Source organism: Monodelphis domestica, chromosome 3 (genome assembly GCF_027887165.1).
Source record: "Monodelphis domestica isolate mMonDom1 chromosome 3, mMonDom1.pri, whole genome shotgun sequence".
Classification (NCBI taxonomy): domain Eukaryota; kingdom Metazoa; phylum Chordata; class Mammalia; order Didelphimorphia; family Didelphidae; genus Monodelphis; species Monodelphis domestica.
Window position 1 is genome coordinate 78,554,615 of NC_077229.1, and position 72,089 is coordinate 78,626,703.

General features: G+C 40.6%; 2 protein-coding genes across 8 annotated transcripts in view; both read right to left on the reverse strand.

Moving 5' to 3' along the window:
• Window positions 1-3,773, reverse strand: part of RPS15 (ribosomal protein S15) — a 4,811-nt gene extending 1,038 nt beyond the window's left edge. Inside the window, exons 1-4 of the mRNA XM_001373138.4 lie at window positions 3,756-3,773; window positions 2,082-2,246; window positions 1,613-1,698; window positions 1-164 (exon numbers count right to left, since the gene is read on the reverse strand). The exon at window positions 1-164 is cut by the window's left edge and continues 71 nt beyond it. Coding sequence (XP_001373175.3) covers window positions 1-164; window positions 1,613-1,698; window positions 2,082-2,246; window positions 3,756-3,758 — 418 coding nt within the window. The 5' untranslated portion in view covers window positions 3,759-3,773. The remainder of the gene's footprint in view (window positions 165-1,612; window positions 1,699-2,081; window positions 2,247-3,755) is intronic.
• Window positions 3,774-10,330: 6,557 nt separating this feature from the next.
• On the reverse strand, window positions 10,331-52,771 carry DAZAP1 (DAZ associated protein 1). 7 transcript variants are annotated; one of them, XM_016432239.2, is made up of 13 exons: window positions 52,529-52,771; window positions 38,404-38,444; window positions 37,222-37,388; window positions 36,890-36,955; window positions 33,674-33,784; window positions 31,261-31,309; window positions 26,306-26,388; window positions 22,811-22,964; window positions 20,654-20,683; window positions 19,521-19,661; window positions 16,358-16,534; window positions 13,915-14,004; window positions 11,236-11,373 (listed from the first exon to the last, which is right to left on the reverse strand). In XM_016432239.2, the coding sequence occupies exons 1-12, from the start codon at window positions 52,555-52,557 to the stop codon at window positions 13,925-13,927; spliced, it is 1,128 nt and encodes a 375-aa protein (XP_016287725.1). In that variant the 5' UTR covers window positions 52,558-52,771; the 3' UTR covers window positions 11,236-11,373; window positions 13,915-13,924. The 7 variants fall into 7 exon arrangements, with proteins under 7 accessions (XP_007489412.1, XP_007489411.1, XP_007489409.1 ...); XM_016432238.2 differs by having other exon boundaries at window positions 11,239-11,376; XM_007489350.3 differs by lacking the exon at window positions 13,915-14,004 and having other exon boundaries at window positions 10,331-11,373; window positions 33,674-33,781; window positions 52,529-52,764.
• Window positions 52,772-72,089: the final 19,318 nt, after the last annotated feature.

Genomic DNA, 72,089 nt, shown 5'->3' on the forward strand with positions numbered 1-72,089 from the left:
TGATCATGTCTCGAAGGTGTGTCTTCACCACTTCAGGCTTTTCCATGGGGGGTGCCTCCTTCTTAGCCTTCCTTAGGCGCTTCAGGAGGGAGTGCTGTTTGCGCCTCAGGCCTCGGTTGAGTCGCCTTCTCTGTCTAGCACTATACAACTGCATGAGCTGTTCACTGTAGGAGATTGGGAAAAAGAAGGCAAGTTAGCAGAACTACCCAATCAGTGGAGAGAAGATCAATGCTCAAAGGTTGGGAATGTTACCAGAACCTACTGTATTTGTATTTGGAGGTGTGGGAAAAACAAGAGAGTATTTAGGAGCAGAAGCAATCAGATGGTACTATGTATACTGTTGGACTTGAAGCTAGAATTCTGCTCAGATACTTGATAAATTTACACTGGGAAAGCCCACTTTATCTCATATTTTTCTTATCTGTAACATGGGGATAGAAGTGGATAGAATGTTTGGCCAAAGAGCCAGGAGTTCGTAAATAGATGGCTCAAGTGGATTGACAGCCAAATCTTGAGAAGTGAAGTTCTGGGTTTAAATCTGGCCTAACTGTGTGACCCTGGGGGCAAATCGCCTGACCTCCAGTACCTAGGCCTTGACACTCTTGCCTTGGAACCAATACTTAGTATGATTCCAAGGTAGATGTTAAGGGTTTAAAAAAAAAAAAAGGACCCAAAGTTCATATCCAGCATCAGAAATTTTCTAGCTTCGAGGTGGGCATTTAAGCTTATTTGCCTATGGATTGGTGAAAGAAATAGCAAACCACTTGTGCTTTGAAGAAAACCTTAAAAGCCCAAAGCACCTCAGGAACCTCTTCCTTAAACATACCCTTAATTGCCAAATACCATTTCAAGATTTTTCAGAAGTGACAACTGCTCAAGGAAGGAGCACCTTTCTGATGTGCCAAAAATTTGACTGAGCAGAAACTTCCAGGAACAATGAGACTGGAGAGCTCAAGAGACACTGGTGGCATCTTTCTCTACATCTCCATAACCACTTGTCTGGGTAAATATAGTAAGAAAAGCCAGGGGGGCACTTCCAGAGGTTTGCACTAAAGAGACCAGAAATTATTTGGTTCAACTCTCATATTTCACTGAGGAAAGTGGGCACATGAGAAGGAAAGGGGACGTTCCTAGGACTCCAGAGCCAGGCAGGTGATAGAACTCTGCCTTAAGTGACTCCAGGGCAGGCAGGTCTCTTTGTGTACTCAACCAAAGGTTCAAAACTGAGGGAATGATTGGAGGCCGTGCAATTCCAAAATGCTGCGGGGAAAGGTTTTCAAACTTGTTATAAACCCAAAGCAGATCTCACTTTCCTACTGGTTTAGGCCAAGTCACTCTTTCCTCCTGAAGGACAAATCTGAGCTCTGGACAAAACACGCCAAGTGAAGTCTAGGGGGTGTTCCTTGGCCACCAAACCACCAAAATTCTCTTGGATTCCACTCAGCTAATTGGATTATTCAGAGTGAAAGAACCCGGCCGGCCCGTCCGCATCTCCCTCTTCCCTTTGCCCTGGGATTCCTCACTCCACCACAAGGCCCTGGGAAACAATGACTAGGGATAGAGGCGAGTAGGTAGGGGCCTGGGGAAGGAGGTTCTGGTCCCTGCTCCTTACTAGGACATGTCCAGCAGCTGATCCAGGTCCACACCGCGGTAGGTGAACTTCCGGAAGGTTCGCTTCTTCTTCTGCTCCACTTCCGCCTGTTAAGAGCCGGGGGTTCGAGTTTGACTCCTCATCCGCGACCCCGAGGGAGTGGTTGTGGTCATGCCCCAGTGCTGAGGATCCCTTGGCTTGGAGTCGACCCCCCACCCCAACCCCCCGCGACCCCATTCTCCCCTAAGCCCAAGGCCGCAGCGCGCGGAATCTCGAGAAGCCACTGGGGCCTCGCGCCGCGACCCCTCCATCCCACCTCCCAACTCCAAGGACTCCCAAATGCCCCTCATTATGTGGAGCCTAAGAAGCCCTCGGGAAGATCCTAGGAAAACCAGGGTCTCCTGGCCCGACCGGGGCGCCCCAAACGAGGATGGGGATGGATAGAAAATACCCGCCCGCTTCCCCTAAACCTTTCGGCGCCAGCACCTACCATCTTGCCTGCTCTGAGGAAAAGACTGCTTCCGTTGGCGCAGGCGCAGATATCTCCCGACGGCACCCCACGCCGGCGCGCTCCGGCCCTGCCCCGCCCCGGCGTTGCACGCTGGATCCGCCCTTCCGCTTCTCTTTGGAAAGTTGGGAGCACGCCCTCTCCTGGCTGGGAGGCACAAAGTGCAATATGTAGAGCAACGGCTTATTCCAGTGTGGAGCAGGCTTGGGCTAGGGAAACTGTCACAAAAGGGAATGAAGCTCTGCGGGGTTGCGGTGAGAGTCAGAATGAGTTTGGATCCTTCCCCAGACACTCAGGGCTGCATGGATCGAACCTTTAAGGTCTCTTCCAGCTCTAGCCGGTCATCAGGTAGCCCCACTGGGAAGATCAAGCCTAACTCGACCCTGTCTGTGTGGAGTAAGAAATTAGTGTGTTCATCTCAACTATATTAGCACAATTAATATCTCCAAAATGAATAAGCCTAGGACCCCAGTGGGAGTTAGTAAAGCCGGTCCCGCCAAGAGAGCATCCCTTGCTGGATAAGATTGCCCCACCCTGCTCAGAATACAGTGAATGGCCTTTTGATTACATTTGGCCAGAGGGAGACAGAAACAACAATGTCTTTCCTGTCTTTTAAGTAGGTACTTTTAAAATGTTTAAAACTATAGTCTAGTCCCTAGTTTTAGGAAGCAGGAACTACGCTAATAGCCTCTTCCCTGTCCTCTAACTCCCTTCCCCATTTCCTTTCCCTAGCAACCGGCTAACCTGGCCTGTGCAATTTGCATTCAAAGGGGTGCCTGCCAGAGAGAATAGGCGGGCTAGAAGCTCTGGAAAACCCAGTGGCTAGTCAGAGGTAGCAAACTCCAATCAACCCAGCACCTAGAATGTCTCCTAAACGGTTCTGGGTTTGTATGCAGAGTAAAATCTGACTTCAACCCTTGACCATGCGCTAAAAAGGTTAACTTGGAGGATACCTCCTTCTGGAAGGCTAGAAGGTGATGGGGTGAATGTCAGAATGATATTGTTTAATCTGAGGGGTGTATTTTCCTATAAGTAAGTGGTTTTTCTGTAAGCTGGAGCTTTCTTTTTGACTCTCTGTCTCTCTCCCTCTCCTTCCCCCTGCTTTCTTCTTTCTCTCAATAAAGTGTTGCATTTGAAATGGCTTCCCAGTTCCTTGAATAGTGGCGGGTAAACCTTGATATTTTCAAAATCCCCTTAAACTTCCACTTCACACGTGTCCAAAGTTCTTCCCAACCCCAACCGCCTAAGTTCGGGTTTCTAAGGTCCTCCCCATCACTCTCCTCCCTCTGAGTGGAAAAATCCATATTCAATGCCCCTCCCAGCTCTGACATCCCATATTCTAAAAGTGAACCCCACAGTAACTAGGCATCTCAGTGGATAAACAGCCAGGCTTAGAGAATAAAGGTCCTGGGTTCAAATGTGGCCTCATACACTTCCTGACTGTGTGACCCTGGACAAGGGCCTCAACTCTCATTGTTTAGTCTTTACTAGCTTTTTGCCTTGGAACCAAAAAAACACAACATTGATTTAAGATGGAAGGGTTTAAAAAAAACAATCAGTTCACCCCCCCAGCCATGGATAGGTGCCCTGATTGTGCTGCCCAGAGGTGGCACACGGCTCAAGCCACCTGGGTTAGGTTCTCTGTGCCTCTCTCACCATCTCCTGCTGCTGCCAGGTTACAAAGGCAGGTGGTGAAGGAAGGGAGCATGTGTGTCAGTCTCTCCGGGGAGCTCAGCAGCCCCAGAAAAGAGGGGATGCAGAAACTGCCATTAGGATCTCCAAGGTGCCTGCCTTCCTTCCTCAGAGGCCACAGCCCACAAACAAGCTGGCCCTCGGGAGGGATCCAGGTGGCTCTGATTAGAACTTCAGCTTCCAGGTGGTCCCTATCCTGGGCACCAAGAGACATAACTAGCTTCTGGCAACCTCATCTCCCAGAATTAGATTGTTAGAGGTGAAAAGGTCCTTGCTGGGCAGTCCAAGAGTTCTTAATCTAGGGCCAATGAACTTTTTTTTAACCGTTTGGTTGTTGTTTCTATAAAATTGGCAGGTAACCCTGCTTATTTTAGGTACTAAAAAACATGATTTTGAGAAGGGGTTTGCCCATAGACACAAATAGGGTGAAGAACCCTTGATATAATCCAACTTTTTATAGGTAAGAAACTGTGGTTCAGCAATGGAAACTGGCTTGGCCAATAAATGTCAATGAATGTCTGGAAACAGAATCCAGGTTTCCAAATTCCTAGTCCATGGCTGGGAAGATGGGAAGGAAATCGTGTTGGTGATTGGCAGGGGCTGTTATTTCCTGTCCTCCTGAATAGGTAGCCTCAGTCCTCAAAACTTGCCTTTGGGACCTGCACACTGGTTGATGCCCCTCCTCCTAATTCTCTCTGCTCCCTCCAGAATGGAGGGAGGAAAGGGGATGGGAGCCTAGGTTTTCCTCTTCTTGGACTTTTGCAGCGTTGCCCTGTGTTCTGTGGTAGAGTAAAAATTCTGGACGAAAAGGACACAGGGGTCATTCTGTGACCAAGGGATCCTTACGTTGTCCTTTGAGGTGCCCATTTCCCTTTTCTATAAGCAGGTTGACCCCTCCCAGAATATTTATTCCATTTTCTAACCATTACTATCCAGGCTCATAGATTTCAGAGCTGGAAAGAACCTTGAAGGTTGGTTATCCAATCCAACTGCCTCGTTTCACAATGAGGAAGTGATGATCTGGGGTCCCTCCTTCCAGGTGTGATGCTCCATGTTCTGAAGTTACTTCCCACTCCAACTTTCTCTGAAATTCTGATACCAAAGAAGGCACCAGGCCTCAGTCTAGCCTCATCCAACCACACAAAACACCCTCAAAGTAGCGAAGGTCTACTGGCATTACCAATTACGTTTTATGAGTCTCTATAAAAAGCTTTCCTCTGTTGTGGCCTAGGCAACTGCCTAATAATAATTCCCATTTATTTTCAAGTTTACCTTGCTCTGCATACCAGTCATTTGGAAACTTTAGGGCAAAGCTGTTCTTGGTTAGCTCCCTTCTTAGGTACAGAACAAGATTAGAGCCAGACTGCCCCTTTCCTCAGCATCGACCTAGCACTGCACCATTTGTGCACAGGTTTGGCACTGGGTAAACATGTGTTGAGGTCATTGGGGCACCAGAGGCCTTTGGTGTTATTGTCCAGTCATCGGAGAGTGCTGGGGAGGAATGGACAAGGGTTTTAAGTAGATGACTTATACCAAGAAGCAGCTGATCTCTAAGGAGAAACATTTAAAGTCACTATCAAGAAGGGAAAATGTAAAAAAACCCAGCATGAGGCAGCCTGCCAGTCAGAACTCACAGCTTCCCAGAGCATGAAAGGAGAGGTCACAGCCCAGAAAGCCACCCTGGAGGCTCCTTGAGAAAGCCGCGTTCTCTGAAGTGTCAGTCTATGTCTGGGCAGAGAAGTCCTGCTGGTTTGGTTTTTTCTTTACAACAATTTCAAGCTCCTCTGTTGACTCATACAAAGTTTGTGGTCCAAAAGGTAGGCTGCCACTTAAGATAATTTACTTTCTTGCTATTCAACTGTACTACAGACAGAAAAAAAAAGGATTTTTTTTCATGTTGATTGGTTCGTGGAAACAAGTTTAAACATGTCAAAAAGTGTAGTTGCAGTGATTAATTTTTCAAAGCCTTTTCATATGTCACTTCACTAATGAGAGGCCAGCCTCTCGGAGGTGAATTAGCAAGTGGAAATGGCTTGAATCCAAAAGGGAGGGGACATGCCATGAGGACAAACCGGTTCTATTCCTTCTGCTCTCCCTAACTCCCCTGAACTCTTTTTGGGGGGGACAGAAGAGAAGTGACGTCAAAATATGCAAGGGGGGAGGTTGTGATGCTTGTGGTGAGATGCTGGGGAAGAGTGGATGAAGCCCAATTCCTACTAGATAACAGGAATACTTGGAATAGATGATCTCTGGGATCCTTTCCATGATCTACACGCTGTAAGAAAAGATGGGCAGGCTCTTCCCACCTGCAAATGCACACAAGTATTATATCAAGAATCATTAAGATTTTAGAGTTATAGTGTATTGAGAGCCAGGTCTGGAGATGGAGGTCATAGGTTCAACTATGGCCTTAGACCATACGTTTTTTATTTCCCAATTCCTATTTAACTTTATTTAAATTGAAGACATTTTCCCAATAGAATTACAAATGGAGTTTGTTGGTATAAAAAGAACTAATAAAAAAGAACTAAAATAGAATATCAAAACAAGGAATGGGCTAGGATAATAGTATTAAGATTCAACTCTGGACTTTTTAAAACAAATTTTAAGTTGGAAACAAATACCATTAAAGCTATCTACATACTTGGGTACCTAGAGGTACAAATCTTGAGACTAAAAAGACAACATTTAAACATGTTAGAATATCTCAAAAGCAGTTCTTTTTTCCAGGGCTTTTTTCCCCTCTTTATCTTCTTAAAAATGAAATAGCTGAGACCCTGAGCAAGTCACTTCACCCCTATTATCTAGTCCTTACTGTTCTTCTGCCTTAGAAATGATACTTAGTATTGATTCTAAGACAACCGGTAAGGGTTTAAAAAGTCCTGGAATGAGGAACAAGAGATATAGGCCAAGTTAGGTGTTAGATGGTGATGTGGATAAGTAGCTCAGGAAAAAGGAGGATGTGACCTTGGGCAAGTCACTTCACCCCCATGGCCCAGCCCTTCCTCTTCTGCCTTAGAACCAATACACAGTATTGATTCCAAGATGAAAGGGAAGGGGATAAACATTATAGGGCCTCAGCAATCATCTAGTGCAGAGACTCTTACCATTTTACACATCATGGATCTCTCCGGCAACCTGGAAAGGTCACTGGATTCCTTTTCAGAATAAATGTTCAACTGAAGGAATTGTGAGATTTCAGTTAGAGGTTAGTGAATGTAATGTTTTTCCATCCCAATTCCCAGATCTAGGGTTAGACACTGTGTCCCGGGGCAGAAGCCCGAGCAGTTTTCGGAGCAGGACTAGAGCCGAGGTTTCTAACTCCTGCTCAAGCACTCTTGGCCATTGCAGATAATTGTTTCTTGGGCAGGTAGGCAGGAAGATTTAGTTTCTCCTCCTACCTTAAGGCTAGCTATCTCCTAGCCCCTCTCTCTATGAATAGCATTGTCTCTAGGAACTGAACTTCCCAATGATTAACAACTTTCTTGGAATTTAAGTAGCTCTTCCATATCTTTCTAATGCAGCTGTGCTCAAGATCCTTACCGTACACAGGACTTATATTTCCATTGCCTCTGCAAAGATGTATGGTGGGTTTAAGGCCCCAAACATTATTTACAACTTAAAATGGTATAAAAGATGACAAAATGATATATAAAACCTTAAAAGTTCACAGAATGGGGCAGCTAGGTGGCTCAGTGGTTAGTTAGGCCTGGAGTCAGGAGGACTTGGGTTCAAAAATGACCTGATACTTTCTGTGTGGCCCTGGGCAAGTCACTTAACCCCAATTGCCTAGCCCTTACTGCCTTTCTGTATCGGAACTGATAGTATTGATTCTAAAACAAAGGGTTTAAAAAAAAGTCATGCAATGGGGGAGAAGAACTGTAGGCCAGCCTTTTTGTGTGTTGGGTGGAGATGTGGATAAGTAGGCCAGGATAAGGCAGGATGGAGAGGTTACACCACCAGTCCACGGAGGCATAATTGTCTCATCCCATTAGCTCAGTGACAAAAGGAATCCTGTCTGCTCCAAAGATAATCTCTTTCAGGGAGTGCTTAGTAATGTTGAGCAACAGTAACCCAAGGTGAGCTTAGGTTGTCCATCTCCATTTCACTGATGGAAATTCATCCCAATTCTTCTGGTGCTTTAGGCTCTAAAACAAGGGAAAATGTTAAGAGTATTTTTTTTTCCAACCAGGGTGGGGTGGGGGGAGTTTTGACCTGAGATTTCATTGGTGAAGGACTCTTGATGTGAGGAGACTCCTGCCAATGCAGAATGGCACCTGTTTGAACATATCAGGATACTTCAGCCACAAACCCAGGTTTCCCCGACTCAGGATGTTATTTGTACCACATCTCCTCATTTTTTAAAAGGTACAAAACGCAGCCTCAAACTCATGACCAATGTCCAGGGCCAAAAAACTCAAACTGACAAACTCATGAGATGCACAATTTTCAGCATCAAAGTTTTCATTGCCAAAATGAAGTCCAGCGAGATGTAGTTTAGACTGGCCTTCCCTAAGGAAGTGCTATTTAAAATGCTTTCTTGCTGCACTCTTGACACATCCCCATCAGGAGCTGCTTTTTACTTTCAGTACCCACACAGCAATATATAAGCCCCACTCTGAGATCCCAGCATCCTCTTTTACCTGGAGGGGCTGCCATTCAATCAAGATGCTCAGGATGCCAAGTTCTCCTAAGGGGCAGGTCCCACCACGACAGGCTGCTCACCACTGGCACTAGCTGCCGTGTGTTCAATTGTGATGGCGTGTCCCCTTCGCTCAGAACTTCAATCCCTGCCAGCTGCCTCATCCATTTTGAAGATGACTCTAGGCCTGCTGGAGGGCAGATGCTGCTCTAATAAACTTGAGATGGGGGTTAGGGACAGGTGGTACAGGGATCAGTGCTGGCAAATGTCTAGGGCCACTCTGTGAAAATCATTATCTTAAGAGCTCCAGGTCAATCTAATTCAACCCCTTCATTTTACACAAGAAGATGAAGTGAATTGCCCAGGTGTACTCAGTGACTTGCTGCAAGGCAGGATTAGAACCCAAGTCTTGAAAACTTGTTCTACTACTTCATCACTGGGATGACTGCAATTTCAGATGACTGTTTCAGGGACGTTGAGATGAGCACAGAATCACAAGGGGAACCCGACATCATCTTAAGGTCCCAATCTAGACCTAACCCCCAGAGCCAAGTAATTCAGAACCTTCCCTTTTGATGAGTTGGGATCGGTCAACTGCACACAAGTCTATATACCCCTCTGCCTGTTGTTAGGCATCTTAAGTCCTAGGTACTTGGTGAAATGTGTTTGATAGAACTGTGGGAAGTGTTCAGCAAATTGCTGCCAGGCTATGAAATATTCAGAGAAATCTGAATGCTGTATGCTGGACTCGCAAGAAATAACCATTTCCTCCCCTCCCAGCCCTCCTAAGCAGCCAAGACCCAGATTAGCCCCAGCATCCCTGAATTACATGCTGCACCAAAACTTTGCCTATTTCCAGTTAGTTGGTGCTCCTACCCCACCACCACTAAGGGATCTTGACAGGCACAGAGTTGGAAGGAATCTTCGTGATAATCTAGTTTAACTCCGCTCATTTTATGGATGAGGAAACTGGTGCCCAGGGAAGGGAAATAGATCTACCCCAAATTCAGACACTTTTTAGGTAGCATAAGGTGAAAAGCCTCTTAATGGATGAGCATTCCCAGCACCAAAAGCCTTGAGAGTTACACAACTAAGTTAAAAGTTAAAGTCAACTTTCAAGTGTTATTCAAGACATCTGGCAGAATCTCAAGACAGCTTCTTGCACAAATTATGCTGTACAGGGAATGTTTATGAGCAGCAGGATGGGATAGAGCATTTGATTTGGCATCAAAGCCCACAAATAATCCTCTGAATTCCAGAGTGACCTTGGAAAAGTCACTGAACTTCTTTGGGCCTCAGTTTCCTCACATGTAAAATGAAGGGGCTGGACAGACAGGCAGGACAGTTTTTAAAGTAACATGTTGAATTTATTATTATCCTTAAAAAACAACAACTGTGAGCTGTAGGTAATGGAGATTCACAGCTTCACACTATTCTCCTTTTTTCCCTTTATATGTGGATTTACTTATTTTTTTAGTTTTTGGTATTTCTTAGATTGAGAATTTTTTTAAAAATATGTAAAATTTGAAATGAGAGGGTTGGACTAGATGACTTCTTAAGGTCCCTTCCATCTCTAATCTATGATCAGGATACCAGCTGACAACAATTAGCCATATGACCCTGGATAAGTCATTTAACCAGTCTCAGTTTCCTTATCTGCAAAATGGGCGAGTAACTTTTATCACCTACCTCATAGGACCAATTTTGAGGAAAGCACCGTATAAATCTTAAAGCACTATAGAAATGTAAATAATTATTATCATTACTTGTGCATTTAACCTCCAATAGGCACCAAATAGCAGAACCAAATCAAGATTAGACAATCCACCCACAGGTGGGTGTGTTGAGACCAACAACAATAGGGGGAGAGGGCAGGGGGAAAAAATGGAATACAAACTTGTGTTTCTAATCCAAATGTACTTTTCTTTATTCAAACCAGGGGTAATCACTGGTTAGTGCAAAATGCACCAGAACTTTCCACCTGAGGGAAATCTACGTCTCACCAAGGCCTCCATGAACCCCCAATGAAATCCACAAACAGGATTTAAAAGTTTTGAAGCACAGATCTAAATGTCTGTGCACTTCCTAAGTGACCCTGTGCGCATCAACACACCTGCAATGCTACCACAGTTAGTCAGGTGGCAAAAGCAAAACCACAACCAAACTCAGTAGATTTCTTCTTTGAACTCCCAGAGTTTCTGGACCAACTGCCCCAACCCCCAAAGCCAGGAGTAAGGGCTTTAAAACTGACCCTCACTTCCACCAGTGCTAACGGAAACCCTGTATTAAATTAAAAAATAAGCCAGCATACATAGTAGAAAATTTCTCTTAAAAATTTCACAATCTGTAAATGTATATTTTTTTCTTTAAACATAAAAGTTTACAATATACGGTAAAACAAAAGGCTCAGGAAGAATCATTTTTTTAAAAAAGGAAAAAAAGAAAGAAAAAAAAGAAACCTGAAGTTCTGAATTAAAGCTGAAGACTTTTTTTAAAACCCTGTAGTTTGAACCAGTGACGTTTTGTTTTATTTGTGCTGATGGGCTAGAGAAAGGAATATATTTAAAAACTGCAGTCCAAACACCCACAGCTTTGCCTTCAAAAGCCATTCGCCCCCTCCCCACCTCCCCACCCACCCCCCAAATGGTTTATTAAGTTGTTCTCCATCAAGTATGTGATTGTCACAAGTTCACAAGTTTGGAATTCCCGGTTTCAGCTGGTACCAGATATCCCATTGTGGACAGAATTCCCTGATTTCTAGCCCAGGCTAGCGTCTATAAGGGTGAAATCCTTGCACGTTATGGTTCTGTCCTCGTCCAAAACCACTTCCTCCTGCAGGTGGGCCACCTGATCCGGGCACCGAGGGTCCTCCGTAGGAGGGGGGTTGCTGGCTGGGATCTGAGAAACCCTGTCCAAAGCCACTCAAGTCCTGTCCGTAACCTGCTGAGAAAGGAAAAAAGAGATTACAGTGAGCTTTGGTCAAAAAACTGACCTGAATTCAAGACAGGGACATTGACAAGACCACAAGTCATAGCAATGATATCTCCCCCTATCCCCCCCAAACCCTACCCAACCCCCATTTCAAATGGGTCACTCTGGGGAAAATAATTTGATTGCCTTTAAATGTAATTCTTAATCCAAAGTAGACAGGTGACTTGAGTGGGAGATGGAAACCCTTATTTTTTTAGATGGAACCACTAAGGGGTCAAATCCAAATCATTGACTTGTGTCACTAAAGGCCTAAGAGGTGAGGTGAGCTATAAAAATGTCAGGCAGCTATCCACTAGAAACTGAAATTGCCACAAAACCCTCATCCCTTTGGCTACTTGTACCAGCAGCAAGGACAGAACAGACATCAAGACTTACCTCCCCCTTTATCCCACTCGTTCTTAGTGCCAACCCCCTCCCACTGACACCAGGGGCAAGTTCTTGGTGGCAGATGGGGGTGAAGGTTTTGCATATGTTGCATCACCTTTTCCCTTGGGTTAAACAGGGGCCCTGGGTTTCAGTTTCCATTGCCAACCTGGCACCCAGCATTAGTATTCAATTCTCTGGATAAAAGGAAACCATGCCTCCTTTAGGAGACATGGCAAACAGAAAAGGTCTGGTTGGGGATCTATTTTCTCAACCCTTTTATCAGCTTCAATAACCACATCCAATTCCAGCCAAGTCACCAAAGCAATGGGAATGTGGGAAGTATGGGAGAGTCAACACACTTCCACATGCAACCACTGGTAAGGAGATAAGCAAAAGGAGTAATCCTCAATGTCTGTCTTTAAAACCATCCCCTGGTAACGCCTGAGACGTTGCTCAAAGTGGATCGTGGATAGATTTGCTCAAGCCCAGAAAGGAAAATTCACTTCAGAGAACTTGATGTAACCAAGAGACCTGCTCCAAGCCCAATTCTTCCTCCCGCTCCTTCAAAAAGGTCAGGTGGAGTGGATTCTACTGACAAGGAATGAGGTCCAACAGGTTTCTAAAAAGCAGGATGAAGAGATGAGTGGCTAAGAGATGAAGAGATGAGTGGCAGTGTAGTAAAATGGGAAGGGGACTGAACTAGGAGTCAAGTTCAAGTCCTGGCTTCACCACGGTGTGATCTTAGGCACATCACAACCTCTCTGAGCCCGTTTTCTCATCTATAAAATGGGGGAAATAATACTTTTAATACCTACCTCACAAGGGTATTGTGAGGATCAAATAAACACTCTGTAACCACAAAGTGTTATAACCATAAATGTAACATGTAAAATGCTATATTAATATTCTTTCATTTGGGATAGAAGAGATTTAATTGTTCTCTGATGGAATGCCAATGTTGAATCTTTAAGGAAAACTTGTTGGAATTAAGATATCTAATTGGTCTATTCTTGTGACTGGGAGATGTAAAAATGCCAAGTGGCCAATTAAGCACAGCACTCATACTTTTTTTTTGCCAGGTAGCCAATTAAACACAGGACCATACTTTTTTTTTTTTTAAAATCCAGACACCACTAAGAAGTCAATACAATCACAATATGGTGCCATGACATTTTTTGGATGTGTAAGGTTAATGCCGTTTTCCAAAGTGAGAACACTTCTTGGCATAACTACAATATTGTTGCTTCTAGTTTGCTAGTCTGCTAAGACCTTCCTATTTTTAATGCCACTGAGTCAATGCATTTTTCACAGGCTGCTTAGGGACATGACCCCCTTGAGCTACTTAATTCAGCCATTTTAATGCAAAGGTCAGTCATTCATCACAAATATACTTCGACCATCAATGTGGTTGGTGGTAAAGCTCAAGATTTTAAAGACAAAATATGGAGAGAGAGAGAGAGAGAGAGAGAGAGAGAGAGAGAGAGAGAGAGAGAGAGAGAGAGAGAGAGAGAGAGAGAAAGAAAGAACCTCTCTCGCTAGCATTACACCTTGGAGCTACATAGAGAGCAGCTCTGGGCCAATGTACTGTGTGCACTGATCAGAGCTCACAACCCAATTCCCTCCCCATAAGCTCTCATTCATAGGTAGTGATCAACTTCTCTGCTCCAGACCCTTAGGGGGCAATTTCCTACTTCAGAAAACTACCTATATCCAAAATAATCAAGTCCAAGGGGCCCACCGTAGAGGGGAATAGTAAATCAGCTGCTAATGGTAAACTTAGTTCAGTCGGCAGAAGTCCGACTAAAACTAGTAGCGCGATGACTTGGTCAATGAAGAATGGGATCTGGGTTATTGGACATTCAAGCTCTTTGTGCTTTAGAGTGGTGGGAGTTTGGTTGTGCTTTGCTTCAAAACAAACAAAAAGAACCAAACCAGCTGGGGTCAGCTGATAATTGTAGCCAGTAAAGATCCTCAAACCAGCAAAAGCAAACATTTCAGAGCTATACCACTAATTTCCACCCCCACCCAAAATGAAAACAAAGGTAGAAGAGACCCTGTTAAGAAACATTCATTTCCCAAGTGCAGATACAGTAAGAGCATTGGTTATAAATAGGCTCCACCTACCTAGGATATATCACTGCTCAGCCTGACCATAAGAGTGTAAACAAAGTATTGGCCCGAAGCCTGAAGGGTCTTGAGAATAGGTACCCAGCCCTAGTAAGAAATGAGGAGACCAGGGTGACTAACCCCAAGACAGCCTTGTACAGATAGTAACTTTTTTTAGGGTGGGGGAGACAAATATACCAGGGCTTACTGTTACTCTACACCCACAGGTTTACATATTTTTTCACCCGTCGTAAATACAGCAGTGCTTTAAGGTGTCGTAAATAATGTCTACACAAATGCAAAATAATGATATAGTTCAATGCCTTTAAACTCTAGCAATGCTTTTTTTTTCCTAGGCATTTTGCTTTAACTAAAAACAAAACAAAATACATGCAGTGTTGATAAACTGCCTTTGGGGCAGTAATCCAGTAAATGAAACTGCAAAGGGCATGCATGGGCTAGAAGGGCTACTTCTTATTGCCTAGACATTGTCATCTTTAAAGATTGTATGAAAAACCAGCTCTAGCAATTAAAGGAAGAAAAACTTTCAGCTTTGGAAATTCAATGCTAAGGTGAATACTAGGGGCCCTGTGGTATCCAGCAGAGTTTTTCACAGAAACAGTTTGCTGCCAGACGTGGAACTTCAGGCCCCAAATCTAATGGCACTCTAGCCGCACCCCCACACACCCTCCACTCTCCCCAGCTAACTGTTCCTTGAGACAGGACAAAAAGCAGCATGCAGCATTTCATCCACATTTCCCAAGAAAGGCCTGACAGAACTAGAAAAAACAGGTTCTACAGAGATACCTTCTGACTGCATTGTATCAATACCACCTCTCTGAGAAAATGGAATTACAGCTAGCTTCTTAAACTCTAAATTGGGTTTGTCTGCTCTAAGAGCAGATGAGGCTAGCTAACATTTTAGGCTGGATGCCAATTTCTAGGGGCAAAAAAAATCTACTGACAGATTAAAAGATGGGCACTGGGATATATTGAAAAGAGCACTGAATGGCAAGTAAGGAAACTTGGGTTCTGATCCTGGGTCTACCTCTCCCTTGCCATGGGCCTGGGCCACTCACTGAAGCTCTCTCCACCTCAACAATATAAAAGGACATTGCACTCGGTAACCCTCTAAGACCCCTTTTCTAGCCTGCCAATTCTTCCACCCCACCAATCCCCATTCCAACTTTTGGTATCCTCAGCCATCAACATAAATCTTTCAGTGAAACCCTGATGCTCAGATTCATGCTAAAACCCTCTCTTCACTGTCTACACCACAGGAATCACTAACAAGTGCTAGCTTCACTCTATGCACAAAGACATGGCGCCCCCTTACCCCTGGGGGATTTTGGGGAAAGATGTTGATGATGTTGTCACTCTCTACAGAAAAGCTCCTTAAGGCACTTTGGGTAAGACCCAGCTACCAACTAGAGAAGCTACTTAAAGCATGGTGGCAAGGGTTACCCTGACTTCATCCAATCCCTGGGTCACTCAGCACTCCCCTTCCTCCTCCCCCCCAACTGAGGCCAGCATCTGACACTTCAAAACAAAGGCAGCCGGCAGGCCCCTGGAAGTCAAGTTCATCACGCAATGCTGCACGGCTGGGATCAGGAGAGCAACTGAAGCCCTGGAGCATGAAATCTCAGCCTCCACACTGTCTTCCTAGGGCTTTCAGCGTCACATGATGAAATTTCACCTCGACCCTGCTAAGTCTCCTTGACCACTCACAGCCTCGAGTTCCACAAACTGACAGTACCCTGAAGGATTGGTTGCGGAATTGACTGCTTTTCCATTTCAAGTGCCCTTGTATTCTTGCCCTTATGAGACCAAGCAAAAAAGTAAAATATGCTGAAAGTTTTGCTGTAACCTTCGGTCATTTTGTTCTTCTCCATCAATTCCCCATTCCATTTTTCCTACCCAGCAGCCTGAAGCTCCCGACCTCCTACCAACACTATGAAGCTTCTTTCCAGGCCTCCCTTCTTTCCCCCACCTCCCATTTCTGATGCACCTTTAAGGTGAGGTACCCAGAACTGGCCTGGGCGCCTGGGCTGAGACCGTCATGGGTCAACTCATCAAGAGAAAATATCTGACTGCCAAGGACCATGTTCTGCTAATTTCTAAACCAGCTTAAATACAGTTGAGAAATTAGAATGAGAGGGAAGAAGATCCAAAACTAGTCAGTGCACACATTTCTGTCCTTCACAGTCATAAGCATCCCTACTGACTGGGTATTTGGGGAGCCAGAAAGCTTAGCATTAGTTCAGAAAACAAGTACAGGAAGAATGCTGTGTATGAGAACCCTGAAAGGCTGTAATCAGGCTTTTTTTTTTTAAGAGTTTTAAAAATTTTGATGCGCTTACACTGTGGAATAGTCTGGAAACCCCAACATGAGCACCCAACACATTAACACTACAGGAAAAGCATGGGATTGGGGGGAGACGCACAATTCCTAACAACTTACCATACTGACTATAAGGGAAATCGGGCTGGGCCGCTGGGGGTTTGCTCATGTCCTGAGCTGCCTGAGATGGTGGTGGTGGGAAAGCTAGCGGCGCTGCCCCAGGAGTGGCAGGTGGAGGAGGCACTCCTGGAGGGGCAAATTGATCAGGTGGAGGTGGTGGAGGCCCATAGCCAAAACCTGAAAAGAAAAAGCAGAAGAAAAGAAAACAGAAGATATATAGCCAACAAGGAATAAAAGACAGGCAGTTCTGATTAAGGCCATCAAAAATGATCTGGTGAGGCAATGACAGAATGGAGAGAACGTGAGACTGGGAGCCTGGAAATCTGGGTTCCAATCTTGGCTCCACCATATCCCCTTTCTGGACCTCCTCAGTTTCCTTACCTGTAAAATGGGGATGACAACATTTGCATTACATACCTCTCAGGGTTGGCAGGAAAGCCCTTTGTAAACAGTAAAGTGCTACTATCATCTTGGTTAAGATTTCCATATGCAAAATATATTTGCTCTTAGGTCAAAACTAGAGGTTAAAGGAAAAGCCCATTAGTCTGCAGCTGGCTTTAAAATGAGATGGATGCTGCTGGGATGTATATCAGTGTGCCTCAGGAAAGGCAAGAACAATTCATAACAGTTGACTGATTGACATTGGAGGTAAGGCTGAGGGTGCTCAACCAGCCTTGATGGAACAATGGCAAATTGATGTTTCTCCTCCAGACAAACATTACAGAACTCCCTTGAATGACAAGCCCAGGTTGTTTCCAAAGTCCAGTACTTCAGTTCTCCAAGAGTTTCACATCCCCCAAACTGAAAGTCAAGGTATCCAAGTGGATCAGACACACTGGTTCTCCAAACAAGTCAGATCAAATTGCTCTTGAAACACATCCCTTAGTTACACTATGAAAAACAAGATTTACTCATTCTTTCCAAACCTCTTATTTCATCTACCTACAAATACTTTTTCTGCCCCTACTTGTGTTCACCTCAAAAAGACTTGAAGAAAGACTACTCCAAAGTTTCAAGGCTTTGTGATTCCTTGATAAGGATGCCTATTCCAGTGTTACAGACTCAAATCCCTCTGTGCCTCACCTAGATTAATATTCAGTCATCCGATACCATCTGCCTCCTAGCCTATAGTTAGGCTAACAAGCTTAGCAGGCCCTACTAGGCCCTATGCTTCCACAGGTGCAGCCTTCAAAAATAAACACCACTTGGGTATCACAAAGCACTTGAGTAAGACTTTAGTGAAAGAATGAAAACAAAACTTTAAAACCTCTGCTAAGATCGGCAATTATTGGGGGCACCTAGATGGCTCAATAGATTGAGAGTCAGGCCCAGAGAGAGGAGGGTCCTGGGTTCAAATTTGACCTTAGACACTTCCTAGCTGTGTGACCTGAGCAAGTCACTTGACCCCCATTGCCTAGCCCTTATCACTCTTCTTGCCTTTGAACTAATACACAGTATTGATTCTAAGGTGGAAAGTAAGAGTTAAAAAAAAAAACACTTTCAATTATAATAATTAGCAAAAGCAAGGAAAAAGAAAAATCACTCCCTAAAGTAGTCGTTTTACTGAACTCACTTGTAGTTTGATGACAGTCCCTAGGGAAAGAAGGTAGTTTTCTGATTAAGAACTCTATCAGGATGCTTCTATCAGTCAACAGCTATACTCATCACTATGATTTCTTTAACACATCTTTACAACCAACTTCTAGGATGAAAATTTAAACAATAAGGTAAAATTATTCATTTCAAGACCAACTGGTTTTAATTAGTACCTCATTAAAATTTTAGGCCCTCAATTCACTTAATATGGATTCTGCCAAAACTCTATGATCTAAGAATTAAGAGCTTTATCTCCAGCATCTATTCATGTGGAAACCCAGAAAAACCTCAAAGAATATGGTCCCACAACTCTTGTTCTAGGTCAAAGGGGGTGGTAAAATGTCAGTATATTAAAGAAAAATCAAAACATTAAAGAAAATCTCTGCTTCGGAGAAGATCTGAAACAAGAATTTTAATTATCTAACTCAGATAACAGTAGGTTAACAAAAAACAAAAGGTTAAAACTTCTGCTTTTCTTCATACTTAATACCTCAGTGCCCTACAGAACTATTCACAGCTATTCGTGGCTGGATAGCAATCCTGGTGATACAGGTCCTCATCACTGCACATGGCCTATAATCCAAATAAGCTTTCCTGGCACCACTCTCAAACTAATCTGTCTTTCACATCGATAGAATCATCTTTTTTTATACATAGATATGGTCATATCATTCCTCTTAAGAGCCTTCCTTTTTGATAACATTTTTAATTTTCCTTTTTTTGTCTAACATTTAGAGCCCTCCAGAAGTCAATGGCACCCTATTTTCCCCAGCTTTATCTTCCTTCCAGCCAAATAAGGCCACTTTGCATTTTCTCATCATCCATGCATATATTTTCATATATGCATGTATGTGTATGTGTGTGTATGTATATCTACACACACATAGATATAAATATATAATAGGGGGCAGCAGGGTAGCTCAGTGGATTGAGATCCAGGCCTAGAGACTGGAGGTCCTGGGTTCCATTCTGGCCTCAGACACTTCCCAGCTGTGTGACCCTGGGCAAGTCCCATTGACCCCCATTGCCTAGCCCTTACCACTCTTCTGCCTTGGAACCAATACATAGTATTGATTCTAAGAAGGAAGGTATGGTTTCAAAAAATAAAAATATAATATTTACATGTATTATATATAATATTAAAATGTTATTATATATAAAGTTCCTCAGGTCTCAAATGCTCTCCTTCCTCCTCTATTGCCTGTTAAAGTCCTACACAGCTTTAAATATCTATTTCCTTGAACTCAGCCCTCCCTGATTCCCAACCTCCCCCCCTTCAATTTGGAAATGACCTTCCCCTTAAGATCTTACACAACACCTACTCTGTCCCTTTGATGCTAGTCATTTTATGTTGCATTTTATTATTACTGGTATTGGTAAATTATTCCTTATCTTAGACTATAAACTCTTTCTTGGGCCTTATCTGGACTTCATTTAAGCACCAAGTTCAGCACTGAGGACATAATAGACATAACAAGTTAGCTTGTTTATATTATTCTCCCATAATCAGTTATTATGAAAGGCCTGAATCCAAACTTTTCCCCATCTGACCCCAAAGAAGACTTACTGAACTGAGGAGGGGTACCGTACCCCTGTGGGAAGCCTTGGGGAGGGGGAAACCCTCCTGGAGGCGTGGATACGATGTATGAGGTAAAAGGAGGAGGCGGAGGTGGAGCTCCCCTTCCTGCAGGAGGCGGTCCATACCCACCTGGAAAGCAAAGAAATAGCAAGTAAAAGGAGGGGCAAGGAGAAGGGAAGAAAGGTACCCAACTAGACCCATTTCCTACCTATATGGGCTTGAAATCCACCTTCTTTTACCTTTTTAGTCAGAGAAGGGGGATAGGACACTAGACTCGGAGGCAACTTAAAGATCTGGTCCCAACTTCACTGTCTGGGATTGTCTCTTCATTCCCCTTCTATAAAAATAACCCACTTCTTCAGGGTACTCAGCCAACTCAAAGGTCTTTCAACACAAAAAGTTTAAATCAGAAGACCTCAGCTCTAGTCAGGGTCCTGCTACTAGCTTGAGAGATAGTCTTATGCAAGTCACATAATTTCTCAGAACCTCAGTTTCCCAATCATACATTGAGCTCAAAGGTCCCTTCCTCCCAGCTAGAACATACTACCATTACAAGATACCAAGGGAACCCTCCTTGGACCTCATCTTACAATAGAGAGCAACAATACAGTGCTTTTTTCTCATGTAATATCACACAGTAGCTAGGCATATTAGTATTTTATTTCCACTATAAATTACACAAAGGTCTTAGGTTAACTACAATTATAAAGAGCTATACTTCCTCATTTTCAAATATACTCTTCTCAGACTTCCCAACAAAGTGTTCTTTTCTCATGTAATACTGTCCATTAGCATGATGGTATCTTATTCCTCTGCAAATGACATATTCTTATCTATCTGATGTCCTTTGCACATAGTAGGTGTTTAATAAATGCTTATTAATAAACCAACTGATTGTGAATTCTATATCTTTCCAACAAATCTGTAATGCTATAAAGCAGTTTTGACATTAATTTGAAAGCACAACTTCAAACTTCCTCTGCCGATATAAAGAGAATGGATAGCCTTCTCCCTCTGCCAACTTTTAAAACATGCTATTTGGGGAGCTGAATTTTCCAATAATTCTGTAACCTCCGTTTTTTTGGTTGTTTTTTTTGTTTTTGTTTTTAAAGGCTACTTACCAATAGCTTGCCCTGCTGGCACCCACATTCCTAAAGCAATGAAACAAACAAACAAAACAAAAAAGTGATTGGTGCTCCCCAGCCATGAAGTGAAAGTCATTTAAGTAATAAGTCCTAGAAGTCACTTTAGTGTCATGCAGAAACTGAATCAAGTAATCCCCAAATTCAATCTCAGCTCCAAACTAAAAAAATTATGTATCTAGGATTTAATTTTAAGTATGTCAAATATGCACTGATGAGGTCAAAGGGTTTTCCTTTTATTCATCACTCAGGAATTTCAGGAGTATTGGAACATAAGGAAGTACTACTGTATTCTGTAGAGGCTTTCAAAAACAGATCACAGAACATTCCCTTTCCCAGGACAAAGCTTCCTGTGTGGCTTGGACAACAGGGATAAGAATTTGCTATTCTCAGTCTAGATCTAAGAAGATGATTTAGGTGTCTACCTGGAAGCAACAAGAATACTCCAGTTATCACCAAAGGACAGATATTTATTTACCACAGACAGAAGGAGCCATCTTAAGGTTTGGAATGACAGGCAGAGAGATTTGGCAGAGAAAGTGTCAAACTCAGGTTCAAATTCTGCCTTTCCTAGTCACTAGCCCTATTTGACCTTCCAAAGCATCAATTTCCTCATTTATAAAATGAAGATAATACATACTGCTCTCCTCATTGCCTTGTTATGAAAGTAGAATTTTGGAGCTCTACATATTATTTATGTTATAAGTTTAAGTCAATAAATACTTATTCCAGAAACGCACTAAGAGCATGAATGCCATGTCCTCTTATTGTGTTTAATGTTAATAAAAACATCAAAGTCAAAGCTCTGTCTGCAGAGTTAATAACAGAAGAGAAAAAAGGAATTAGCTGGTTCCTTTGAGCAGAATCTAGAACAACTTCTTAAGAAATACTTGCATTTTCCCTCAGTGGGAAGTTTATCCTTGCATAAAATTTTTCCCTAGCTTTCTGTTTTCCTCTGAATCTTGGTTGCATTGGTTTTGTTTGTACAAACTTTTTCATTTAATAAAATAAAAAGTATCCATTTTACATTCTATAATGCTCTCAAGCTCTGGTTTAGTCATAAATTCTTCCCATATTGAAAGATCAGAAAGGTAAACTTTTCCACGTTTCCCTAATTTGCTTATGATAGCACCCTTTGGAAAGTTTATCCTACAGAAAAATGTGTTGTGAGAGTCTCCTTTAGCTGGCAGAACAAATGCTAACCTGGAGTCCAAATTTTGTAAAATGTTAACTGTGTCAGAAGAACTACTCAGAACAAAGATAAACCCTCTCTTATAATGCCTGAAAAACACAAAGGTGGCTTAAGACCATTCAGGGCCTTCTAGAGAGTAACAGCCTCTCATCCCAGCAATGTATACTGTCCACCCTACTATCTGACCTGCTAGATCACCTGGGAAGAAAACAGAAGGCAGCTTGGAAGAAAAAGATTTACTTTGGAAACAGAACTGGTGACTAGGTTTAAGTTAGACTGGAAGTGTTTTCACACCATGGGTTCTCGTCTACTCCCCACCCCCAGTCCTCCTTTAATCTACTCCATCTAATTGTAAATTTCCTTGTTGGGGTATAACACCAGGACCTGACCAAAGCTGTAGGTAAACAGAAAGAGTTTTAAGAATTACCTTGGTACAATCGCTTTGGCTCAAAATGACCATTTGGATTTGAGGAAATTTCTAAAGAATTTTTAAAAACCTAAAGAGGCTCAAAGATAGTTTCTAAGATTCAATCTGTCCACATTTCAGATTTCCATGAAGACTATTTCTGTTGTGTCTAAAAATAGGAATACTTCATTAAAGAATTCAAATGGGAAAAGGGGGAGGGAGGTTTAACAATATCACATGGATCTGCTCTTAAATCTCCCAATCAGGTTAATGGTGAGTACTCCTCTTCATGCCTGGAATTGAGGGCTCTATACCAGTTATGTCTAATTCAAATGAAATGGAATTGGGGATGACTGGGGGAGGGAGGGTGTCAGCCTATTGCCTGAGAAACCACAAATAACATCACCTATATTACATTACATTTTTATTTTGGGCGGTGGGCCACACAGTTTGACACCTCTACAATAAGCAGATAAGTCACCCTTAACTACTTAACTCCTTGTGTACCTTGATGGGGCTTAGATGAGGATGATAGTACCTTGTGGGCCATATCCCTGTTGCCAGGTAGGAGGAGGCTGACCTGCCCAACCATTGGCAGCATTTGGCATGAGCCTGCTTCCCCATTGGCTGGCACCTGGCTGTCCTGGGACTTGGCTTTTGCTATCTCGAGGTTCTGCACGTTTTACCTCCACCTAAACAAACAGAATACCAATTTAAGAAAGATTTTGTGGGTTAATACACCCCCCTTCCCTTTATACACACCCTTAGTTATGCTTACAACTACACTTAGCACCTTATGACTTAAATCTAAATACTTAATTATAAAACTTATTTAGGCCAGTAGATTGTTTTGTTTTCTTTTGCTTTTTTAATGTTTCTCAGGTACAATAGATGCAATTGTAAGACATAGCAAGTCCTACACATGAATATAAGTATTTAGAGCTAAGAGAGTCCTTAATTCTTATTTCCAATATGTTAAAAAGGTCATTGGCTTTCCTACTTTAAAGCAACAGTACCCTCTTTCAATAGTCTCTCACTTGAAAATGTGATCAGAAATCTTAAGTGTGGTCTTTTAAAAGACCATCCATTAATGTTCACTTTCAGATAAACCATCTTAGTGAGCAGGGTCACCTTCTTCCTTGGAAGGATCTTTCCTGAATGAGGGTACTAATGCTTTAAACCATTAATGACACTGGTTGTTGCATTTCGAAGCTAAGCTAAGCTATAAAAGCCCACCCAGTCTGCCTGCAATTTCAGCTCTGCTCATACCTGAGAAACACAAGTCTGGTTTTGTTTGGTTTGTTTATATTTTGTTTTGTTTTTAAACTTAGGTTTTAATTTTGTTTAAATGTCTAATGGAAGATAAAGACTTACCTTCCCCAGGCTAAGGCTTAAAGAATCTCAATTAACTCAAAATAATGTCAGAGGGAATGGATGTGATAAGAGAATCAATCTTACATTACATCTAACAAAAAAGTAAACAGACATGCAAATAAATGGACAGTGGAATCAGTAAGCAAAATCTTCATACTGTGTTAGGTCAGTAGCCCAGACCCCACTTGTTTGGGGATGCTCACTAAGCCACAACACTTTATTGTCAATAATAAAACTGAGTGGCTTGGGACTGCTGGGGAGAAAGGAACTTGACCTACTTCTGTGCTAAGCTGTACATCCAAAATCAAGCCCTCTCCTTCTAATTACACTTTCCCCAAACCAAAACCTCACCCTGAATCCAATTTTTAATTCAATGAATCTCTCCGCATTTGTGGTTTCAGAATTCTTTTTTATGATAAATTTTAATGGGGGCCAGTATACAAAGGAAACAAATCTGAATCTTCAATGGGCTTGGCTTTGCCAATAGGGCAGGCTGGCATTTTGTATTCAGCATTCTGTCTGCTTTGCCTTACAGGCCCAGCACAGGGACAAAGGTTTAGTACTCTCCGCCTTCTGCCGATGCCCCAAGGACATTATACATGATGGTAACAAAATCTCTGTGAGCTGAAAGGATCTGCTATATAGCAGAACCAAGGGACTTTTTCAAAGAACTCAAATTAATGAGCCTTCACACACTTTCCTTTAGGGGAATTTGGTTCCTGCTTACAAAGCAAAGTAGTCCTTGTAATTTAACATTTTTTACCCTTAATGATGGAACATATAGATGCAGAGTCACCCCAGCAATACATTTTTAATCACCAAATGGGACTTCAGGCATTTTTAAAGCTTAATATAGCCACTAAATAACCAATGGGAACGGGAAGGAAAGCATATCACTTGTCTAGATAGCTTGATTCTGACCAATGTGTAAATGAGAATTTGGAATGCTTTAGACTTTTAGCTTAAGAGCCAGATTCCTTAAGCAATATATATTTGCCCCTTTTCAGATCCCTATGCCTAATCTACACATTGAATGAAGTAACTTCAAAGTGTTATTTCAATCACATTTGGTATTAATGTTTTTCAAAAATTACTGTTTAACGTCAGCAGAGGGGCCTACTGGGATCCTACTAATAGATACTAGCTCAACTATTAATTCAGGGAAAACACTTTCTGCTCCATATATATAGATTACACTTTTTCCAAATTATAAATGTTCAATACCATGTCACAGTACCTTAAAATATTGAACGCAGACTCCTTTGAACTTGTGTTCATAATTGTCATGCATCCTTGCAATCTGTATGCTAATTTTAAACTTAAAAGCTTCAATGAATGTCAGTACAAGAAATGTTTTTTTCCTGTTTTAGGTAGGTTCAAATAGACTTCATTAAAACTTTGACAAATTCTAAACCACCTACATATAAATATAATCACACATAAACTGAACTGTATAGAGAAATTAAAAATTTTAACACCATTTTTTTTGGAGGGGGAGTAGTGGGTTGATAACATTAACTATTACCACCACCAAAATATTTTAACCATCAGCCAAAGAAATGTCTGTGAGACCTAGTCTCAATAAAGACAGAATAAATATTCTGCATTCAAACTATGTTAAAAAATAAAACAAAACATTTCATGGCTCTTAGTTATAACCAGATCAGAACCAGAGGAAAATGTGTGGTGCTGTTATTATTAAAATGGACTACACCCTAATGCACTAATAGGATTTTTAAAAAAAGTAGGACCAAACCCAACACAAATTCAAATCCTATGATATCTGGTACTAATAAGGAGTGCCATGTCCCCCACTATTCATTTTAGAGCTCCTTTTTGTAGAAACTGTAAGGATCCAAGTAAAATGAAGATTTGGGTACTGATTGTGCATAGATGCTCAAATAGGCTCATCTATAGATGTTCAGTGTTCACAGTGGAACATAGCAATCAAGGGGCTGGGGCTAAGGGGGGGCAGGCTTTCAACTTCCTATTTCTATCTTCACATAATGGCAACACAGTATGAAGATATAACAACCAGAGGTCACTTAACTGCATTGTGGTTAAATACTATAATAAAGTCTGTGGGTTTGTACTGAAGTTTCACAGTAAGTGACCCAATTTAAAAAAACCAATCCTTCATGATGTTTCATTATTGCTTTCCTCTTAAATTGTAACTTGGGATTCTTAAAGACTCATTTCTACTCACTGTATCAGGTCAAGTGCTATACAATTTGAATATGAAATCCACATCTGAAGGAGTGGTATCTTAAACCGAACCTTAGACAACACAGAGAGTTCACTGGAAGCCACACTGAAAACACAGACTCAGACTAAACACCTTTCCCTCCTGATAAATTCCCCACTCTTTCCTTTTTTGTTTTAGGCATTCCACGTCCAAAAGGAATTCTAAGAGAATGGTGCCACCTAGCCAAAGGGCAAGTTGTGCCAAAACTTCCTGAAGACCTTAAATCTAATAGAATGGCATCCTCCCTCTACTTTGTTTTTTGCCAAATGATCTACTTTACAAAGTCAGTCAATTTCTCTAACCTTACTCTTCCTATTAAAAACCCCATCAACTCTATGCTTATTTACCAGTGAAATCCCCAGTTGCCCAAGACTTGGTTTGGTCTTAAGGTAAAATAAAACTACAACTACACACTTTTTTGCCCATGATGTCGTGAAAATGCATGTTGACAGCCTGGTCCACTGATTGTTCGTCCTCGAAAGTAATAAATCCAAAACCTAGCCAACGACGAAGAGTGAATCAAGGTAGCAGGGTGTTGTGACACAAAACAGGATGATGAACAGTATTAGGGGCGGACCAAGGGTTCAAACAAGGGTTTCAGATAAGCCAGGTATGTTAACAAAGTTCAGAAAAAGTAGCAGCCACTTGAAAAAATAGCAAGGCATGGAGGCTACAAGGGAGCTGAGATTCTCAGCTAACCCAAAGGTTCTACATACTTGGGGAACAGCCTCAGATTTATATTGTTGGGAAAAACTGGTCATGGAACAAGGCAGCTCTCTCTTCTGAACAATCATCACAGGTTAGAATCTTAGTGGGAAATTTAAACTTTGCCCAAAGGAACTAGTCTAAAAGAAAAAGGCAAAAAACTATATAAATCCATTGTGATGAAAAGTAACTAGTTGGAATTAAAATAAAGAGGAAACCACCCTTAAGAGTTAGTAACCAAAATATATGGGAATATTTGGATCGTGAAATGATCAAAGATTGAAAGTCATCTTCTATACATCTATGGTTTCACCCTATCTCTTTACTGAATGTATGAGACTACACTTAGTTTGGTTTCTTTGGGGGTTTTTTTGTTTGTTTGTTTTTAAGGGACAGATCACTGAATTTAGAGCCAGAAGATCCCTGACTGACAATCTAATCTGCCCTGCTTCCCATCCTCATCCCAGGTCTTATAGGTAAAGGAAAAACCTACACAAGGTCACAAAGGTAATTAAATGGCAGAGTTGGGAGTTGAATCCAGATCTTCTGACTCCAAATCCAGTTTTCTTTCCATTTTAACCACTGCCTCCCAAACAAAAACCAAGTTCCCAACAAAGGATAAGAAATTAACATAAATTGTCTATTAACCATTTGCAAGGGATTCTGGACCTCAACAAAAGGAATATAAATGGGGTATGTGTACTATGAGTGTGTGTCTGCTTTTCTGAAACCCAAGATTCTCCCCCTTGGCTTGCATTTTGCTTTGCAGCTAGTGCTGACAGCAGCCATATATATATATATATATATTGCTCTAAAGCGTTAAACAGAAACACAGTATCTATAAACAGTTAGTGCCTCACTAAGCTTCCCCAACTGAGTTGGGGAAGCCCAAGGAGGCCTATCAAAGAAGGTTATATATAAAATACACAAAGATACAGGCCAAAATGGATTCCAGCAGGTCAAATTCTGCTGTCAGCAGCAAGAGCAAGAGGCATCATCAAAAATTTTAAAATTAAATAAAAATTAAATAAAAATAAAAACTTGAGCATTTCCCAAACACAAGAGTCTGGTGGTATAAACGAAGTTTGGTTGTTCTGTGATGAGAGCGACCATCCAATGGAAAGCAGCATTTCATCACAATGTATTTGTCTGTAGTGAACTGGAAAGCTTAGCAGCACTGCCAAGAAGACCCTCTCAAGTCTCTGCAGGGATCCTGGATCAGTTTAATATCACAAACTCCCCTCTAGATGCCAAGAGGAGAACAGAAGGGAGCACCCGCCACCTCCAGAGATGGTCCACTGACTCTGTTCACAAAAGAAAGACTGCGAGGAGACAGATGCCAAAGAACTTGGAAGAAAGATGAAATTCTCAAAGAATTCAGTTGGGCACCAAAAGGACCAAAGATAATAAGGCTATATACATATATATATATATTTTTTGCTTGTTTGCTTATGGATTCTTTTGGAGGGGGGAGAGAGAAGAGAGAATGGCAGGTGTACATTTATCAAAACACATCTCCTGCTAGCTGACGAAGCAGGAGAGTGAAAGCAGGAAAAACTTATTACTTGTCTGGAAAGTAGTTTAGAGGTACATTTAAGAAGGGGCTCAGGACAAACTCATGCCCTTGAGAATTGGTAGAATTTATGTGCAGTCAATAGCAAAGGTCTAAACACAGTGAAAGGGAAAGGCTGAAAATATAGATTACCAGGATCACTTCATAAATGGTGCCTCAAGTCCAGATTACTTCGGGGAATAAACAAAAGTGGATGAGGGGAAGCTGAGACTACAGTTACCTGGGATTTCAGGATATTTTTAACAAAATACCACTGGTAAGATAATAGGCATGAAAGGAATGGGGGAGAAGGCTGAGAAAGCTGAATTGACAAAGATTACCAGCAAAGTACAGTGGGAATGATTTTAGGATCAATTTGAAATACAAATTTTATATATATATATATATCTATATCAATCAGCAACATGACCATATAACTGAAGGGATGGAATCTGAGGTTCAAAACGATGAAGTAGCAAATACAAAGGAGGAAGGCAAAAGTTTTAACTGATATGCAAAGGACAAGGAAAACTGTGAGGTAACTGAAGAAGGTAATTCAGAGTAGAAACGAAGGTTAGATAACAAGGTTAGGAACCGGAAAAGGGAAAATACTCAAACAGCATTATACTATGAACAGTGAGACAGGGAAGTTCTAGCAGGAATAAATGCATCTACTGAATACAAACTACAGAAAATTTGTTTGTTTGTTTTAAATAGCAATAATGCATTACATGCAGAACATTGTGTACAAGTAGAGTTTTATCGTATCACAGAAATTCAGAAACAATGCAAAAGGTTAGAAAAATTAGAAGGTTCTTTCCTAGGGCACATTGTTCTTTCTAAGGAAGGGAGAACTTAACTTTCAAATCATTGTTTCTACCTTACTTTTTGGATGGGGACGGATACACACAGACGGGAACAGATGGACGAACACATGGGAACATGGGGACACAGGAATACACAGGCACACACACACAGGCACGCACACGCGCGCGCACACACACACACACACACACGAATACATACACACACACACAAGACACACTTCAGTTTAAAGATGTTATTAAGCTGGACAATTGGCTTCTGTATTGGGGAGGAGGAGGGAGTTCAAATGTCAGAGAACTGAAATGGATACCATGGACTTAGGTTATTTTAATTTTCCTATGGAAACTACCTACCTATTTATCCATAATCCAATATGTTCTCCAGTCATTTCTGGTACTGTTAATCAGTATTACAGAAGTCTCAAAACCCCTCGATCCCAACTCCTAGGCCCTGCTGCCTAACTCTACAGCTAATAGCCATCTAATCCATCCCACTTTTCCTTATTTGTTTCTTCAGGTCCCAATCAACCAGACATTAACTATGGGCTCCTTCTTCATCATGATCAGAAGGCAAGGATTACAAGAGTAAAAGGGACCTGAGGAGTGGATCTGAAAACAGTGAACTCACCTCACTCTTACTTGTATTTATCTTTTTTGCAAAGCTTTAAGTGGATGAGCTGGTCAGATAGAGAGCAGAACTTTAGATATCCCTTTTGCTAAGCTATTGCAAGATCAGGGTAAATATTCTGAACAAATATAAGTGATGTAGCAATATGGCTAAAAAATAGTATTTTCTCAAACTCCAGGAATGTTTTAACCAAATATATAGCTCCAATTCTTTTAAAATAAGAAGTGGCAAATTTCAGATTCTGGAGGCTCCTGGAACAGATTTTTCTAAAGAATGCATCTTTCAATAAGATTACATCACCAACGAAGAAGCTGAACAGAAAAATCTATTGAAACTTCGTTTACACCCCAATGCAGACAAAGCCCGTCCCTCCTCTGACTGTGGAACTGGCCTGTACCTGTGTGATATAATTTAACACCTAGAGAAGAGAAATCTAAAGAGATATCGTTAATCACAGTCAAACAATTCACAGAAAGAAAAGAAAAAAAAACTTACTTAACATTATTGTACTTTTACTATGAACACTTAAATACGTCTCTAAAGATGTATGTCTAAATTAAAAATAAAACTAAGACTTAACAGCTTAATAAATATGAAGTGAAGAATACATTACATAATAATGGAGTCAGAGGAGAAATGAAAGTTCAAATGGCAAACTATTCTCCAGCATGTATGGAACATGCTACAGGGAAGTTGGTGCAACTAAGCTTAATGCAATTATAAAATATTGCCTCAAATAAATATTCTGCAGATGGTAGATGAAGTGAATGACATGGCAGTTATTTCAGACAGACCAAAACTTACAGATTGGTTCACAAAGCCTGTCCAAAAGTGATCCACTAACCAAAAACAAGGTAGGTGTTTTGGGAAAGGGAAGGGGAGAGGAAAATGCTGTATGGGGGCAACAGTAACAATGACCACAACCCCACCCCCAAAATAAAAAAGTAAAAACCATGACACAGAAACTATGTCTTTGTCATCCCAACTCCATGAATCAATTTCAGAGGTGAGCTTGTGGGCTCAAGAAAGGGTTTTTTTGCACCAGCCTCATGTTAAACCGTTAGACTAGATAACCCTCTCAAATTGGGGGAGAAAAAAAAAAGAGCATGGAATGGATTTGTTTCCGTTTCAAGCAGATTATGTATACCAGGAGAGGTGGGAGGTGGGGGGGTAGGGGGTAGGGGTGGAAGAGGAATATGAACAGGTGGGTTGTAGGTAGGGAAAGAACCAGGCTGACAGCATGAAATCACACTTCCAAGTACGTTCATGTTGACTTCAAACAAGAGACAGGTCTTAAGCAAGATCAGTTCACCACAGTTAAAAATATCTACAAATCTTTCTACATACATTTAAAAACAGAAACCATGTTGAAATTCCTTTCAGTTTTTAAAACTTCAATTCAAAAGAACTAGCCAAAAAAAAGAAAAAAAGAAAAATGAAAAGAAAAAAGAATGCATAATGTCTGACCTTAAAAAGCACAAACACACGTAATGGATTTGTACATGAAAGACCTACATTTTTCATATTTGTCTCAAAAATCTTTGAGGCAATGTTTAAAAAAATCTAGCTAATTTTTTCTTTGGATGGTGTGAAATAGTTTGCCATCTGAGCAAAAGGAGAGGATGAAGAAGTTTCAAGGACAAACGAGATCAGCCTTTACCTCGAGGCCTCTGCTTCTCTGCGTCATAGATCATGACAACTTCAGTGACCTGAAAGAGAGAATGGAAATTCCACTGACTATGCTGAGTAGGAAAGGTGAGCTGGCTACAACAAGGCAACAGGCTAGGGCACAATCACATCAACAGAGTAGAAATACTTGGGACTACCTTAAAATTTCTCAATGAAAACACAAATCCAGAAAAAAATTACTATTTGGTGTTACTTGATCTTGAGAAGAGACAAAAAGTTCTGTACTACTTAGAAATGAGGGTGGTCTGAAGAACCATTATCCATCTCATAGGCCAACCCTGGAATACAGCGATTGTGCCATGTGAAGAAGCGTTCTGACACTGCGAGTGAATCTTAGAGGGGGGAATGCCCAATTCTCTGAGTCAAGCTGCATTTAAAAGTCCCTTTACATTCAAAGGCTCACTAGGCCAGCCAAGCCCTGATGGACTCTGAGCAGAGGAAGCAGCACAGCTTCCTTTGCTTGTTCTTTTAGTCTCACACTGCATTTCTCAACTTTTAAGTCTCTCTGATTAAAATGCAATGTACTAAATTGTGGGCTGCTTTGAGCAATCACAAAATCTGAGAGCAGGAGAAAACCTGTGAAATCATTTAGCTTGCCTTTTTGTTTTATAAATTAACAAAAATTAGATCTATGGAAGGGAAAAGTCAACAGAGTATAAGGATCCAATGTCCTTCATACTGTGAATTACCATTATAACTGTTTTAATGTAGAAAACCACTTCAAAATAGGGAAAAGATTAAAACAAGTTTTATGCTACTTAATAAAGTTTGGGGAGCCAATCTGAAGAGAGAAAATTTCTATATACATCATATATCTCCCTAGCAGGCTTGAGACTGTCATTATTGATCTTTGTCTCCAAGGTGATATAAGAATACTAAATGAATATTTAAGTTCATATAATTCACCTTTCCAAAGTGTTGTCTTAAGGCTTACAAGGCACTTTCTCACAACAATTCTGTGAGGGAATATAGTATAAGTATCTCCACTTTATACAAGCTTAAGAAAGTTAAGGAACCTGCCCAGAATCCAACAGTTATGAAGGATGCAAACCCAGGTCTCCTGAATCTGATCCTTATCAAATACTTGCTGAACCGAAAAGATCACCTTTAAGGCTAGAATTATTAGTTGCCAAGACTGTTTGTCATTTGACTGCAATGTATTGATTTACAAATGCAAGTCAATCTTCGAATCCTACAATCATGATAGAATGGGAATGACCTTGTGAGTTTGAGCCTTGTATTAGAAAAGCAAATCAACCAATATGAGTTTTGTCCCAACTTATTATGCTCTTCTAGAGTCCCAAACAAGCAATAAGATGGTTAAAAGGGAGGTAAGAAGCAAGGTTTTGCCTTCTTAGTTGTTAATGACTAACTCTTGGACCTAGCAAGTTTGCCATTCACAAAGAGACAGTCAGCCTTGAAGATGTTTTGAGTTATAAGGGACCTTGTAGATAATGCATGCAGCTCGAACTACTACCCTCTGCACTGAAGAATTAAATAGGTCTAAACTAAAAGGCAGATAAAAAAGGAAGTGCCCCAATAGAAATGACATTCCTATCCATTGGCACTGGTTGTTGTCACAACCAATACTGTATATAATTCATTCCACATAGTTCTGTGGCATAAAACAAACTCCAAATTATCTAAAATGTGCTATGGTTTAGGCTTGGCCTAAGAGCTTCTTTCCCTGATTAAAAAGGGGAGTTTGTATACCAAAGGCCAACTCCTGGAAGCCAAATGAATTTAATTTTTCTGAAAATGGGCACAGCACTGTCTAATGTTGTTAATTAGTTCTGCACAAACAAAATGTTAGGTAAAATGTTACCGGGTGTAGTTGGTGCTCTAATTAGACCATCTGTTTTGTATGTCAGGCAACCAGCCAAATGATATTACAAAGAGCTTTTGTGACATTACAGTAGCTGAGATAGGGGTATGCTTGTATCATCTACTACAGCAAAGTCATTACAATCAGACAAATCATTAAGAGTCTACAACCTTCATTTCCAAAAGCAGCTCACCTACTTGCACAATGCAAAAAGATAGAAACTTAGGGGTAAACTTGAACCATTAAAGCACTTACTGTTACCAGAGAGTCAAAACACTAAGAATGGTGCAAGGAACCCTGATACCATCCTGGTTTAATCATTTCAAGGTAAATAGGATGGAGGTATTAATATATGAGTGGAAAAAAAATTAAATGGGAAATATTTGAGCTAAGAGCTACTATCAACTAAAGATATGTCTGATTGTCCAAGATTACAAATATAACTATGTTTCTGTCTGTGGGCAAAGAGAGATTTAATCCTACCTTAATCCAATCAAAGCAACTACAATAAGGTGAAATGCCTTCTATAACAAGCCTGCTGTCATGATAAATGACTCACCACTCCAAATTTCTTGAAGTATTCCCTGAGCTCCGTCTCGCCGCAATTGTGAGGGATCCCACCAACAAAAATTTTATTTGATTTATTATTATCGCTCCTAGGACCTTTCTGCTGTATCAAGGAGGAGAAATTAGTTAGTTCATATTGGAAATTCTTCATAATTCTCTTACTTCGGCTATGTTAATACATAAAATTTTTTTCATTTGTATTATATACGCCCTAAGTAGTTTAGGATTCTAAATTACCAAATTTCTTTCCCTGCCAAATCATCTGGGCAAAGGGGATGCATGAATCCTTTCTACATCTCCAACAGGCCTTCTAGTCTTTACTTGAAGACTCCTAATAACAGAATAACATCTTTAGCAACGCTCCCTCTGAACTTTCAAACCCCATTTTCTACTAAATCAGATATTTTGTTCATCTCAAACAATTTCTTAACGTGAAAAGGAACACAAAAAAGTATGAATCAAATATACTAACTTGTAATTATGCAACAGGGCACAATAAGGTGTGTAATACAGTGTGTAATGATGCCACACCTTAAAGAGAAAGCTAGTCTACTGACAGCCCACCTGAGTAAGACAAAAGATTCAGCCACTTCAAGTATCACTCAATATCTTTTGTACAACCATACCCAAAAGTGCTTCACAGAAAGGAGATTTGAAAGTGGGACTAGAGATTGGCAAAGTAGTCTTGACCTTAGCTGTGCAATTATCAAGGCAAATACTCAGAAGGATTTAAAACATAATCTCCATCTAATGAGTTCGGAAAGTACCTTCTAACTCACCCTGCCAATCTATAATACAACTGCTGGTTGTTAATTGAACAATGACAAAATACACACAGAAACACAGACATAAAGAAACATACAGACCTTTAAAATTAGTTAGTCAAGGAAACCATACTTATATTTATTTCCCCCCAAATATAAAACTCCTTCTGCCTAGCTTAAGTTAAATTTTAAGTCTGAAATTTGGAATTATTACCATCATATTTATTTAGTTGGCTATAAATCAAAACTTATTTCTTTAATTACTACAGAAAATAATTAAGTTAAAATTTTATCTATCTGCTTATTATACAATCTAGAGGAAGGTCACCATACTGAGCCCATCTAATTTTTCTTGCTCTCCCAAAAGGGCAACCTAAGCTGCTTGCTTGTTTTCCATGAATGGTTTTGTTTTCATTCTTCTGCAGCAGAAGCCCAAGGAGATAGGTATCTAGTCTTTCTACTGTCTTACAGTTCTGCCTCTACAAAAAAGGTGCTGTTTAAATCAAAACTATGCGTACACCCTGTTTTCAACAGCAATAGCTTTTGACAAACAAGGCAAGCTAAGAATTCAATGACCACTGCTTATGAGCTATAACAGGTGAATTTATGTAACTCAACTGCATAAAGAGAAAGCAAAACCAGCCAGAACACTAAAGACTAATCTGGCAAAGAAAAATTTGATGTTAATCTTTAATTGGGGTCACGGGATCATAGGATTAAGGGACCGAAAGGAACTCCCATCAAAATCACCTAGTCCAACCCCTTCATTTAGATAGCATAGGTAGATAGAGAGCAGGATGGAGATCTGAACCACAGTTTAGGTCTGTAAATCCATTGCTCTTGCCATTACACCAAGCTGCCTCAGAACTGTTAGTATCCAAATTCAGGAACCTAACCCCCTGACTGCTCCATCAATGGTCTTGCCTTCCAAATTACAGCCAAAGCTTCATAAATAGATCAAGAAAAATACCTCTGTCATCCAAGGATTAGTTTAGCTAAGAACAAAGAGGTTCATCACCAAATGTTGGGCACAACTCATTAACATAAGGCATTAAAAGGTTCTTCAATGAAGAATGCTCAGATTAGAAAAATCATAGCTCTCTGAAATAGTAAAGAATCTCCTTACCAATTATGATACACTTTTTCATCAGTGATCTCAGAGCACCATGAATTCCAAAAAGCCCCTTTCCTACTATAGCTGTATATGTATTTATCTACCCCAATGATATGTAAGATCACCACAAGTACAGACTGGTTCATTCTTTGTATTTGTCTCCCTAGTGCCTCACACAGCCTGGCACAGAAAAAGTATTTAGTAACTACCTGCATATATAACCTCTATCAAATTACTTACCATCTCAAGAAGGAAAAGAATTTTTTAACTTAAAATGTCAGAAAATGAATGCTAAAAACCATTTTTAAGTGTAACTGGGGAAAAATAAATTGCTAAAGCATTAAACTACTTGGCTAATAGATTGATTCAATGTCCCCTAACAAGTTCAGTCTTTGTACTTCTGGTGATGGAAAAATTAGTGCCTTTACCTCACCTATGAGACAGCTAATGCAGGCAAGAATCGGTATTCTCATTTTATAGCTATGAAAACAGACACAGATCAAATGACTTGTCCAATTATTTAAGGTGAAACCAAGACTCAATATTACATCTTTTCATTCCTGGCACCATTTCTCCTTCTATATGATCACAAAATCTGCTACTACTACGAAATACATTTCAAAAATGTCACAATCAAGAAAGGGTCAATAGTAAGGACAGATGGGCTTACTAGAGATAACCTATAGGCCTAAGCCAACTGAACTATCCTCAATACTATCATCTTTATAAAGTTTAAAAAGTAGTATTATCCTAGAGAACTCAAGACATTCTTTCACCTATTTCCCAATGTCCCTAAGAACTTTACCGGTTTCTTGGTCAATATAATGAAGTCACTGAACAGTTAAAATAACTTTCCAAGAAATTAAATCGTTAGTGGGACAGAAGTCCCAGTACAATTCTCATTAAACTTTGATGACTTCTATCCTAAAATAAAGGCAAGTGGAAGTTTTCAGGATGAAAAAAAAAAGTGTCAAGCTGGATAGGTGTGTAACAAGGTAAAACTGAAATCAATTCCCAGAAAGAAAAACTTTAAATGTCTCTGGATATATTTTTAATTACTCAAACATCAAATTGTTACTGTCATCATTCATTCATTAACACCAAATTTTGCATGTATAACTTGAACTGGATTACTTCCTCTAGATTCTTCAAGATCTACCAATTAATTTATTCCTACTTCGGGAGCACACCTACCCCAGCTTCCTGGTCCATATCCACCCTTTCTTTTCTTGTATTATCTCTGGCTGCATTCTCTCCAAACTCTTCTTTCTAGATTTACCAAATACATCTGTACTCCCTGCCTCCCCTTCCCCACCTTCATTTCCCTTACCCATCCTTCCTTTGGTCGAGTTCTCTCTGGCTGCATTCCCCGAGGTGTGCATGGCTTTGGGTCAATCTGTAGGAAGTTTCAAACCAGCTAGTTGTGAATATGCAGACTACTTTCTCTACAAAACAAGATGTTAGCAACAGCAGCCAGTGGCAAATTATCACAACCTCATTGGGTCAATTTACCATATATCACTATTACAATTACTGATGTGAGAACTAAACTTTTTTTTTTTTGCTCAATCCCAATTGTAAGAGAAATAACTTTAGCATAAAAAATAGTTTCCCCTAATAGAATTAACCCTAAGGAATAATTCAAACAAAAAAGAAACTTACATTGCGGCCATCTAATGTATGTGGTCGGCTGGCCAGCACTGTTCCCACACAATTGGGATCTTTAAATTTGACAAACCCAAAGCCTCGAGACTGGTTGGTTGTTTTATCTTTCATGATAACACAGTCTACAACTTCTCCATATTGGGAAAAGTAGCTGCGCAGTGTTTCTAGTCAGAAAGTGAAAACAAAAACACACACACACACAAAAATACAGTGTTAAGCATTTATTCTCAAAGGTTACCTATAGCTTAGTCTTCTATAGCTAAACAACCTGAATTCTTGCATAACATCTATAACCACATAGTTATTTAGAATTCCTATGGGTTGAAAAGGACAGGAAGAATGACTTAGGGCATTCAGGAAATTAATGTGAAGGGAAATAGTTAACAACTCAACTTGTCTGAATAATTGATCAGTGACTAGAACACTATCTGCAACTCTATGGTTATTAAGGTAAAGGTGGTATTAAAGGATTATTTTATATTTCACATAACCATTAATTAATTAATCAATTAATTAATAATTGTGCTGCCTTAAAAACATACTATGGCCTTTTAAAATACTAGGTATGGTGGTTGGTTATGGCATCTAGGTGGCTGAGTAGATTGAGAGCCAGGTCCTAGGCTCAACTCTGGCCTCAGACACATCCTAACTATGACCCTGGGCAAGTCACTTAACCCCCATTGCCTAGCCCTTACTGCTCTTCTGCCTTAGAACCAATAAACAGTATTGATTCTAAGATGGTAAGTAAGGGTTTAAAAAAAACAAAAGCTAGGAACATGAAGTCCACACAATCCCACTGTATCTTTGCTATGAAAATGAAATGACAGTGTCAATGAACATATTGTATTATTGTCATTCCCCTATCCCCAACCATAACTGTACTTTTAAGGTATCTAGTTCTTTAAATCACTAAGGATATGGTTTAAAAGTGGGGGAGCCCCCCCCCACAACGACAGCTGGGTAGCTCAGTGGATTGAAAGCCAGGAGTATGTGAGGTCCTGGGTTTAAATCTGACCAGCTGCGTGACCGTAGGCAAGTCACTTAACCCTCATTGCCTATACCATACCACTCTTCTGTCTTGGAACCAATACAGAAGGTAAGAGTTTAAAAGAAAAAAGAATCCAAGAAACAGAAGTAATAATATGATTAGAAGTCAAAGCTATAAAATTTGTGACCTACCTTGCGTTGTGCTCCAGTCAAGGCCACCCACAAAGAGCTTTCTGTAATTCACAAAATAAAACAATATGGTTAAAATCTACAATCTCTATTTGTAATTAAATAAACCTAATTAAAACATTTCTACTGTTATAGTATGTATACAAACAACTTATTTTGTGTGCTATCTCTATGCAAAGAAACTTCAATAAATATTAATAAACATCTATGGTAAGAGCACTGGGCTGGGTGGGTATTATTTCTCAAAACAAAAGTTGTATAAGGCAATTCATGAAAATCAGTGAAAAGAATGCTGTATTTGGAAAGAGGAGAAACTAGGAGAAACTGGGCTAAAATACTAGCTATGCCACCTACGTGACCTTTGGCAAGACACTTTACTTGTGTAAAACTGGTTTCTACATTTGTAGAATATAGGGGGACAGGAATGATTCTGGTCTCTAAGGGCCATTTCCTCTTTACATCTAAGATTTTTTCCAAAAAAATTTCAAAATGGCTAGTGCAGTCATAGTAAATCTCAACCCATGCCATTCATAAACGTAATATTCGTATTTGCATGACAATGTGTTTACAAAACACTTTCCACAGAAATGTGTGAAATTTAAAAGTACAAAGATTATTACATTCATTTTAGAGATAAGCAAACAAGGCTGAGAAGTTAAATGACTTGAGGAGGATCACCTGAGTGCAAATCCTTCCTTTAATAATGCTTCTTACATGAATGAGACAGGCAGTCTTATGGACCTAAGTTTCCTTATCCTTAAAATGAGGAGACTGAGCTAGTTTAATCCTGAGGTCCTTCCCAGCTCTAAATCTAGGATCCTATGATCCAGTTGGTCCTTGAAACCACCAAGTTCTCCTGACTACAAGTTCTGTACTTTCTCCACCAAACTAATATTCTACTATATTGGTGACTCAGTATAATTGTTCTTGAGGTACTTGGTTTTCACTCAATAAATGTATTAGTTTGAATAATGCACCTCCAAGGAGGCCAGACCCCTAAAATGGGATTTCTTTACAAGAAAAAAGTCTACACTGAAAAAGAACAATTATACATCAGTCAGATTCTATACATAGCAGATTAGGTTAAAGTACTACCTTCCTACATTTGTACCAACACTAATTCTGCGGCCTTGAATAAATGACAACTCTTCTAGGCTTCAGTATCTTTATCTAAAAAAGCCTGCCAATCTCCAGAAGACTATTGTAAGAATTAAAAATATAAAAATTTTAAGTGTTCTGTAAACTATTAACAAATTATATGGAGCAGCTAGGTAGCACAATGGATTAAAATACCAGGTTTAGAATCTGTAGGACCTTGGTTTCATATTGGGCCTCAGGCACCTCCTGACTGAGTGACCCTAATTGCCTAGCCCTTGTTTTGTTTGTTTGTTTGTTTTCAAGAAAACTACTAATGTATTATAAATTAAAGTCCCCACCTTAATCAGAGCTCCCCAAAGAGACTATCTTTCAAGATACCTACAACATTAAGGTGCTCATTAACAACTGATAATAAGTACTATATATTCTTTTCCTTGAAAATAAGGGCAATCCAATAGATAATATGAGATCAGTGGAGAATACTAGAAGTTAATGTGTGAGAATTATATGATGATAATAGCTCACTTCTAGATTAGTAGATGAAAAGACACTTGGAAAGTTTTAAGCATCAGTGCTCCATCAGCAATGATGGAGACCATTAAAGAAACTTTAATAAACAGGTATTTTGCCTAATGTGGAAGTTCACTAACATCTTGCCTGATTAAAGATCTTTCAAGATAACTGCCGACCCCATTAACTCTACTCAATCTTATTACTGTACAGGGCCTAATAAACTGGCAGGCTGCAATTAAGAGAAATCCCTTTGCAAAAATGAGTGGAATAGCACAATTTTCAGGTGCTCTTTTCTACTGCAGTTTACACTTTCTCACTCTCTAAGGAGAAGTATTTAAAGCTGGCATGTGAGAAACAATCCTACTGCTGTTAATACTGATGCCTAGTACTGTTTAATATTACATTCAATGAAGGATAAAGTGACATGGATATTAGAACATTTCACATGACAAGGTCTCCTTCCATGTTCCAATTGTGAAGCCAAAGGTTTCTGAGGAAAACATATGGGCCAAGAATTCATAATGCTGCTCCAATTCAGACCTCATTAACTTAAAAATCACCAAACTCCTATCCATACCATTTCTAAATTAGGCCAAAGAGAATGCTGAGCTAACAATTACTTTCTCCCCATTTGCCAATTACCCAAAAGATGGCATCTATTTCCAGGAAGGGTATCCATTTGTCTTCCAGCTCCCCACAGTAGACTGCTGTGACACCATTTAAGCAAAAGCCATTTATACTATAATCATGGGATCCTCTATGTGGAGCTTTGAAACCTAGACTATTTTATTCAGAAATTACAGAGGGAAAAAAAAGTTTGCATGATTTCAAAAAAGGGCTTAAAGAGCTGTTTCCCAGGGACAGATGCTTTAAAGTATATTCAAAACACCTCAATTTACTTAGAGGAATACCAACTTCTATTATTACATCCAACAAAAACAGTAACCTAATAAGCAGGTGCTCTTCACAAGCAATATATTCCTTTACATACTAACAGAACAAGTTCAACCAGTTAATGCTCAAACCATCATCATCTAAATTTTAAAATTTAGGTGCCAGCGCAATGTCAAAATTAAATTTTTGTTCCAATCCTTTAGTGAATAAGTCCTATCATGTCCTGTATTCAAAATCCAAACAGTACTCTGTTTAAACAAATAAATATGATCATTTTAAAGTTATCAAAATTATTTTGTAAACTTGTTCTAAGACTTTCCATTCTTAAGAATAAGGAGCTTTTGACCTACTAAAAACAGTAACTTACATATAATGTAATATTTTATAGTTTACATAGCATTTTTCTCACTATTGTTTCCAGAGAGCATTATTATCTCACTATCTGCTCAAGAGGATGAAACAAAGCCTCAATTATAGATCTTTTCTCTTCAAGTTCAGTGTTCCTCCATCTCATTTACCCTTGTGTTTTGGTGCACTACAAAATAATACTTTGGGGAAATATTTCTAAACCTAAAGAGATCCTCTCAACATAAGGTAACTAGAAAGGCCCTTACAATTTCAGATAACCTACTCATTTCACAGAAGAAAAGATCAAAGCCAAGAAAATTCAAGAAGTGACTTATCCAAGATCACACACAAATATCAAGCCTGGGTCTTGAATCCAGGTCTCTTGACTCTAAATCCAGTGCTTTCTATTTCACTGGCCTACTGTCACAGTTTTTATAAGATGTAGTTGACTACCACAGCAACAAAACCACTTCTAGAACTGAGAGATAGAAATCTGGATTGCATGCCAAAATCAAAGTATTCAGTATTAAAAGATCCTACTAAATTTTATCAGCTCATTAAGGAAACAGTAATTGCCTTTACACGAATAAAACGCACTGTGTAATAAGTTTAGTTATTTGAAAAACAATGGCTTCACATGATACTAGTATAAAGCTTTCAAGTGGAAGTTTAAAATTGGACTACATAGATTAGGGGATTACCAAAGGGTACAATGCACACTTCTTCCCTATCACTGACTTTGGCCTAGATGAAAGTCATTCATTATTACCTGAGGAGGGCTCCTTTGAAGTCTAAAGCTAAGTCAGTTAGTGATCTCGACACAAAAGAATCACAAAAACCACCAAGAAAATTTGCCCTTTTCAGTTCTCTGCAACCTTCTTTTCACTCAGAGATTAAATCTGAAGTTTGAATTCCCTACTACTATATAGTGCCAGCTTGGTGGCACTCAATCTGATTATTTCACATAATCCAACTAATTTGGTATTTTACCACACTAAATACTTTCATATAAACATTACCTACTTGATCTTCCAAATTACCTTGTAAGATAATATAAGCATTACACCCATTTTACAGATGGGGACATTGAGGCTGTGATTTGCCCAAAGTGATGAGGTCACAGGTAAAACAAGTCATCAAAGCCAGGTTCAAAGACTTTCTATTACATCAGTGCATAGCTCCATTAGTTGAAATTCAGCCCTTTTCTGATATGTGAAGTTAGATTCAGATTATCAGGGGATTTGCATTGGCAGGGTATATTTTCAGAGAACCACACAGGCTATATGGAACACCAAACAGTACATCTCTCATTAAAGCACATCTAGAGTTGTATTATTTTCTAGCAATGACAAAATTACTAAATTGATGAGTGGCTATCAGTGTTTCTGATCTGACATAATGATTATTTCAATGCTGCAGTAATAGCAATCACTGTAGTAAGAGAGCAATTACCTTCCTATCTCCATAGAGCCCAGCATAGTGTTCTGTACATAAGCATTTTTAAAAATGTTGAATTGAGCTGAATATTCAAACTACTAAGAATCCGACAGGAGGTAAATAGTCTTTATTTGAACCTAGGCCAATCAGAAAAAGACTTGTGTTCAAATTATGACTACATCACCCAAGAAGGAGTTCCCAGACACACAGAAAGTTCAGTTTGGAGCCAATATCCTCTTCTATAAAATGGAAACAATAATTCCTGCCCAGCCACATAGGTATTTGATGTTCAAATGAAAGGATGTAAAAAGAAAACCTTTTCAAAAACTGTTAAGTCCAAGAGAAAACCTGAAAAAGCTGAGTTCATCACCAGTTCTCAGTCATGTGAGTTCCATCTGTACCAAGCACAAATAAGTCTTTGTGGGGCACCTGGATGGTGGAGAAGATAAGAGTGAATACTAGGTTTAGGGTCAAGAAGACATGAGTTCAAATCTAGCCTCAGAAATTTACTTAGCCGTGTGACCTTTAACTTAGTCACTGAACATATTTGCCTCCATTTCCTCAACTGTAAAATAGGGATAATAGTTAACACCTAACTTGGAGGACCAAATGTGATAATATCTGTAGTGCTTAGCACAGCCCCTGCCACATAGTAGGCACACTATAAATATTGCTCCCTTTCTTCCCCTAAGATTTTTGTCTGTTTTGTTCTAACCCAGTAAGTAAATGTGTTAGCTAATTAACCAGCTATTACTTAACACTACAGCATCTGACTGGAACACCAAAAAGATGACAGGATTAAGATATTTGAAAAAAGGGATATTATGAAATGGCAAATATTGGAAGAGCTTTAGAAAGGCAGGAACACTAATGTGCTACAGGTGGAATTTTGAATCAGTTCAACCATTCTGAGAAACAATAAATGAAAAACCACTAGTATATGCAAACTCTTAAACCCAGCACTACTATTACCAGGCATATGAATATAAGGAAATATTAATGTGCTTCAAGAAATTACAAATATGAAAAATTTAGAGAAACAGAAAACCAAATTTCTAACCAACAGAAAGCAGAAGCACTTGAACAATGTACAAAATGAACATCATTAAAGGGAAACACTGACAGAAAACTTAAAGAGGACAGAAAAATAAGAATATCTCCCTCTCCTTGACAAGAGGTGGCATACTGCAAAGAGGTATATTTTTGTCAAATATGGCCATCACTGAAAAAGAAGTCTGACAATCTGAAGACTATTTTTTGATTCAGATGATCAGAAATTCATGATGTTTCCAATTTAAGGAATCCCAGAGTTGGAGAGACCCAAATTCATAAAATGTCAGCATTAGAAGAGACCTTAGAAATCATCTAGCCATTTTACAGATGAATATAAGAAATACCTCTGAGGGAAAGTAGCTTCCCAAGTAGTATAGTGAGAAAGCAAGAATTAGAACTCACATCCAAGTCCATTTCTTGCTTTTCCATACAACCATTAGAGATGGTCAAGACCAACCTGAAGCTGGAATTCACTAATAATCTGAGGACTCGTTTCTGCTGAACCCCAATGACTCAATCCCAAAATAAAAAATTCCAGTTCCACTAACTATTTCACATTCCAAATTCACACTAGGTAGGAGAATAAATAGGTTACTATGCAGGTAAAAAAAAGGCTGCTATTATTTAACAGGAAGAGCCCAATATATAGTCTGAGGCATGATCAACATGTCTATGACCCTTAAGCATTTTTAGATCTACCTTGTCAAATGAATAAAATCAAGAGTATTCCATTTGAAAACCAGTTTGTTTGTTTGTTTGTTTGTTTGTTTGTTTTTTAAACCTATAAAGGGGGCAGCTGGGTAGCTCAGTGGATTAAGAACCAGGCCTGGAGACAGGAGGTCCTAGGTTCAAATCTAGCCTCAGCCACTTCCTAGTTGTGTAACCATGGGCAAGTCACTTGACCCCCATTACCTAGCCCTTACCACTCTTCTGCCTTGGAGCCAATACACAGTATTGACTTCAAGATGGAAAGTAAGGGTTTAAAAAAAAAAAAACAAAACTATCAAATTCATCTGTGACAAAGAACAAGTTCTAAAGTCAGGAAGAATAAGACAGTACCAAAGAATTTGGAAATGGATCAGGAATTCAGCAAGGTATTATATAAACATAAGACCACACTAGAATGGGGGTATTTCTTTTCCAGTTAAGAAACTCTTTAGAACTAATTTTAGGTCTCCCTTAGCCCCTCAGTATTACAAATGCTTACATATGCCTACAAGACAGTTGCAGTTTTATTTCTAACATTCTAAGAAATGGATTTTTGCTATCAATCTTGAGAAATAATTCTGGAATCTAATTTTTGCCCTAATATTTTTCTAACATTCAGCTTTATTGAATCATTGACTATTAAGAGCTAGAAAGTCTTTAGAGGAGACAGGTAATAAAGTCACATCAACAAAGAATTTTGAAGCCTAAAAGCAACTAAAAGATCATCTAATCCTTTCTCATTTTAAAAATGGGGAAATTAAGACTGCCCCCAAAAGTGACAAACCTTACATCACAATGTTGGCCTACTTTCAAAATTTTCCAATTTCATCTTTCCATTCCAATTTCAGAGTTTCAAGTTAACCTTATTATTCAATTATGTCTCTGCATCTTGTGTTAATTACTTTTTCCTTTTTTTAATGTTTAGATCTATGATCTAAACTGATACAGCTTTCTTGGCTGTTTTTAGTGAAATTAACAAAAATGCTGTTTATCTTTTCTTCAATTAATCCTTCCACTTCTATATTTGTTCAGTTTGCTCTTCTGAATTCCTTCCAAATTCCCTAAGATTCAAGATGCCCCAATGGATCTCAGTTTGCCTGATAAAACCTCAATAGCTGCCTCTCTCTAGTCCTATGTAAGACACTGCATGAATGAATGGTCTCTAGAACATGGTTCACTAGCCACCATACTAAAGAGAGTTTCTATAAAGGTCTTTGGTTCTTTGGTCAGAAGATTAGGTCCAACCTCAGGTTTTGCCCTTGCTAAGCCATGTGACCTGAGGAAGCTATGTAACCTCACTAAGCCTCAATTTTCTCATATCTAAAATGGGGGTGAAATCGTATCAGCTCTGAAATCTTGGAACTTGAAAATGAGCCAGCCCTCTTTAGAGAGAAAGAGACACTCTCCCCCACAACCCAATATAACCCCCTTTATTTTGTGAAAGATGTAACTGAGGCCTTGAAAAGGAAATGCCTTGCTCAAGATAATATATTTCTATTTAATGACAGAGCCAAGACCAGAGCCCAGATGTTCTGCTTCCTAGAACCATGCTCTTTTCATTACACAAGGCTGCCATAATTGAAATTCTCTGAACTTATCAAGCTCCTAGTCATTCTTCCTCTTAGTTTGTTCCCATTTAAAGATAGTTAAAGAAAAATAATTCTGTGTACCTGTTCTTACAATATATGCCTCTAATACATTTAAGCGACATTTTACCTCTTCCAGAAAATAATAAAGATATTAATAAGCACATTTAATACTGAACATCTTCCACCAAAAAAAGGAAGGGGGGAGATCCAACTATTCACAGGTACTTTAATCAATCCAAATGGGTAGGGAGCACAATCCTTAAGATATGTCATATACTCAAAAGATTCAAACTCAGTAAAGTGCATTAAATTCTGGAAGGATAATGAAACAAGTCAACTTATTCAAAATCTAAAATAGTTGCAATCCAAGATTCTTTATACTTCTTTCCAAACAAGTCCAATATTTAGCCTTTGAACAATACACCCTACAAAGCAAAATTTGATTAATGATTACAATCAGTCTCAATTCTCTAACAACTCTTAAATAAAGGCAACTCACATTTCTAGAGCATATTTTTTATCTGAAAGACATTTTATTCACAACAAACCTGTTGTAACATCTCCATTTTGGAATAAATTGAGGCTCACAGACATGATTATTATACAGATAAACAAGTGCCAGAGCTTTGGCTAGCATACAGGTCTCCTGACTCCCAAGTCAAGTGCTCTTTCCACTAAACCAATGAATAGTATTCATAATACTTACCTCACAGATATTCTAAAGAAAAGACTTTGGAATCCTCAAAGCACTATGTATATAAGTCATTAAAAAAATAAAACACGAATCATATTTTCAAGTAAATTCAAATGATGGAAAGTTGCCTAATTCCATTTGAAGAATCAGTGTAGTGGCTTTTAAACTAGGCCTATTCATTCTCACAGGTCTCCAAAGTTAGGACTCAGGAAGAACTGGAGCACCACTAATCTGGTTAATAGCACTAACATGTCCAGTATACATGCTGGAATTATTTTTCAAGAGGAGAAAGAAGTTGCTGGATCTTCACATTCACTGAAAGGAAGAGAATGGAAATAAATGGTGGAGAAAATGGAAGGTTCATTCCAACTTTTTCTAGTTTATATACTACAAGGTAGACTGCATAAGAGGGTGAAGAAGAGAAGCAGAATTATTAAAGGGGAAAGTTATCAAGAACAATTAAACATGAAAAAGCTAAAATATAAGACTTTGATCTCAACATTAAACATAACTCCCACACATTCACAAAGTGAACTTCAAAGGAAATTTCAAGAACACAATTAGCATCTTTTTAAAGGGGCACAAAGATTTTTGGGAGGTAATACAATATGGTGCAAAGAACTCAGGACTTAAAACCAAAAGGCCTGAGCTGTTCTCATCCTGGTTCTGTTATAATTACGTTTTACATTGTTGAGCTCCAACTTTCTCATCCCTAAATCAAAATTAATAAATGCACAATTTTAGAGGGTTGTTTTGAAGAAAAAAAAATCATGTTTTTAAAACTAACTAACTCGTGTTGAATCAAGATATCTAGAAGAGGAGGCAGCTGGGTAGCTCAGTGGATTGAGAGCCAGGCCTAGAGTCGGGTCCTAGATTCAAATTTGAACTCAGACACTTCCCAGCTGTGTGACCCTGGGCAAGTCACTTAACCCCCATTGCCTAGCCCTTACCACTCTTCTGCCTTAGAACCAGTACCCAGCATTGATTCCAAGACAGAAGGTAAGGGTTTAAAAAAAAAAAAAATATATATATATATATATATATATATATATAGAGAGAGAGAGAGAGAGAGAGAGAGAGAGAGAGAGAGAGAGAGAGAGAAGAAATTCACTATGTGATCATGAAATCTATTACTCAGCACCTCTTAGTCCCTTCATCAGTAAAACAGGATGGCAGGCATTATGCTGTAGTGGGGCTAGCATTAGCCTTGAAACCTGAAATACTTGGATTCAAGTGTGACCTGTGACACAACAGCTGGGTGAACCCAAGCAAGTCATAACCTCTTGATGCTCTAGGCAATTCAACTAAGCTTCTAAGTTGCAGAGAAGGAGCTAACTTGAATTCACAGAGGTTATATCCTCACCCTGGAGAGTTCCCTATACCAATGAAACCATAGATCCAATGCCTGCTCCTCCTCCCCTGTCCCATTCCTAAAAAAGGATTATACTTGTCCTGTCCCACTTTAAAGGATAGTGAAGAAGGTATTTTGTAAATCTTCCAAGTACTCTAGAAACATGAGTTATTACTGAAAGTCCAATAATTATGCAAAAATTGCCCTGGAATAAGAATTCACAGAGGTTATCTTCTCACCCTGGAGAGTTCCCTATAATAATGAAACCATAGGTCCAATGCCACACACTCCGAATCCCTACTTTAAAGGACTATTAAGAAAGTACTTTGTAAATCTTAAAGTACTCTATAACAGGGGTTCCCAAACTAAGGCCCAGGGGCCACATGCAGCCCTCTGAGGCCATTTTTATCTGTCCCCCACCGCATTTCCAGAAGCATCTCTTTCATTGGTGGTCAGTGAGAGGAGCACTTATGTGGCAGCACAGCAAATGGAGGCATTGCTCACTTACAGTATTACTTCTGGGGACATAATCCTTTGCATGGCACCTCGTTCTGAGAGTAACTGAAGGAGAACAAGGCGCAGCGCAAAGGATTATGTGGCTGCACAATGGAAGACATCAGCATGGTGAGCGGTGATCTGGGGGAGAGGATTCCGCACTGTGTATACTGCTGCCTGGGATAGTAGTGGCAGTGATGGGTCTGTGCAAGGTGTGACAGGCCCATCACAGCCAGCCCTGCAGCCTCCACTATCCCAGACAGCAGTATACAGATTTGTTTATAGTTTTGTTTTGTTTTTTCCTAGTCCAGCCCTCTAATGGTCTGAGGGACAGTGAACTGGACCCCCTGTGTAAAAAGTTTGGGGACCTCTGCTCTAGAAACATGAGTCATTATTGAAAAAGTTCGATTATTGTGCAAAAATTACCCTGGAATAAGAGTGCTGAGTCCTTTGGCCTGCTTTATCAACTACAGAATGAGAATGGATTAGATGATCCCTAAAAATCACAGAGGCAGATCCAGCATCAGTTTAGTTTGGACTTTTAAGATTTACAAGCACTTACATAGCATCACCTCACAGGGTCCTTACTAAAATCTGTGATCCCAAACCCAGCTATTTCTATTTAAATGACAAATTAAGGTTTAGGAAAGTGAAGGGAGATTTATTGTTGCAAGTAATAATAAATTTCCACAGTGCCACTTTCAAGTCTGTTCAGCATTTTACCTTGATTCTCTCACCTTAGTCTCACAACAACCCTGTTGAGCATGTTCAACAATTATAACTTCCCACTTTGCAAAAGGAGAAAATTGGTTTCAAAGAGTTTAAATGCATTGGCCATGGTCACCTAGTTAATAAATTTATCAGGATTCAAACCCAAGTCTCTCCTGATTTCAAGTCCAGAGATTTTTTTCTACCCAACTACATGTTGTACTTCTAATATAGCTAAGTTCTCTACTAGCTCAAAATTTGTATTATTCAGATAAGAAGCAGTATAGAATGGCTTTAGACTCAAAGGTCAGTAAGCTCCCATATGCCACTTCAAAACTGGATAACCATGGGGAAGTCTAATTTCACTGATTCTGTTTCCTTAATAAAATGGAGTTAATATGTTTGGCTCTTACTTCAGGGAGGAAGCTACATGAACCTACACATTTCTGATAGTATTTTGAGGATGAAATGAAAACAATATATGTAAAACACTCTGAAAACTAAATCTGTTCGTTATTAGGAGAAACACAAAGGCCTTAATCTTATAAAAATTAGGCCAAGAGTGGGGCAGCTAGGTAGCACAATGGATAAAGGGCCAGGCCTGCAGACAGGAGGACCACAGTTCAAAACTGGCTTCAGACACTTCCAGGCTGTGTGATTCTGGGCAAGTTATTTAACCCCAATTGCCTAGCCATTGCCCCTCTATCTTAAGAGTTGTTACTAAGACAAAGTTGTTTCTTTTTTAATTTGGGCTAAGATATGGATAAGTTCCTAAGGCACATTAAGTGAATCCTTGTTGGAAAATGTAAGGAAGATGAGGGGCAATCATGCAACAGAATGAGGTGTGGAAGGACTGTCTTTAAGTTCATGTAACCTGTCCGAGGTGCTAGATACCCACAGCATGGAGACCAAAGATCCATTGAAAAAGTTTCTAAAGTTCACTTTCGGGTTACTATTTTACCTATCAAATAGCTTTGTGGGTTTCAAGTGATTATGAACCTCTTCTTAAACAAACACTTCTTATACTAATTAGGTGGCCCTGTCAAGCTTCCTCTCTCAGTCACTCATATTAAACACCATAGGAAGGTGTAATTCTATATTGTACTTACCACACAGGGTACTGAGCCTTAACCAAGGTCTGTAAATTGCTTTGACAATTTTTCATAATGCTAAGGTAGCCCAATTCTCTAAAGGTTTTCTGTCACTACAAATTTTTTCACTACACTAATGGGAGAGAACAGTATTTATCAGTCAGAATGTGACAAACTATCTTTTATTTACTTACTGTATTTAAAAGCAAATAAGATTCGTGTTCAAAATTCTTTGGCCTTGAAGAATTCAAAAGGCCTCTTCGGAAAGACAAGAGAATTTGACCACTTCACTATGCCAAATACAAATACAAATGATTTGAGAATTAATTATTTTGGATCTTGGATACTCTGAAAGCCCTTTTATTTTTGCAAACTAATTCTACTACTAAATTTGTTTAAAGATTTTTGTATAAACATTTTCTGAACTTGATGTTAGCCCAAAGTCATGATTTTTTTTTCCTTTTGGAAGGAATCTGGGCAACACACATCTTTTAGAAATGGGCCAGAAGGAGGAGGAAAACCTACTGGTGGCGTTATAAACAAAGAGGTTTAGGGTTCTTCCACCCTGTCCACCCAACCATGACTTAAACATGTGAAACTACCAACATCAAGCAAAATAACAGAAATCAAAGTGCTCTGAAAAGCCAAAGGCACAGGGGAATAAGTGCAAAGCATGTAGCACAAGAAATTTCAAAATTCCAAAGGCCTCAGGCCTAGCCAGAGGGTCAGAGAAATCTCCCAAGCCTTCCCCAAGCTAAGGGTTAGTTTTTTCCGGCCTTCCCACGTGGGCTTCCTGGCACCACATTTTCCACCTATCCTAAACCAATGAAATCTTAGGGACTCTCAAGTTAAGTGGCAAGCCCTATTTCCTCAGGAGTCTAAATCTGATTCTTAACACTTTCACCTAACCTGGGAATAAAAAGAGAAGCACACTCCAATTGAATAGGAACAGCCCTGGGGAGGATGGCAAATAGTAATGAAAATATCAGTGGGAATAAAGAGGGAATTCAGTCTTCTAAACCTACACCTATCCTGGTCCCCATCCCAGACAAATCAAAGGTCTCACCCCAAAAGGAGGCAAGGAGGAGCAGCCTCAGGGAAGCTGGGAAATAGTGACCAAGAGATCCCCAAGCGGAACATCAGATTAATAACCAGTGCTCACCTCACTCTGCCCCCTGTCCCCAGCTTGCCTTCCCCTCAAAGTTGGGGAAAACATCCTCCACAGCCTGGGATCAACTTCACAATCCACTTTAACTTCCTTTTCCCACCTCCAGATACACAATAGAAGCCTCAACTTCTGGACACATCCTTGAGTCGGGGGGTTAAGGGGTATCCTCCAAATCCCCTTGGTGTGAAAATCAGTTTCAGAGCTTATTCCACCAGGGATAAATCATTTCCCCTAGCCCCAAAATTAAATGTGGGCAACCCAGCATCCAGGAACGCAAGCTTGGGGCAGGTTCGAAGCAAGCAGCATCGTCACCCCCCCTTTGCCTGCAGCGGCTCCAGAGAAACCAAAGGCTTCCCTTACACCCCCAAATGAATAAGAGAGGCAGCCCCGAGGTTGCTAGCAAATGGTGGCCCAGCCCAAGGTGCAAGCGCGTTCCCCTCCCTCTCTGTCCCTCCTCTCCCGCCCCAGATAAACCAATGGGCTCGCCGCCTCCTCCAAGTTAATGGAGGCAGCGGCCCGGAAGGTGGCAAATGGTGGCCAAGCCCCAGCTGGGCCAGGGGATGGGGGGCGGGAGGGAATGGGTGGAACTCCCTCTTGGGGCAATCAAGGCGTCCCCTATTTCCCCCGCCCCATCGAGGTGCCGGGGCTGTCCCCGGCACCGGACGGGGGACCCGGTCAATCCGCTCCAAGGAAGCACCCAGTCTAGGGCTTTTCAGCCTTCCCTCCCTGAGACCCGCGAACCAGGAAGGAGCCCGAGAGGTCGCCCCGGCCCGCGGGGTCCCTGCCGACTCCCGGGGGGGCTGTCCCGGTCCTCGCCGTGACCTTGAGGCAGACTGCGGCAGCGGGCCCTCGCGCGGTAGGGCCGGGCCCCGGGCGGAGGGGCCCGCGGCCTCCGGAGTTTCCGGGCTTCCCTCAGGGCCAGGCTCGGAGGGGCCGGGAAAGGAGAGAGAGAGGGAGGGAGGCCTGCGCCGGGCCTCTTACCCGATCTCATCGGCCCCCGAGTTGTTCATGGCGGCGGCGGCGCTGCTTCGTGTCCCCCCCCGGGCCTGGGCCTCGTTCCCTCCTCCGGAAGGTCACAAGCTCCCGTCGCCCTCTCCACAGCCCCAGCCCGGATCTGCGCGGCGGCGACGGCGGCGGCGGCGGCGGCGACGGCGGCGGCAGCTGCGGCGGCGGCGGCGGCGGCGGCGACGGCGGCGGCGGCGGCGGCGGCGGCAGCTCCTCCTGCCTCCTCCCCTCAGCGCCAACGGTCACCGCGCGCCCCCGCGCCGTGCCGCCCCCTTCGCCGGCGCTGCGCCCGTGCGCGCTCCCGCACGGGCGCCAGGGGGCGGGGCCAGAGATACGTCGTACGTCCTTGGCGCGCTCCCTTGACTTTTTTTCTTTCTCCTGTCAATGCTGTCTCCTTTCTTTTCTCCTGTTCCCTCTCATTCTCTCCTGTCTCTTTTCTTTTCCTCTATCCCTTTTCCCTCCTTTATCTCTTCTCTTCTTTATTTACCTCCTCCGACCCTCATTCTCCTCCTTTTTTCTCCCTCCTCTTTACCTTCCTTTTTTCTCAATTAGTATGGTGTAGTCCACGTGGTCCGTGGAAAGATGATCGACTTTAGAGCCAGAGACACGTCGGTTCAAATCTCACGTCTGATGACTTTCAACAATTAATCTCCTTGTACCTTGATTTCTTAATCTATAAAATAAAGGGTTGAGCTAGATGGCCTTTCTCTTTTATTTCCCTTCCCTTTCATTCTCCTTTTTTCTCTCATTTCTCCTTTATTTCTTCCTCTTTTTCTCTATAGCCTCTCCCTCCCTTTTCACCACCCCCATGCCTCTGCTCTCCTTCCCCTCTTCTTTCTTTTTCATTATCCTTCCTCTTCCTCCTCAGAGGAACCTTAGAGGCCATCTAGACAGACTTCAGTGGACTCAGGAATCCCTTCTAAATACCCTTAAAAGGAACCAATCAGCCTGACCTTGAAGACCTCCAGTGACTAAGAATCTATAACCTCCTGTAGCAGATATAATGAATACAGAAAACATCTAATCCCCATTCTCTTCGCCAGTCGAAGCATCCCAAATTCCTTCTACTAGCCCTGAAGTGTTATATTATGTTCCTGGTAGCCCTTGCCATCCTGGTTGCCCTCGTGTTTGAGTTTGTTAATATCCTTTCTTACTAAAAGATGCTACTCAGAATAGGACCCAATACTCCAGATGTATGGCTGAATGGAGGCAAGTACTATCATTGTCCTCTTTTTGAATCGTATCCCACCAAAAAGGACAAAAAAATTGAATTAGCTTTTTAGATTCATGTGGAACATGCTGCAGTCTACTGATATCCCTAGGTCATTCTTTTCTGAATCTGATCGTTAGATTTGGAACGAGAAGAAACCTTAGTGGTCATCTAGTCTAAGCCCCTCATTTTATGGATGAGGAAACTAGGGTTCAAAGAAGAGGTCAAACTGTCTATGTAGAATTTGAATGAAGAGTTGGTTTTGGTTTGATTGGGTTTTTGTCCCTAGATTCAGGGTTTATTTCTCTGTACTTCTTTCTCTTTTCTTTCTGTCTTCTCTCTTCTGTCCATCTCCCGGTCTCTGACCAGCTCTTCCTCCCTTTCTTATCCCTTCCCCCAAACGTTCCTCATCTGCTCCCTTTCCCCCTTGATTTCTGCTCTTTCCCCTACCCCTCTTTGCTCCCTCCCTCTTTCTTCTTCTCCCCTCCGCGCCCTTGCTAGATCTGCGCGCGCCCGCCGCCAAGCCAGGCGCAGGGCAGCCTGGGAAGTGGAGTCCGCAGCTTCTCTGCGCGGGCCTCCTCGCTCTGGCCCGAGCTGAACCCGGCCACGTGCTTGCAGGGAGGCTTGGCAGAACGCGCGCGCTGCAGCACCGGCTCCCGGCTGGGGGGCGGGGGGAGGGCAGGCAGGGAGCGCGGATCCGGGCTCGGAGCTGGGCACTTAGCTGGGTGGGCAGGGCACGAAGGCCACACTAAACCGAAACTCCGGGAAGCTGGAAACGAAAAACCAGCCAGCTCTGTCCTAGACACCAGAGATGGCAGACAAAGCAGCCGGGAGAAGGGTGCGGGAATCATGCAAAGGGCCAACTTTGGCGTCTAGAGGACTGACCCGCGGTGTCACCTTGGCAGCTTCCTTAAAGTCTCCGAACCTCAGTTTCCCCATCTGGGAAGAGAACGGATCGGAGAGATATGGGGTGTTCTTAATAGAGTCAGTGAAAAGATTTATGGGAGACCTTGAAATTCAATATTGTTTTTTTAAGGACCTCTTTGTTTTCACTAATCTCGGAATGAAATTTAGCCTGTCCTTAAGTTATTTGAAAACCTTATACCAAGAAGGGGTCCATAAGCATCGTCGCACTGCCCGAGGGGTCCCTAACACAAAAATGGTCACGATTCCCCAGGGCTGGAAACTGAAAACGAAACGACCTTGGCGGCCCTTCAATCCAATTTCCTCACCTTAAGATGGGAAAACTGAAGCTATGGGGGAAAGAACCTTAAGGTCCCTCCCAGCACCCGGGTCTTAAAAGCCTTTCTAGTTCTCTCGTTCTCATTCCGTAGGAAGGTTGTTTTCCTCTGGACCTAAAAAGGTCGTCTGCTGTGAAATGGGGACCATAAAACTCAACCTAACGCTGTCACTGAGCAGTTAGAGGAATCTAAAGAGAATGTATTGAAAACGAGTGAAAGAATGTAAAATATTTATTAACTTTCAAAGGATATTTAAATGCTAATTATGTGGTCAATCAATCAACATTTCTTAAATCTATTATGTGCCAGAAACTTAAGAAATGTAGATTGATCGATTTGATTGAGGGAAGAGACCACAGAGGGCTGCAGAATTCCATCAAGGGATATTCAGGGTAAGGAGGTATATATTCACATACGTACATTTTACATACACACATACACATAATGATGGCATTTAAGCTAGGAGGTATGCAAGCATATACACATTGAATAGCATGCAAGTGAAGAATATATGCACTTATATACCCTTTGATATTATATATTATATTTATATATATATAAATATATATATACAAAAATATATACACATACATAAAGATACATAAAATATGTGTATATATAAATATACAAAGATATATAAAGATGCATATAAAGATGCATATATACAAACATAAATATAAAAATATAAAGATACATATATATATTTATATATATACTCTCCTATTAACCATTTCAAATTGGATCCCTGGGAAATATCTCAAACACAACCTGTCCAAAACTCTAGAGAGAGACACTTGTATATCATATATTATAATATATAGATATCATATCATATATATCAATATGTAATATATATTGTTTATCATTTTGTCAGGTATCTTCTCGATCAATAGATATTATGTTTAGCATTAAAAAGAAGTCCTTACCCTAGAAAGGCTATCTTAGAGCATAAGCTCTGCCCCTTACAAAGTATGTGATCTTGGGTAAGTCGATCAATTTTTTAAAATATTACTAAGTGTCTCCTAAGAGGTCTACCACAAGGCCTCAATTTCCCAAACTATACAGTAAGAAGGTTGGAATAAATATTGGCTAAAGATCCTTCTTGCTCTGACATTCTATATTGTAGGGTCTTTCCCAGCTTTGACATTTTCTATGTTCTCTGTGTTCAAGATGCTTCCAACTGTGACATTCTAAATTCTAAAGGTCTCCCTAGCAGGAAAGCAGGAAAGCAGCTAGTGAATAGTTCCTGGAGTAGATGGGAGTCAGGAAGGCTTAAGTTCAGATCTAAAATCTAGCCTTAGAAATTAAGCAGTTGTGTGATTCTGAGTCAATCACTTCTCTTCTGTTCACATCAGTTTTGGAAACTGTAAAATGGGAGTAATAAGCGCACCTACCTCTCAGGATTGTTATAAGGATAAAATGAGATAATTGTAAAAATAATAATAATTATTATAATCACAAATAATAAATAATAGCACAGCATCTGACACATAATAGGCTCTAAATAAATGCTTTTTCCTTCCCTCCCTCCTTCTGACATTCTATGTTCTAAGGACCTTCCTAGTTCTCACATTCTAGGATCTGAGGTCATAATAATAAATAATAAATGCTTTTTATTTGATAGGTTGATAACATCCCATATTCTCAGATTCTTCTCAACTCTGTCTGAGGCCCTAACTGCTTTCTGAGTTGTCTATTCATATAGTCCTCCTGAGCAAGTAGGAGTTCGTTTGAAATTTGGTAGGAGAAAAGAGTAAAGATTAGTTAACAGAAGCTCTGGCAAACTCAATTTTCGCACTGAAATCTTCAGGGTCTCCTACATTGTTCCAGACATTCACCATCTCAACTCTCAACTTTATCTACCACCCTCACTCCAGAGGGGCTACTCCTTGCATACCCCACCCTCACTTGACATATTCTGGGGCTCATTTCCTGATTCCTTCCAGCTGAAGGGGTCTCAATGACTCCTCAATTCTTTGCATTCTAACTTCGCAACCTCATCATTCTCTTAGACTTTCCACTGCATTCTACAGTGTTGACCATCCTCTCCTCTTGGGCAGTCTCGCCTTTCTGGTTTTACAAGCCTTTGCTCTCCTCCTATTGGTCTGACTTCTTAGTCTCCTTTGTTGGCTTATCATCCATATCACAGCCCCAACTCTATGCTTTCCCTAAGGCTTGGTCCTGAATCCTATTTTCTTCTTTCTGTATACACTCTCTTGAGGACCTCACCAGCTCCCCTGGGTTTCAATGAACATCTCAGGAGATGATTCATAGATCTATACACTTAGGCCTAGGCTTTCTTCTTGAATCTAATTCCATATCACGAGATTCCTAATTTCTTTTGTGTGTGTGTGAGATTTCTTTAGAAATTTTTTTAAATTCTGAATTTTATTGTTGTTCAATCTTTTCAGTCATGTCCGACTCTTCGTGACCCCATTTGGTATTTCCTTTGCAAAGATCCTGGAGTGGTTTGTCATTTCTTTTTCTGGTTCATTTTGCAGATAAGGAAAGTAAGGAAACAGGGTTAAGTGACTTGCCTAGGGCGACACAGGTAGTAAGTGTCTGAGGACAAATTTGAACTCAGATCTTCCTGACTCCAGACCTGGCACTCTATCCACTGTGCCACTTAGCTGCCCTATTCTAAATTTAATAAAGATTCAATAAAATGAGCATTTCTACATACAAAATAGAACAGATAAAGAGGATTGTATATAAAACTGGAAATCTATTATAAACAATTTGCTTTTAATATTATATATATAATTCAACCTATAATTTTCAAAACTATGCTACTTATCTATGATTCTTTCTGACCTTCCTTATTTTGAGTCCATTTGAAAAATGATTGAAAGACCCTTTTGTCTTTCTTTTCTTTTTCTGTTCCTTTTTTTTTGTCAACTTATTGCTAATTCTTCCCTCCCTCCCACCTTTCTTAAAGGAAAAAAGGAAAAGATTTAAAGTAAATTTGTATAGTCAATGGGCAGCTAGGTGGCACAATGGATAGAGTTCTGGGCCTAGAGTCAAGAAGACTCATCTTCTTGAATTCAAATGTGGCTTCAGACATTTATCAGCTTTGTGACTCTGGGCAAACCACTGACCCCTGTTGGCCTCAGTTTCTTCATCTGTCAAATGAGCTGGAAAAGGAAATGCTAAACCACTCCAGTATCTTTGCCAGGAAAACACCAAATGGGGTCATGAAAAGTTAGATATGACTGAAATGACTCACCGCCAACAAATATAGTCAGCAAACAAATTTCCACATTGGTTGCATATTTAAAAATGTCTCTAAAACTCCACACTAACAGTATCATCTTTCATTTCTCTGGCGGAAGGCAGGTAGTATGAATCATCATTAGTCCTCTGGAATCATTGTTGCTCATTGCATTGATCAAAATTCTTAAGTCCTTTAAAGTTGTCTTCATGATGTTATTGTTATTTTATCTTTTCATTTTACTTTTCATCCGTTCATTAAAATCTTTTCCCAGGTTTCTCTGAAACAATCCTGTTCATCATTTATTATATTTCAATAACATGTTTCAATCCCATAAACCATATTTTGTCATCATTCCCTAATTAATGGACACCTCCCTCCCTAAGTTTCCATTTCTTTGCTCCAAAAAAAAAAAAAAAGAGCCACTATAAATATTTTTGTAAAGATTCTTCCCCCCTCCATCACTGGGCAATCTATCCTCTAAAAATCCTTTGCCTCTTCTTTGATTTGTTTGGAGAATAAACCTAGAAAGTATATAGGATTTATACAGTACTTTAAAATTGGCAAAGCACTGCATAAATATGATCTCATTTGATCCTCACAATAACTCTGGGAAGGAGGTGAATGGTATTTTCCTGATTTTACAGATGAGGGTACTGAGACAAATAGAACTTAAGTGATTTGTTCAGGATGACACAGCTGGTAAATGTCAGAGACTAGATTTGAACTTGGATCTTTTTGGACTCCCAGTCCAATACTTTATCCATTAGTCCACGTTGATGCCACCAAAGTAGTGCTATTCTTTAGTTGTTTTCATTTGAATTTCTCCAATGATTAATTACTTGGAGTGTTCATTTCATACAGCTATTGTTAGGTTTGATTTCTCCCTTTGATGAATGCTTGTTCATATACTTAGACTATTTATCTAGAGGGGAATGGCTCTTCTATCTGCCATTTCTAACTGAATCACCTGGAAACATCTCAAATTCAACTTGTCTAAAACAGAACTCATGGGCTTTCTCCTAAGATTCACATTGCTAACAAACTTGCCTGTTTCTGGCAAAACCATCCATATTCTTCCACCCTCTCAGGTTCATAATGGTGGCCTTATTCTTGACTCCTCCTCCCCCTCATTCCATATATTCAATCAGTTGCCAAGACTTTCCCTTTCGACTTCCACAACAGGGATCACACCTGACACCTTCTCCTTACTCACATAGGCACTTCTAGGCTTCTCATCTTGCCTCATCAGGACTATTTTATTCTTTTTTTAAAACACTTACCTTCTGTCTTAGACATAATATTGTGTATTGGTTCCAAGGCAGAAGAGGCTAGGCAATGGGAGTTAAGTGACTTACCCAGGTTCATACAGCTAGGAAGTGTTTCAGGCCAGATTTGAACCCAGGACCTCCCGTTTCTGGGCCTGGCTCTCAATCCACTGAGCCACCCAGTTGCCCCCAAGCTATTCTTTGTTAAAAGTTTGGTTCACCTTTTTTTTCCTTCTTTTTACTTTTCTTTTTTTTTTAAACCCTTACCTTCTGTCTTGGAGTCAATACTGTGTATTGGCTCCAAGGCAGAAGAGTGGTAAGGGCTAGGCAATGGGGGTTAAGTGACTTTCCCAGGGTCACACAGTTAGGGAGTACTCTCAATCCATTGAGCTACCCAGCTGCCCCTGGTTCACTTTTTGTTTTTTCCTTCTTTTCACTTTTCTGCCTTTCATTCCATCTTAGTAACAACTCTAAGACAGATGGGCAAGGACTAGGCAAAGGGGTTAAGTGACTTGCCTAAGAGCATACAACTAGGAAGTGTCTAAATTCAAATTTGAACCCAGATCCTCCTGTGTCTAGGCCTGGCTCTCAATCCACTGAGCCACTAAGCTGCCCTTCCACCTGGACTACTTCAATAAACTTATTATTGATCTTTTTGCTTTAAGTCTCTCTGACTCCAATCCATCCTCCACACAGCTGCCAAAATGATTTTCCTTTATTACAAATCTATCTTTCTCCTCTTTTCAATAAATGCTAGTAGTTCCCTATCACCTCTGTAACAAAATATAAACTCTTTTCAATTTTTAAAGTTCTTAATAACTTAGCCCCAAACTATCTTTCTAGCCTACTGCATTATACTGCTCTATGCACACAACAATCCAACAAAATTATCCTTTCTGGGGACAAATAGGTGGCTCAGTGGATTGAAAACCAGACCTAGAGATAGGAGATTCTGGATTCAAATCTGACCTCAGATACTTCCTAGCTATGTGACCCTGGACAAGTCATTTAACCTGGTTTCCTAGTCCTTACTGCTTTTCTTCCTTGGAACCAATACAAGGAAGTAAGAGTTTAAAAACAAACAACAACCTGTCCTTTCTCTTCTGCAAAACTGGTACTCAGTCTCCCCCTCAAGGATGCTCTGGCATCCTCTACGCCTAGAATGTACTCCCCTTTTTATGTGTCCAGTCCATCTCATAAAATCCCATACTTCAATCAAGGAGCAGCTCAAGCACTACCTTCTATATTCGGACCTTCTTTCCACAGGATCACAAAGCTGGAAGACACCTTAGAGGTTATCTAATCCAAATGTTTCATTCTTAACAGATGGGCAAACTGAGTCCCATAAAGCTTTAGAGATTTGCCAAAAGACAGACTGACTTAGAACTTGAGCCCAAGGCCTCTTTCTGCAAATTCAGTGTTCTGTCCATGAACTACTATGAATTGAGCCTTATCCATATGATTTCTACACCCCTGCCAGACACCCAATCTTGACCTCCTGCCTCTCTGCTTCTATCCAAATACGTCCCATCTTAAAGGTCCTAAATCAAGTCCCCTTCTTGGAAAGAGATTGCCTCTGAAGTCTGCAGAACATAATTAAGCACTTAATTATAGTTTGCCTTTTGTTAATTTGTCAATTGTGGGAATGAAAGGAACCATAGAATATACAGAACTCAGAGCTGATAGGGCCCTTTTAGGATAGAATATTAGAGCTGGGGGAGCCCTTAGAACAGAGAATGTCAGAGCTGGGAGAGTCCTTAGAACAGAGAATGTCAGAGCTGGGAGGGAGCTTAGAACAGAGAATGTCAGAGCTGGGAGAGAGCTTAGAACATAGGATGTCAGAGCTGGGAGGGAGCTTAGAACAGAGAATGTCAGAGCTGGGAGAGAGCTTAGAACAGAGAATGTCAGAGCTGGGAGAGAGCTTAGAACAGAGAATGTCAGAGCTGGGAGGGAGCTTAGAACAGAGAATGTCAGAGCTGGGAGAGTCCTTAGAACAGAGAATGTCAGAGCTGGGAGGGAGCTTAGAACAGAGAATGTCAGAGCTGGGAGAGACCTTAGAACAGAGAATGTCAGAGCTGGGAGAGTCCTTAGAACAGAGAATGTCAGAACTGGGAGAGTCCTTAGAACAGAGAATGTCAGAGCTGGGAGAGTCCTTAGAACAGAGAATGTCAGAGCTGGGAGAGTCCTTAGAACAGAGAATGTCAGAGCTGGGAGGGAGCTTAGAACAGAGAATGTCAGAGCTGGGAGGGAGCTTAGAACAGAGAATGTCAGAGCTGGGAGAGTCCTTAGAACAGAGACTGTCAGAGCTGGGAGAGTCCTTGGAACAGAGACTGTCAGAGCTGGGAGGGAGCTTAGAACAGAGGATGTCAGAGCTGGGAGAGTCCTTAGAACAGAGAATGTCAGAGCTGGGAGAGTCCTTAGAACAGAGAATGTCAGAGCTGGGAGGGAGCTTAGAACAGAGAATGTCAGAGCTGGGAGGGAGCTTAGAACAGAGAATGTCAGAGCTGGGAGAGTCCTTAGAACAGAGACTGTCAGAGCTGGGAGAGTCCTTGGAACAGAGACTGTCAGAGCTGGGAGGGAGCTTAGAACAGAGAATGTCAGACCTGGGAGGGTCCTTAGAACAGAGAATGTCAGGGGTGGGAGGGACCTTAGAACAGAGAATGTCAGAGCTGGGGAAGGCCCTTAGGACACTGAATGCCAAGGCTGGAGGCTCCCTAGGGCACAGAATGTCATGTGTAGGAGAGCCCTTAGAAAACAAGAAGTCAAGGCTGGGAGGGTTCTTAGAAGCTGTCCTTGGAGCTGGAACTGGACCTACAGCTCAGGACAGCAGTGGTCCAGGCAGCAGAAATCCAGGTGTGGGAACTGTTCCTCTGAGAGGACAAGGCTGATGAATTTGAGATTCATCACAAAAAATGACCACGTATTGCAGGTCTCGGTGCCAGTGTAGTATCAGCAAGCCCAGAAGGAGGTCTGGTCTCCAAGGGGTCAATGATAATGGTTCCAGCTAGAGCAGGCTTTGAGACGGAGCTCACTATCTACTTTCGCACATGTCACAGCACAGGCAGGACAGCAAACGTGGACTTTCAAAAAACATGTGTCGGCGTGTCCCACTCAATAGGTTTATCGTCAGCGGTGGGCTGGTTCATAGCTAGCAGCAGGCCTGAGCCTGGGCTGACTTACTCCTCCGTTTGAAAAATTGAAGCAGTCTGTGGAAGGTCTGCAGGCCTCCTGACCTCATTGTGCTCATTATTATTCCAGATGAAACCGATCCAGCCACCCATTAAAGAATGCATTTCCTTAACATTCTTAAAAAAGACAACTTCTGAACCTAGAATAGAGAATGAGATTTTATATATAAGATAAGGATATAATAGATATTATATACATATTCTAATATAATATATGCACATGATTTGGATAATATAATAGTATATTTTATATTATATATGCATACATAATTTCCAAATTAATAGACTATCAGATTAAATTTTAAACTTGATTTTTTTAACCCCTTACCTTCTGTCTTAGAATCAATACTGTCTACTGGTTCCAAGGCAGAAGAGTGGTAAAAGGGCTAGGCAATGGGGGTCAAGTGACTTGTCCAGGATCACACAACTAGGAAATGTCTGAGGCTAGATTTGAACCCAGGACCCTCCTATCTCTAGGACTGGCTCTCAATCCACTGTGCCACCCAGCTGCCCCCCTAGATTTGATTCTTATATAGGCAACCTTTCCATATAACAAGGGGTTAGGAGTACAGTACCTCTGCAATCTAGAAAATCTTTGTAAAATATTTTGGCTCTCCGTTCACATCAGAGAAGGTTGATTTTTTTGTTCTCCTTTTACAGTATGTATAGTACTTTAATGAAAAATCTAGATTAAGTATTTTGTCATAGGTTCTATGTAGATCATGTTAAGATAGCTCCACATTTCTAGCCTTTGGGTCATCTGCTAGCTTTTCCATTCTTTTTAAAAACTTTAATTTTGTACTTCTTTTAACTTTAAAAAAGAAATTGTGTGTATTTATGGTATTAAAAGATAAAATGTTGATATTATAAAATACTATATATATGTTCTATGCATTTCTGAGTTTCAGAACTTTTTCTGTCATCTGTTAGCTTTTGCAAAACCAGGGCAAGCCTAGAATCACGCTTTTAAATGAACAAAATAAAATACACGGGATTTCAAAGGAAAGTAATTCTCTTGAAATATGGTTACAAAATATTTTTTAAAAAGTCAAGTTCACAGACCCCTCAGTTAAGAACTCGTAACTGCTTTTGTTTAATGTGTAAAAAAAAATGTTAAATTGGACTTAAATGCTCAAATGAAGAACATTTCCATACATATAACAGGACATATAAAAAGGCTTCTGTACGAAATCATGGATCTCCATTTCATATGATTTTCAAAAAAATTTTTTCCTAAAAATATGGAACAGGGCTTTGGTGCACATAGCCACGTCACCTATGACAGAAGCTACTCCCACCCACATGAGAGGAGAATGCAGGATATTTTCTCCCAGAAAAAAAGATCTTTGTCCTCTCCCATGGGGTTTCCTCAATTTTGGGTGATTTGGACATGTGGACCATTTGTGTGTGTGTGTCATTACAAATAAACTCCATGTGTTACTTTCAAAACTGACCAGGTTGTCTGTCTTTCTGAACTTCCTTCCATTCTCTTCTGTGCATTTTTTTAAAATGTCATGACTTTTTTTCTTTTCTTGGCCTCAATATTTCTACACCTCTTCCTCTCTTGCAACCCTTTCCCCAACTTAAAAACCAAAAGGAAGGAACTTCTTTGTTTTTTTTTTAATTTTTAAAAATATGTTTCCATGTTTCCATGATTCATTTTCTTTCCCTCCCTTCTCTGCTATCCCTCCCAGAGCTGACAAGCTATTGAAAGGGAACTTTGTGCATCAGTTCAAACTACCCAGGATTCTCTGCAGCCTTCTTTTTAGTCACTTCTTAAGAAGTAATAATATTCCTCTGCATTTTCCTTTTGTTCATTGTTGTTTCTGACTCTTCCAGACCTCCTTTGGGGTTTTCTCTGCAAAGACACCAGAGTGGTTTGTCATTTCTTTCTCTGGTTCATTTGACAGACGAGGAGACTTAGGCAGCCAGAGTTAAGTGACTTGTTCAGGGTCACCCAGCTAGTAAGTGTCTGAGGCTGGATTTGAACTCAGGAAGAGGAGTCTACCTGACTCCAGGCTCCATGCTCTGGGCACTAGGGTGCCACTTAGATGCCCTTACATTTTCCTACCACAATGGATGCAGCCATTCCCAAGAGGCAATCTAAGGCACTCCCTTAGATTCAAGGTCTTTGCTTTCCTCCCCTTCTTCTTTTTAACCCCATTAAGGATCCAGGAGTTTAACTTATATCGATATCTTCGCCATTATCATCTTTCTTCTGCCATATCTCTATTTATCAGATGATTTTAATGTATTTCTCCCCCCCCCCCCCCCCCAGCAACAAAAACCCTTAACTTTTGCCTTAGAATTAATATTAAGTATCAGTTCTGTTAGGCAAGTGGGGTTAAGTGTCTTGCCCAGGGTCACATTTGAACTCAGGACCTCCTTACTCCAGGCCTGGGGCTCTAACCACTGTACCACCCAGCTGGCCCTTGACCTTACTGTACCTCTACAACCATTGGTGTGTGTATTCGGGCTTTTTTTGTCCATTTAAGATGAATGAGGTTTGTTGATCCCCTCTTTAGACTGTGAGCTTCTCCAGAGCAAGGTCTATTGTTTACATTTCTTTGTATCTCCAGCACTTAGCTCACAGTAGGTGCTTAATAAATGCTAGCTGCTAGGGGCAGTTAGGTGCAATAGATAACACACTGGACTGGAGTTCAAACTCAGCCTCAGATCCTTAACTATCTATGTGACCCTGGGCAAGTCACTTAACTGACTTCTGCCTCAGTTTCCTTACCTAGAAAATGGGGAGGATCATAGCATTTACCTCCCAGGGTTGTTAGGAAGATCACATGACATAATATTTGTAAATTGCTTAGTGTGGTACCCGGTATACTCACGTCCTACTCTTTGTGACCCCATTTTTAACCCTGACCTTCTTTCTTAGAATCAATACCATGTATTGGCTCCAAGGCAGAAGAGTGGTAAGGGCTAGGCAATGGGGGTCAAGTGACTTGCCCAGGGTCACACAGCTGGGAAGTGTCTGAGGCCAGATTTGAACCCAGGACCTCCCATCTCTAGACCTGGCTCTCAATAAATAAAGGGTTCAGCTAGGGGCAGCTGGGTGGATTAAGAGCCAGGCCTAGAGATGGGAGGTCCTAGGTTCAAATTTGACCTCAGACACTTCCCAGCTATGTGACCCTGGGCAAGTCACTTCACTTAACCCTCATTGTCTAGCCCTTACCACTCTTCTGCCTTGGAACCAGTATATGGTATTGATTCTAAGAAAGGTCAGAGTTTTTAAAAAATCTAAATAAAATAAAATAAAATAAAGGGTTCGACTCCCCCAAACCGACAACAAAAGCAGGTTCACCACCAGAGAAAATTCGGATGGAATCAGATGGAATCTGAAAGCAGATCATAACATACTTTTTAAAGCTTTTTTTTTCTTTCCTGTTTTCTTTTTTGGTCTGTGTTTTTTTCCATGACATGACAAATATGGAAATAAGTTCAACATGAATGCACATTTATAATGATATATAACTGCTTGCCTTCTTAATGTGGAGGGAAAGGAGGGGGGAGGGAAAGAATTTGGAAGGCAAATAAAAAAAAGAATTTTAAGAATTGTTTTTACGTGTCATTAGAAGAGTATTACAAAACAAAAACTAAGGGGCACTGGGAAACTGTCCTCTCATTTGGTCCATGACGTCGTGGCCCTGTCCCTTGGCCCTTGTGAAAACAGAAACAATCAAGAAAATACATAATTCAGAAAGCAGAGGCCATCTGAAAGTTGTGGGGCTCCCACTTTGATACTAACATTAAAAGGGACAATCTTGACTCCAGTGAGGCATTCACCCTCAAATCCTTCTAGGAAAGAGTGGAAGGGACGGAAGAGTGACAGAGACACCTAGTGGCCTCGAGGGAAATGAATCAATTATCCAAACTGGTCTACTTTGGAGAGCTATAAAAACATGAAAAAACTTTTTTAGCATTTGCTAAATTGATGGGCAATGAGAGAAGTATAGCATATAATTGGGACGTGATTCCCTACCTTTCTGGCTCTTGCGAAGGGAAAACGCATTTATATGGTGCCTACTATGTGCCAAAGTATTTTTTAAATTATAACTAAGTTTATTTATTTAATTCATTAATTTAGAATATTTCTTAAATAAATTATGTATGGGTCTTTTTTATTTTTTATTTGAAACTTTTTATTTAATTAATTGATTAGAATATTTTTCCATGGTTACATGAATCATGTTCTTTCCCTCCCGTCCTCCCCCTCCCAGAGCCAACAAGCAATTCCACAGGCTTTTACATGTGTCATTGTTCAAGACCTATTTCCATATTATTGATATTTGCACCAGGGTGATCGCTTAGAGTCTACATATTCCCATCGACCCATGTGATCAAGCAGTTGTTTTTCTTCTGTGTTTCTGCTCCCACCGTTCTTCCTCTGTATGCGGATAGTGTTCTTTCTCAGAATTGTCCTGGATCATTGCACTGCTGCCAGTAGAGAAGTCCATTACATTCAATTGTTTTGCCAAAGAATTTATAAAATACAAATAGGATCTCATCTGATCCTCACAATAACCCCAGAGGGTAAGTCCTATTATCATGTCTATTGGAAAGCCTAAACTATGACCATCAATCAGAGAATGACTGAACAAATTGTGGTATCTGTTGGCAATGCAATACTCTTGTGCTCAAAGGAATGATGAACTGGAGGGATTCCATGTGAACTGGAACGACCTCCAGGAAGTGATGCAGAGTGAAAGGAGCAGAACCAGGAAAACTTTGTACACAGAGACTGATACACTGTGGCACAATCGAACGTAATGGACTTCTCTACTAGCATCAGTGCAATGATCTAGGACAATTCTGAGGGATTTATGAGAAAGAACACTAGCCACATCCAGAGGAAGAACTGTGGGAGTCAGAATGAAGATCAAAGCATGTGATTTTTCACATTAGTTTATTTGGATTTTTATTTAAGGGTTTTGGTGTTATATGAATATTCTCTTACAACAATGATGAATATGGAAATAGTTTTTGCATGATAATACATGTATATAACTCAGATCAAATTGCTTACCATCTCCAGGAGAGGGGAAAGAAGGGAGGAAGGGAGATAATTTGGATCTTATAATTTCAGATGGAAAATTGTAGAAATGTTATTGGTAAATTTAAGTGGTAAAGTAAAATACCTCTAAATAAATAATAAAACATTTTTTTTTAAAGAGAAAGTCTCTCCTAGTCAGGACTCTAGTTCAAATCCTAGCTTAGATTCCTTAACCTGCTTAGATTTCTCATTTGCTAAATGAAGGAAGGTTGAAGTAGATATAGACTAACTGGCCTCCAGATCCCTTTCCATTCTTGACCTATGATCTAATTGTCTAGAAGGGTGTTAAGACAGCACTGAGAGACAGAATACTGGTAGCCATGACCTCCCTCCTTACTTCCTGGAATTCTATCAGGTGCCACCTCCTACATAAAACTCACCCAGAACCCTCCCCCCAGAAAAATAAAATTAAATAAACTCATCCAGTCCAGGTTATCAGGGCTTTTTCTCTACAGAAATTACGTAATATTTATCTACCCTGAGCTACTGTTGTAAGGAGGGAAGCTAGGTGGTACAGTGGATAGAGTGCTGGGCCTGGAGTCAGGAAGCTTCATCCCAAATTCAAACCTGCCCTCAGACACTTACTAGCTTGCAAGTCACTGACTCCTCTTTGCCTCAATTTCCTCAACTGCAAAATGAGTTGGAGAAGGAAATTGCAAAGCACTCTAGTATCTGTGCCAAGAAAACTCCAAATGTGATGATGAAGAGTCGGACCCAACTGAACAACAATTTTTTTCTGATAGTTTTTTAAATTGTTGTTTATTTTAATTTATTTTAATTTTTTTATCCATTACATGTAATAAATTTCCACATAAGTTTTCCTAAGATATATGATCAAACTTCTCTCCCTCCCTCCCTCCCTTTACCCCCTTCTGGTGCTGGCAGACAAGTCAATCTGGATTATACATGTATTATCATGCAAAACATTTTTCCATATTGTTCATTTTTGAGTAATCTTATAAAACCAAAATCCCAAAATATAAAGCCAAATCATATGCTTTCATCTGCATCAACAACAATTTCTTTTTTTTTTTTTAACCTTTATCTTCTGTCTTAGAATCAATACTATGTATTGGTTCCAAGGCCAAAGAGCAGTAAGGGCTAGGTAATGACTAGTTAAGTGACTTGCCCAGGGTCACCCAGCTAGGAAGTGTCTGAGGTCAAATTTGAACCCAGGACCTCCCATCTCCAGGCCTGGCTCTCAATCCACTGAGCCACCCAGATGCCCCTTGAGTTTAAACCTTATTAGCTAGTCTCTTGCATCATAAATGTCGATCATTAGTACAAGTGTCCTCTGGCAGTACTTATACATGTAGATATTCTTTTCCTAACGGAATCTGAGATCTTTCTTACTTTTTCCTTCCTTTGTATCCCAAGCACTCAATATAGTGCCTGGTGCAAAGGGACAGAGGTTGGCCTTTTGATTTCATAAGAATGAATAGGGAATGTAGAAGATGATGAAACTTTATTTACTGGAGTCCAGGCACCTTCTCTGAAACTTGTTGTTGGTTCAGTCATTTCCTATGCTTTGTGATCCCATTTGGGGGTTTCTCGGTAGATCCTAGAGTGGTTTGCCATATCCTTTTCCAGCTCATTTGACAGATGAGGAAACTGAGGCAGATAGGGAGAAGTGATTTGTCCAGGATCACACAGCTAGTGTGTGAGGTCATATTTGAACTCGGGTCTTCCCGAATCTAGGACAGGCACTCTATCCACTTTGTCATCTAGCTGCTTACTTAGATTCTGAGAATATTGACTAGAGCATTAAGAATTTGGTTTTTTAACACCTACTTGATCACATGGGTCGATGGGGATATGATGCAGACTCTAAATGATCACCCCAATGCAAACATCGACAATATGGAAATGAGTTTTGATTTAAAAATTTTGGTTTTTTGTTTCTTATAAAACCTTGCCATTTATCTTAGTATTAGTTCTAAGATAGAAGACTTGGCAAGGTTTAGGCAATTGGGGTTAAGTGAATTGCTCAGCATCACACACCTAAGAAGGATCTGGGGTCAGATTTGAACCCAGATCCTCCTGTCTCCACTGTGCTACTTAGCTGTCTCTATTGAGAAGTTAAGACTTGCCCCCATAGGCAGTATGTGTCAGGGGGAGGAGTTGAACTCAGAGCTTCCTAGACTGAAGGTCAGCCCTCTATCCGCTTTGCTTTTTTTTGGCACACAGTAGACACTTAATAAATGCTTGCTGATTGATTGATTGATTGATTGATTGATTGATTAAACTGGCACTTTGCTCTATGGAATCAAATGCTTTTTATGACATGCAAAATAATCATCACAGTGGAATCTTATATTCTCTGCACGTGCCAGTCAGAGCTGTAAAGATGTGATCTGCCATAGAAAACTGTTGGTGAAAACATGGGTGAAGTAGATGGTCCAGCCGGTGCTGCCTGGTGAATGGATGGCCCAGAAGGCTTGTGTCCTATCAGTACGTATGTCTTGGACAGACACTGCAGAGGGACAGTGAAGTGAGCCTGACTTTGAATAGGATTAAGAAAGGAAGTTGATAGCATTTTGGGAATTGCACAGTGCTTTTAATGACCTCAAACCTCTTACTGGAATAAAAATCCACTCTGCAAACACTAATATTCTTCCAGTGATGCTCCATCCATCCATCCATCCATCCATCCATCCATCCATCCATCAACATTTATTAGGGGCTTACATTACACTCTGCTATGCTAAGCCTGATTGTGAATCATAGAATGGCAAAGTGGATAGACTGCTGGGCGTGGAGAAAAGAAGACTTGATTGTCCTGAGTTCAAATCTAGTCTCAGATACTTCCTAGCTGTGTGACCCTACGCAAGTCACTTCATAGTGTTTGCCTCAGTTTCCTCATCTGTCAAATGAGCTGGAGAGGGAAATGACAAACCGCTCCAGTATCTTTGTGGAGAAAACCCCAAATGGGGTCACAAAGAGTCAGACAGCAAGGATGGAGCTTCCTGCTGCGTAAGTTTTCTTCTAAATGTTTTCCTTTCTCACTCCTTCCCTCTTCTGGCTCTCACTGAGACCTGGCTCTCTCCTGATCTACACAGCCTCCTGGCTTCCCTTCCAGGACTGCTTGCATCTTCACTCACATCCATCCTCCTCACTCACTGGCCGTGCTGGGTATTGAAGACAAAAGGATGAATTCTCTACTCTGCCTCTTAGACTCAGTCGACCAGAAACAATTTTGGTTCCTTTAACCTATATCCATCCATATCCAAGAGAGAGAAATGTCTAAACCAGTCTCAGCCGCTCCAGTCCTACTCCAAGACAAGCTGAGGCACATTTATGGGGATCTTAAACAAGCAGAAGAGCAGGTTAAGTTGGAATTTGGGATTAGCATTCCAGAACAATAATCATAGCTGAATTCCTTCCTTGACCAGGAAATGAAAGGGTCACTTCCTCACAGCCAATATCTCAGTCCTTTCCAAGTGGAAAATCTTTTCAATAACTTCAGACGATAGAGAAGGCAAGGATCTTAGTAAGATGAAGTAGTCTTTGTTTTGTTTTTTAAAATCCTTACTTTCTGTCTGAGAATCAATGCTGTGTATTGGCTCCAAGGCACAAAAGTGGTAAGAGCTAGGCAATGGGGGTCAAGTGACTTGCCCAGGGTCACACAGCTGGGAAGTGTCTGGGGTCGAATTTGAACCCAGGACCGCTCATCTCTAGATCTGGCTCTCCCCCACTGCCCCCAAGGTATTCTTTGTTAAAAGTTTGGTTCACCTTTTTTTTCTTTAACCTCTACCTTCCATTTTGGAATCAATACTGTGTATTGGTTCCAAGGCAAAAGAGTGGGAAGGGCTAAGCAATGGGGGTTAAGTGACTTGCCCAGGGTCGCACAGTTAGGAAGTACTCTCAATCCATTGAGCTACCCAGCTGCCCCCATTCACCTTTTGTTTTTTCCTTCTTTTCACTTTTCTGCCTTTCCATCTTAGTAACAGCTCTAAAACAGATGGGCAAGGACTAGGCAAAGGGGTTAAGTGACTTGCCTAAGAGCACACAGCTACTAAATGTCTAAATTCATATTTGAACCCAGGTCCTCTTGACTCCAGGCCTGGCACTCTATCCACTGAGCCACCTAGCTGCCCCTCTTTTCACTTTTCTTTATTCCTCTCCAAGCATTGCTCCTGGCTCTCTAGAATTTCTTTACTCTTCCCCCTTCTCAATCCTCCCACTCTTTCCCAAGTTTTCCAACTCCCTTTTATGTGTCGTCTTCTCCCATCTGAATGTAAGCTCTTTGAAGGCAGGAACTGTCTTTCTTTATGCTTGTATTTCTATTCTTGAGTTTATGTCATGTGCCATGGTATCTGGCACATAGGAGACACTTAATAAAGGCTTACTGATG

Bases quoted from the DNA above. Each gene is read 5' to 3' on its own strand.
- DAZAP1 (XM_007489347.3), bottom strand. From the start codon at position 52,557: ATGAACAACTCGGGGGCCGATGAGATCGG. The intron at 20,684-22,810 runs GTACTATCATCC...TCATTGCTTTAG, and splicing joins ACAGGGATATGGCCCACAAG to GAATGTGGGTGCCAGCAGGG. The intron at 11,377-16,357 runs GTAAGTTGTTAG...TTCCTTTCTCAG, and splicing joins TTTCCCTTATAGTCAGTATG to CAGGTTACGGACAGGACTTG.